This window comes from Diceros bicornis, chromosome 25 (assembly GCF_020826845.1).
Source record: "Diceros bicornis minor isolate mBicDic1 chromosome 25, mDicBic1.mat.cur, whole genome shotgun sequence".
Classification (NCBI taxonomy): domain Eukaryota; kingdom Metazoa; phylum Chordata; class Mammalia; order Perissodactyla; family Rhinocerotidae; genus Diceros; species Diceros bicornis.
The window spans coordinates 25,088,734-25,160,822 of NC_080764.1; the positions used below are offsets into that span (position 1 = coordinate 25,088,734).

Genomic DNA, 72,089 nt, shown 5'->3' on the forward strand with positions numbered 1-72,089 from the left:
GAGAATATGCTGTAAATGCTCAAGAAGCATACGGATCCTTTTATGAATCATTTTGGTCACAAAACAAAAAAGAACCCACCAACCATCAAACAAAAATCTTAATAAGAAAGCCGAGGTTGTAGAATTATGAAAGAAACATACCTTTGGCTGAACAAGTTCGCGACTGATTTCTCCTCTTGCCTACACAGCTTTGCGGTTCCACCTTGAGCAAAAGTCGACTCGGTGTCCCTTGTGATCTTTGTGGCAATGTCATCACATCACTGGCAAATTTCTCGATTAAACTTTGCAAACATAGTAGCAACTTTGTTAATTATGATATTAGCCAGCTGGCGGGTACAATCAGTCAACCACTGTAAGAAAACCAGACAAAGAGACATCTAATCATTGCAACCAGAGCAGATAAATTTTGTTCCTTTCTCATGCGTGTCACAGATTCTATCCCTTCTGACCCTCTCCTCAGCCATCGACTGTCAAATTTAGATTCTGCGAGCTCCCGGCTTCCCTTTATCCTTGCCTTAGATCTGAAACTCCTAGTTATCAGGAAGACACGCGTCACTAGCTGTCTCGGAGCAGGAAAGCAATCAGGTGAATAGTACTTATTATCTTGCATTGCTTTCCGAGAAGTGACAAGATTGATTTGGGACCAAGAATACATTCAGATCTCAGGCATGTAGTTCCTAGGGTTTTGAGTTCAAACAGTAGAGTATGTGCAAAGTCGCAATAGGGAGGGCTTCAATCCCAATGTTAAGCATATGGGATAGTTGAATAAGGAAAATTTTCAAAAATCTACCAGAGTTCCTTTTCCAGGTGCCTTTGTATTTTCTTTTCCACCTTTGTGCACCTTGGTAATGTCTGTGGGCAGATTGCTACCCAGAGGAGCCAGCTTCATGGTTAAGTACCCTTAAGTCAACCCATGGAAGCAGTATTTTGACACGAAGTTGTCTCTACCCATCCCTTTTTCATCCAGAAGAGTACTCTATAAATTCTAATTCCTTGAACATATCCTCCTATAAAGGTTCAAATCATATTTATATAGGATAATATGAGAAACTAATTTGGGCATCTTAGCTAACAATAACTTACACAACTTCAGATTGAGAGACAGATATCCTAAATATACAATTAGGATATTTGTATATCCTAATACAAATTTTCCCTTCAAAAAATTAGTCTACTGAAATCATATAGAAGTGTGTATCTACTCATCAATCAATTGATTGATAGGTAAGTAGACATAAACATACATATAATGAATTTACTGAAACTTAAATGTCTATTAGGTAACACACATAACATTCCCACAAAATGATACAACAATATTTTTGAAAGCGAAACACTCAATTGATCAGTAAAGAGCTTGATCCTGCATGCTAAGCCATTAAACCAATGTAATCTTTACTAAAGGATTATTTTTCCCCATTGAAATGTTTAAGCATCAGTGAAGTAAATAGTTTGCACTGCAGAGTTTAAAAAAGAGTAATGCAATATGATGATCAAGTTATACTCATCGACAAATTAGTAGGTCTTTCTGGGATGAGAGAATTTGGTGAAAAGTTAAAATGCAATTTTGAGGTACATTTTATATAGGAATTTTTTATATTTGGCTCCCTAAAAGGGCCAAAATGGTTATCTCTACCTGTGAAAATTGCAGTTATAGTACACTACACTAATAAAGCATGGTATATACACTAAGTTTACATTTTATTTTCACATGAAGATGTTCCGGTGACAGAGGGTCCAAAGTCCCTACACGTGGTTTATTTAGCCTAAAGTGCTACAAAGATAAATGTATTTAGATGCAATCTAAGATATATGCAAGGAGGATAAGATGATTTAGGGATCCCCAAACTACAGAGAAAGACACATTCATTCTAGGAAGACAAAAGGGTCCCTTAAATCTCACCAGAATAGGGATTGGAGGGGAAAAATATGGTTTCAGGAATTCTTAGACTCTCTATATATATCTCTCTGAGAGTAAGATGTTCTTTATTTTCATGTCTTGGGATGATATTAAGAAATGAGTCAGATTCCATAAAAGCAAAAGAACAGAGAAGTCGGAAATGTTAGAGGATGAGAAAGTTGTGGCACCATGTCGAGGACAAAGAATCTTAATGCAACTGTTAGGAAATGAGCTGTGCCCGTCACATTCACCATCGCAGCCTTGGCAATCACCATGGGGCCTGGCACACAGTAGTTTCTCAAAAAATACACGTTGATGAAGAATGGATGCTTTTATTGTACACACCATCCTCCTCAAAGCCGAATTTACCTACTTTTAAATTTAAATAATGCAGAAAAATCACTCCTTAGGCCTTATGTTGATTACTATATATTAATTACTCATATATTCATTCAAAATTATATCTTTAAAACACTGAAAAAGAGTCCATGCCTAAAAAGACTTCAAAATAGACATTTCTCTTGAGTCCAAAATAAGTGTTTCAATAATGCTCACTCTTTGCTCCTATGAAAATAATTCTGACTCAGAAAATTAGAATGAATCAAAAACCTCTTTAGTCAGAACGAAAAAAGGACTTTTTCCTAGGAAATTCAAAGAAAACAATATATGCTACATACACAAAGTTTTTCATTGCGTTAGTATCTATAAGAGAAAATGGAAACAACCTAATGTCCCCAAAGAGAGAAATTATTAAATAAATTATGACCATTACTCATATGCAGCCATTATGTGATAATGAGGATGACTGAGGAGACCAACTTCTTATGACTATACTGAATGAAAAAAGTAGAATACAGAACTGTGCATATTATTGATTACTGTGTACATTTGGACAAAGATTAGAAGGAGAATGCCAAAATAGGAAATACGTTCTATAGGATTAGAAAGTATTTCCTCTCTTACAAAAGCTTGCTTTAAAGCCATTATAATTTTTAATAACAACAAGTAGAAATAAAAGACCCCATTGATAAAATGGGAATAATAGTAATAATAATGTTCTTCTGATAGGGTTTTGGTATTAAATCCAATAATGCATATAAAACCTTTTACATATTTCTTGACCTGCAGTAAACACTCATTACATATCTTAGTTATTATCTTTACTATAACCACCATATAAATAATCGTAACATGTCTGTCTACACTACATCTTTTATTTTTTCTGGAAATTACCAAAAAGTCACTGAATGAAATGAGGAAATCTGAAACAAGAAAAACTTATCATTTTAAACACAAGCAACCAGGCATAGAAAGATATCCTAGATGGTAAAACTGATTTATAAAATAATAATGACAATAATAATAATCAATCGATACATGTGACTTCAGTTACAAATTATACTTTACATAAGACCTATAAGACCTTTATTATTTTATAGGACCTATACTTTTGATTCCTCTATGGCAGCTTATGACATGCCCATAAAGAAGCAGGACTGCTGTAAAAACTGAAGTTGAAACAGGAGAAATTGACCTAGAGGAACTTACAACACCTGGAGGAATCTCAGCGCTCTGCCTTTTATTTTCCATTGTGGGCACTTGCTGATTTCTGATCTCTGTGGGCACAAATTCTGACTCAGAGCACAATCATCTAAAGCTGCTCTTTCTCTAGGCCATGCCAGTGCTGCACAACACAATGGGTTGTTTATTATATAAACACAATGTATAGCTGTGGAATCTTGTAAAGATGGAAGCAGTCAGTGAGAACAAAGCAATCTAGACTTGGAAACACTGTCCGTGGAGAACCATGGAGAAGTATCCATCGTGGATCCACACAGACCACTAAACCCTACTCTGCTACAGATGTTTTGATCGGTGTGCCACAAACCATCTTCCATTGGCCCTTGCAACAGCACTTCCTAATTCCTCTGATCATACGAGCATGTTTAATTAAATCTCATATCTACATCCATTTCATTTCTGCCATCCGGCGTGCCGGATGTAGAATCAAATGCTTAAATTCCCATCTCTGTTGTGCTGTGGTCTCAGGAGTCAGACATCTGCTTCCGTTCCATTCCTGACTCCTCACTTACCAGCTCCAGGCCTTGGGGAAAGTTATTAAACCTCGTTAAGACTCCATGTAAAAATAACAACACCCTGTAATGCTATTGTAAAGATTAAATAATACATGTCAGTTGCTTAGCACATAGTAGGTATATAATCAATGCTCTGTCATTGCTGAAGTAGCAATGGAATCACTGGGAAGCAGCACAGCCCACCAAATAGGAGCAAGGGATCCAGAATCAAGCTTTTGGGGTGAATTCAGATCCTGGCTTTCTCACTTAAATAATTAATAACAACAACAACAATAATAGTAATAATAACTTCCTCATGGAGTTGTAAGAATTAAATGATTACTGTAAAGTACTTACCACATAGAAAATAATGCTTGCAATTAATAGTATTACTCTGCCTGCTATCCTCATTGGTTATTTCTTCCCCGTCGCTTAACTATTTTATAGTAAAAATAAATCACGACTTTGTGAAGACCTGAGAATACATATCACATATGTTTGACAATAGATGGACGAGGATCCTTGTTGTAGTACTATTTGTAATAGCAAAAGACTGAGCCAAGAATGATCTAAAAAGTCACCAAAGGTAACTGGTTAAATAAGATATGTTATATCCACACTGTGGAATGCCATCAGCCATAATGAAGAATAAGTACTGATACGAAATTATTTCTATGATGCATTTGAAGGGAAAGGAGAATGGTGTAGAATCATGTGTATTGTAGGTTATCATTTTGTTTAATAAGGATTTTGTATATAATGTTTGTATATTTAGAGAATATCCCTGAAAAATATACAAGAAACTGCAAGCAATGGTTGCTTCAGTAGGAAAACTGGGATTTGGGGGACAGGAATAGAAGAACTACTCTTCACAGTATGTTCTTTGCTCTGAATGAATTCGTGTTACAGATACGCGCTCTCTTTTTAAAACATTAACAAATTTAACAACTTTAAAAAAAATGTCATTATCTCTACTTGAATGTGTAGTCTCTTTCAGTTTCTTTATAAAAAATCCTAGACACCCTCCACTTCCCATGCTAGTGGACAAGTGGACATGACTCACCAGCTATGTATGCCCAGTTGATCTTCGGGACACATAGCGCTGTTTTTCTGCACCATAACATGACCTCGTTACCTTTTGCTTCCAACTCTCATTTCAATGCTATTTTCAATAGCATTTGTTGCCTAAGTTGATTTTTTTCACCCAATAAATGTCAAAATGTTGATATTTCTGCAGCATCTCTTTTCTCAAAGGATGTCTTCCTTATGAAGGATTTAATTCAGCCTATGAGAGGCAAACTACATTCCTACATTCTGGACAATTCTAGAGTCATTTAAGGTAAGGAGTCTTCTCTTCATGTTACAAATGTATATGTTTGTCTTCAGACAGGCAGTTCACTCTCAAGGCTAAGTTCCCTAGACACAGCAGAATCTCCAGAGCCAAGGGCTTCTAATGGGGAACAAGATGCAACATTGAACAAATACTCCCAGAATACAATAAATTGTGAACTGATAACCTGAAAGTTTGATGGGGGCTTAAAGCTTAAAGATTTTCTTGTCTTTTCAAATATACAAATTTGAGAACTCATCGCTAATTACAAATATTATCTAAACAAATGTAAATTGATATCTTCTTAGGAACCATGCATGCATCGCATTTTCTTCCCATTTGGAAAAAATAGTCTTTCCTACATTTAAAAGGTGCAACCACCAATCACAGATGTTACGCATCAGAATGCTTGGCTGTACAACAGGGTGATCTTAGGCCACTGGTGGCCTCTCTTGCCTGTCTGTAAAACAGCATTGAACCCATAGGAGAAAGATGATGGTTAAACAGGTTAGTTGATGTGCTAGACACAATGGCCAACACTTGGGTGCACTTGATAATGAGCTCTCTCATCAGCAGCAGCGTGGTTGTCATCATCGTTGATTTTAAACACCATTAGATTGTCAATCACAGCTCTAGAGTACGAAAAACTGCTGGTTTTTCCCACTTGCTAATTTTTCTTTTCCAGAGCAAATGTTATCCATAAAAGGAATACAGGTCCATACAGCAATTGGTCAAACTTTTCCCATACACCAGCACTTCTCAAACTTTCATGATTATGTAAATCACTTGGGGATCTTGTCAAAATGCAGATTTTGATTCAGTAGGTGTGGGGCGGAGCCTGACATTCCACATTTCCAACAGGCTCTGAGGTGACGCTGCTGCTGCTGGTTGCGGAGTACAAGGTTATATACCACTGTGGACTTTACAGAGGGTGAGAATGAGATCCTTGGTAATGAACACAATGGATATTAAACCATATACGTATGTGCACAACGAAATTATAAATTTTTCTTCTCTCTCTCATGCTTACCTCGCTGAACGGCACTTACATTTCTCAGTCTTGAAATAAAACGCACGTGTGCAGCAAAAACACAGCTAGAGTTCCTCTCTATGATAACTCCTGGTGGATACAAAGGCAAGGGAAAAAACCTCAATTATATCATTCATAATGGAAGGGTCATATTTACAAAGATTTTTTTTGAAATGAAAAGGCAAAGATTTTAACCTTGACATTTAAAAGAGTGATAACTGTTATTTCCTTTCCTTTCTTGTCGCAACACAAGTATACAGTCATCGTTTATATTCGTTCTGTTTGGCCCAACAACAAAATAAAGTATTAACAAAATCCTGTTTCTGTGATGTGTATTCTTCTCTTGTGTAACTAAATATTCATATCTGTTTCTAATACAACTGCTTAAAGCTAAACGGTTTAATCAGTAAGAATGTTGTACCATTAGTAAGCTGATATGGTCTAACTCTTACCAATTCTGGAAATATTTGCTAAGCTTCTATTATCATTTCTCTTGCTATAAGGTAATTCCCTTGATTTGCTTGAGGAGAATTCAGGGAAAAAATAATAGAATTTCAATATGGTAAAATAATACTCTAAATTCTAAAACCCAGCATCCAGGCAAAAGCTTACTAGAGATTATATGGTCCAACTCAGTTTTGTTTTTCAGATTTTTTTTAAACTGAGATCCATGGTAAAAAAATATTTACAACACAACCAACTACCACACACGCACTCAAAATACTCTTGAAAAAAATGCATTCATGAAACAATACTTACTCCTACTACATGCAATGCACTCTGATAATTCTATTTTTTCTCTTACTTTTTTTTATAATTCTGGTTATGATCAACTAAGTTGATTTCATGACCCACTAACGGGTCATTCAAAACTTCTGAGTCTGAAAATAATGCAGCCTTGAATAACTTCTGGGAGCTGAGGCTGGTTCTCTGGAAGTTTATGGGTGCAAGAGATATTCAAGAATTGAGGCCATGTCATGATTGTCATAGACCAAAAGGCAAGGTCAGAGAGCCAGTACAAGGGCATTTCAGTGGCATTTAGTAGTTAGGAACCATATCTCCACCAATATACCCAAAATAAATGTTTTCTCCCCTTTCTTCTCTGGAGGATAATGTAAAAAATCACCTTTCACATTTAGGTAGAATAATGGAGTTTAAGTGAATTACCCAATTACTATTAGGAGGTAATAAGCAAGCCAGTTAAGAATGAATATGTCTCAGAACTGATGAACACAAAGAAATGTGCAAGTAGCAATTTAGCAGTTTTTAAATAAATTCTAAAGTAGTAAGCTGCTTTGATCTGGGAGTTACACCAGTGAACCAAAAGGACATTATTCTAACGTAAACTGGAACCTTTGAGGATTTGTAAATCAAAGAAAAGCATGGAAATAAAATGAGATTTTGGTTTGTGTTGATCCATTTCATGTGGGAAAGGCCAGATTGTACCTTTCAGAAGTTGAAGCAGCACAGAATCATCAGAGACTAAGAGTGTAGGCATTTTTGTTTCAATTTCATAGAAGGAACAGAGCAATCAGGTATGTGAGAGAAGAAACTAAAGCAAATAAAGCCAGAGAACCTAAATGAAGTACATTGAAACCATATATCTTTGCTTGGCTGGTTGCTAGATCTTTTCTTTCCAATAAAACATTAACAAATAAACAAACAAAGAGAAAGCAAATCCCAGTTGGTAGCAAGATAGACAAACAGGTCAGAGGGGAGTAACGCTCGCTTTAGTGAGTCTCAGAGTAGTTCTGCCTGAAGAAGGATTGGGTAACCTTTTATATATCCTTCCTGTACAGTTATTCTCAGATCCCATATGGGAAGTACAAAAATAGTGAAGAAAATCTCCCTGGTTCAGAGTTGGGTACCAGGCGGGGGCTTGAGAAATACTTTTGAGTAGAAGAAAGTTAGCTGAATATTTTTAAAACAGTAATATTTTAGAGTTATGATTAGGGATCAAATTCTTTATATATTTTATCTCTAAATGTTTCTAAGGAAAATGTTTATTCTGACAATTCACTAATAGTTATTAGTATATTTAGTGTATATGTGTCACAATAAAGATATATTTAATAGACTAGAAGGTCATATCACAATATTCCTCCTCAAAGAAAGACCTTTTTATAACTCTCTCAAGGGCCTCTGGCTCTTATGAAACATCAGGTTTTTTGCTCAGCTGAAATTATTCTGACAGCTTTGACATTACATTATCATCACAAGATCATGGTATACTTAAAGATAAATGAGAATTCATGGGGAATTAAAAATAAAAAGAACTAATACAAGTTTCCAAAATACCAGAATCGAATATTAAAGGTTACTCTGATAAAAACTTGATATTTTCTGGTTCAATTAATCATCACTTTATATGCTTTAATGTGGCTAAACAAACAATCCATTCTGTTCCCTCAACATCCCTCTACTCCCACCTCACACAAGAACATACACATTTCATCTTAGAGATTTGTTTAAAAGAAATGATGATATTTTAGCATCCTATGATCCAGAATGATTTCTCTTTATGGATTAGTTCTGATTCGAACTGATTTTCTCTGCAATTCAGTCTCTCTCACTACCATCAAGAAGGAGGAATATTGCCCAGGAGAATCTTTATAGTTCTATGGTAGATTTTTCTAAGTAGGTTGTACGCCTTTTGCTGTGATATGGTCTATTAGTAAGATATTATGCTATCATACAATTTACTAAATTGCAAAGATTGGTTGTTCTTATTTCCTATGCAAATCTGATCCTACAAAATACACACACACGCATGCACGCGTATCAAGTCGGATCCCTTACAGAATAACAAAGTAATTTAATTACTTTGAGGATTTGTTTCAAGAAAGTTTACTATGCCAAAAATGTGAAAAGTCCAAAGTGAAAAGTGAAATTTGTACCTGAGTTTTAAATGGCAATTCTTATGTGTTTATTTGTTTGTGTAATTATCCATTTATTTTAAGATCACCAGTTGGAATTGGAGTTTGGAAGACTGTGCATTTAGAGGAGAGATGAAACAGATGCAATACACTGTTAAGATCAAACAGCCCCATTAATTCATTCGGAGAGTCAAAATCCAGCTGAGCCTCAGAGCCCTGTCTGCATAATAAGAAAGGTTGACTAAAACATAAGGATTAAACAGATGAGCTGTCTCCTGTGGAGGCGTGGGAGGGAAGCCCCACTGAGACACTTGTAAAGACACTTTGGAAGCGCACACCTGCTCCTCCACAGTCAAACCTACAGGAGACCAGCCTGGCCAAAGACGCTCCACTAATGTAGTAAATTGCTAGTGTTAAGAGAAAGGAATATATGTCTGATGGATGTCTTTTTATTTGTTAAGATGTTTTCAGTCCATGAAAATGACAAATTAATGTCATCTCCATTTTTCCAAGGTGAATTACCAACTGCTTGTTTTTCGTAATTGATAAAAAATAGTGCAAATTTTCCTATGTCAGGAAACAATATTAGGAAGATATCTCTCTCGTGATCAAATTTTTTTTTCAAGAATAGTGCTTTTCTTGAGACAATCTTGAATAACATTGGTAAATATATGCTAGTTCCATTCTCAGGCAATTATCATTTTTAGTAGCATGAAGTATATCCCAATTTTTATGAACACAGTGCCGGTTATATTCATAGCTATGCTAAATTATATAATTTGGTTCTATATGGCAAGAATACAGCACAGGAATTAAACACACTTAAGGTGCTGTGCCTGTTACAAATGTTACATTTATTCTAAAGCCCTCACCACAGTGTTATAGTGTAGCTACTGATAAGAAATTATTCTGAACACAAAAATAATTTTCTTTTAAGAAAGCTAAGCAAGCTGGGCTTTTAGCAACACAGACCTACTGGGAAAAAAATTGTATGGATTTATATATCACATTAGATTTCAAACAAAATTTTAAAACTCTACCTTTGGTATGAATTAACTTTCTCAAGCACTGCATGTAGGGTGATTTAAATATGCAATTAATACACCCGAATAAATGGTAAGCATTAGCTTTTGTTTTATTCACCAAAATAAGCAATCCAATTTGAAGTGAGAGCAACAGAGTCTCTCAGGTGTAGAACAAGTTACAAAATTCCAAGAAGTGGCTTCATGGGGTTGAGGTGCAGTGTTTGACCTGCTCCCTCCTAGTAGTCTAATTACAGTATCACTCACTCACTTAACCAACCAATACATTTTTACAGTGTTGATTATGTGTAAGAGATACACTGTGAGGGATACAGAGAAGAAGTACACGTGAACCATAAGCAACAACACTAAACCGTAAATGTGAAACGTGTGATGTAGATAAACGCTGTAGAAGTGGACCACTGTGGGGTGAAGAAATAAAAGTCTTCATTTAAGAGGTGGGATTTATTTAAGACATGAGGGATCAGGTAAAGATAGAGGTAGAGAGGAGGGAATTGGTTTTCCAGGGGAAAGTACAGAGATAGAAGAACCTAGAAACCAATTTGAGAGAGAGCACGTCATTCCATTTGACTAGAGAATAGAGACTTATGTGTGAGGTTAAAAAGGTAAGAAAAGTAATTATTAGGAGTCTTCACTAGCACATAAACTGCTCTTCCCCCAGTCTTTCTCAAGATGCAGTCTGGAGGATCACCCAGCATTCATATCGAAAACTCAGATGATCCGACCCACTCCAGACATTGTGACTCAGAATCTTCGGGGATGAGAACCGAGAAACTGGATTTCTGAACAAATTCATGTTATGATGTTATTTTTAATCTCTTAGAGGCAACAGGGAACCTTTAAAGTATTTGAGGAGAAGTGAACTGAAGAATCTGTTAGAAGAACTTTGGGAAGGAGGAGGATTGGGAGACAAGCACAAACTCGGGGCAAGAAGTCCAAATCAGAATTTCTTACTTTAACCTAGGTGTGTGGGAATAATAATCACCTTTGCTTCAAATAAACATTAATATTTTCATTTCTCTTAAAAGTGGAAGCCCTTAATCCAAAATTCCATCAAAAATTCCTACATATCAATATTCTAATGTTTTTAAGAATGACTTTGAAGTACAACTTATTTCCGTAAGACATTACTATTACCTTAAAAAAAAAATGACCTTTTTGAAGTACACTATTCTATGTCTGATAACTCTACTTTAAGTATCCATTTTCAGAAGTTCTCATTCAATTCTAACTCTTCAGATAAGTAAACATTGGTTTGGTTAATCCTTAGAGAAATTAGCAAATCATCCATAAATACTATCAGATTGGTCAAAAATTAAGAGAACAAATAGTATTTAGTGCTGGTGAAGGTATTGGGAAAAGAGGACTATTAATATCTATTTGTGAGAATTTAAATTGATACAAGGGGCAATTGGCAATATGTAACAAAATTTTAAATGTCCATACTCTTTAACAACAACAACAAAATACTTCTAGTAGTCTAGCTTAGAAAACTCACTACAAAAGTGCATGATAGATAAATCGCACGCATATGTGCACACGTGTGCACACGCACGCACACACAGATGCTCATATAATTATTAATCTACAGAAAAAAGTGGGGACAATTTATAAGAACATTAATAAAGGAATAGTTATATCAATGGACATACATATTATAAAAAACTATAGCTATAAATTCTGAAAATCTATGTGGAATAACATTTAAGATAAAGAATTTAAAAACAAATTGCAGAAAAATATGTATAGAATAATCCAACTTTTAATGAAAAAATCAATGTGTATTCATACGTGTATTTATGTATATGTTTCTTTGCTTATAGAAAAAGTTCAGCTAACAGTGACAAGATTGGAGAATGGAACAAGAAGTGAAGGGTAGGGCTTTTGCTTTTTAATTTCCACATGTCTGTATCACTTAGATTTTCTTCACAATGAGCAAAAACTCTTCTGTAACTTACAAAATAAACTTAAAATTTTAACTTTGAAGTAGCTAAAAAAAATGTATATAGTATTTGCAAAATCTATTAAATGCTTGCCAAGGACTCGAAATAACTTCTGAAAATCGCAGCACTTTTGAAGATGGTGCAGAGGGGGAACTGGCTTCCTTTCATTTTGATTAGTTAACTCTCAAAATTTAATGGAATTGCAGCCTTTAGAAATCATTCAAAAGAGTTACCCATGTACACACTGACTTCTACTTTACAAAAACCTTTCCGTTTTAATTAATCTATCAATCTGTCCCCCTGATTGAGGAAAGTTTATAATTAGATTTTTAAAGAGTCTGAAATAAATACATACATGTGATATTAGAGTTTATAGGCTAGATGATGTAATTATGCTATTTGATCATTCATTAGATACTTTTCATAAGACCACCGTCACTCATTCTCGAATTTAATACCTTAGGTACTTGGTTCTCACAAAATATCGTAACTTATAATATATGGGAATGCTGAAAATGAACACTTATTTTACAGTTAAGTTTAATAGCAATTTGTTCTCAAAATGACATTCAACAGATGCTATTTAAATCACTAACATTATTTTACGTAAAAGATGAGGTTTTTTTCCTACACCAACATAGCAATTTTTAAAAAATTAACATAAAACTAACTTATGTATTTTTTTAAAGTCCAGAAGTTCCTTTTAACTCTTAAAACATTATATAAAAATATATAACTTCATCATGAAATTCTCTATAGTTAGGTAGATTTATGTACTTCCCATGTTTCATTTTTCAGCATTTGGTTTTAATCTGCATTCTTGCTTCATTTCAATTTTAAGAAATATGAGAGGAAAAGTAAAATACCAAGCAGTTTTGGTGTAAATTAATCCCATTTTTGTATATTTAAATAGCACCAATAGAACACACGCATCCTTTGCTGGCTATATATGTTACAACGAAAGGACCAGCTTTACCAAGCCTATTCAGATAGGAAATAATAAGGAGAAAACTACTTACTTCAGAGTTTCATAGAGTTTGATAGCAATTAGTAAGTCCTACAGCTGTTATTTTATTTAAATTACTTTTAAAGTCATGTTTTACAAACTGAGAGAGTACTTCAGTGAACACAAAGTTCTTGAGCGAAACTATTCTTTCCAGAAATGTAAAATCGGTAAGTTCAACAAAATAAAAAAATAATATAAAAGATTTTCTCTAGATATATGATCAAAGGAAATAGTCAACTATTGTTGGAATAGTTTCTGCATCATTTAGGCATAAATATGTTAAAATTGGAGATTTCATCTCTCCACTGTATGGATCAACAACCTCAGACTTTTAGAAACTCTTTAAATCCAAAGTTACAGTCAGGTTAATACAGAGAACATCTAGGAAGAACCAAAAATAATTTACCAACAAGGAGCTTATAGAAGAGACAAAGAATATGCTTGTGAGACAATCAGAAAATATTTTTTCAATAATAGAGTGTTACTATGTGTGGTACAATCTTATAACAAAGGGCGGGCAACAAAATATCCATATAATTTCTCTGGTGTTTCCCAAATCCTCAGGTATAACCCTTTTTCCTCATAACTATAACAAACACGTAAACACATATTTCAGAACATGCATAAATATTCCTCATTTTCATCAATAGTTTTTTATTCTCCCTCCCCCCACTCTGGGATTTATCACTCTATAGCCATTAAGAATTGCAAAAATTAGAGGTAAAAACAGTAAAGCTCCATGGCACATATTAGCTCAACAAATATTTTTTGCTATGATATTTTTATTTCTTTCTGCTATCACGAAAACTTGTTTATTCATTCAATAAATACTATTGAGCTTCTCCTGTGTGCTAGATACTTTGTTGGGTACAATGCTAGGTGATGGGGATAGAAGGTGAACCAATTGATAAGATGAACCCTAAACCGACATGAAGTGGTGTTATCGTTTTATGTATTTTTTTGGTGAGGAAGATTGGCCCTGAGCTAACAACTATGCCAATCTTCCTCTATTTTATATGTGGGACACCACCACAGCATCGCTTGATGACAGGTGCATAGGTCCGCACCCAGGATCCAAACCTGTGAAGCCCAGGCCACCAAAGTGGAGCACGCAAACTTAACTGCTATGCCACTGGGCTGGCCCCTGGTGTCTTTGTTTTAAAAGTTTTTTTCAGAGACAGTAATTCTACAATCTCCTTTAGTAATGTTTTTCAGGTCCACCATAGCTTATTTCAACACGTTAAAATACTCTTTGTTTCTTATTTTTTTTTGCTCTCAAAAAAACATAGTATGTACCCTTTACATAAGTTAAGCTTTTGATATGTGTGCACGGCTTTTGGTTGTTTGTTTTTAAATACCTTTTAGATTATGAGGTAAAAGCTACTGGGCAGCAAGGCAGAATAATAAAAACATATTAATATTTGTTCCAGTTTAGGTCTAATTGTAAGAAGCTTAGAATGAGAAGAAATTCAGTTCAATTTTAAATGCAGGCTACATTAATCATATTGGGAACAAAGACTGCTCCCCATAGACTTCTTAATATTTCAGATTTAATTGACATCGATTGTGATTTACTTTTGTCCTGAGTTAATTGAAAAACGTCTTTCAATACAATTACTATCGCACAGCATGCCCAGGTATGCTGGGGGTTAATGTCATAGCTTTAGGTTTGAAAACAATTACTATTAACTTTTTAAAAGGTTTCACAAAACCAGTACCTCCAAAGTATTGAAATTGGTCTTAATTCTTTGCAGTGTTTGTGCAGCTGCAGAACTTTTCATTTTTTTCTCAAAATATTTCTACTGTATCAGCAACAGATGAATTCATTAACTTCATTATTAATCCAAATGATTTTTTCATTTTTGTAAGCTCCAAGGTTGTCTCACTAAGATGAGTTCTCTCTCTGTGTTCCATAAAATGTAATCAATCTCTATTATCGTCATGAAAAAGGTATTTGTCACTTTGCCGAGAAAAAAAAAATCAATATATCTTCCGAGGCTGAACAGGCATTTAATGCAACGAATTGAAGACTGTTAGAGAAATTCAGCTTGCCAGGAGTTTAGGACAAGCTAATCGAAATTTAGAAAATTCACACAAGGTTGGTGGATAAAATATATAGATATGCCACAGAAATTAATATTTGGGCATTAGAATAACCTGTCATCTCCAATCCTGATAACAAAATGGATTTAGACAGGCAAATCTCCTAGGGGTCACCATTTTAAAACACAAAAGTGAAATCCATACACAAAGAAAACATTTCTGGAACATGGCTGATAAATAAGAAAGGCTCCATTCTCTTTTCCTATAAAATTTACCAGGTAGAGAGATGCTTTTATTATTTTTTTTATTTTTATTTTTCCCCCCCAAAGCCCCAGTAGATAGCTGCATGTCATAGCTGCACATCCTTCTAGTTGCTGTATGTGGGACGCGGCCTCAGCATGGCGGGAGAAGCGGTGCGTCTGTGCGCGGCCGGGATCCGAACCCGGGCCGCCAGCAACGGAGCGTGTGCACTTAACCGCTAAGCCACAGGGCCGGCCCGAGAGACGCTTTTAGAATTGCAAAACTGTAAGAAACTTTAAAGGTCAGAAACCTATAGGGATATTGTCATTGGAATTATGTTGGCTCAGAGCTTTTTTGGGCTATAAATTATTGCGGTGATTAACTATAGAGCGAAAATGGTGTTACTGAGTTGGAAAACCCAAAGCACCTGTCAATCTCCCTCTCAGAGAGGACCTCGACCCTGTTCTTCCAGCTCCCACTGAGTTACCTTCAGCAGAGAGGCAGCTGGCGACCTCTTGCCCCTTGACAACCTCTTGTCTGCAGAATAACTCCTCTAAATAGAAAATTCTCTGTCTTCAGCCGAAATCTCCTTTTTAACAAATTGCCACACTTTGATTCTAGTCCTATATTTGGACCGACGTAAAGTCAGTCTGCTGTCTTTTCTTTGAATCAGCCACTTAGATGCTTGAGGTCAGCTCTCATTTCCTCTAGCCCTTTTCTTTTCTGGACATAACTGATCCCATTCCTTCACTCATTTCTCCTAGCACACCATTCACCACGCACTTGGTTTCAGAAAATTCACGGTGTTGTCTTCCTAAGACACTCCAATTTATCAATATCATTTTAATTTGTATCACCAAAAATAAACATAGGAAGACAGGTATGTTCAATAAGCATAGAATCCATTAGAGCCCTGATTTACTGTAGTTGGAAACTGCAATAATCAAAGTGAATTCCTTCTTTCTTTCTCTCTCACAGCAGCTTTATTGGATATGTTTTGGGTTGAGTTTACAATCAGTTAGAACAGAAGCTCTATGAAGGCAGGAATTCATGTCTGTTTTGTTTACTGCTCCATCCTTAGCACTGAGCACACAGTATGTACTCAATAAATATATGTGAATGAATGTCGGAATAAAGTAATCATGTAAAGCTGTTAGACCTTTGCTTATTTGCACAGCTGACAAACCAGGCTCCTTCCATTCTATACTTATAAAACTGATTTTTAAAAATCTAAATACAGGGCTTTGACATATGTGTGGTGAAGGATTGTAACTAGTCTTTGGGTGGTGAACATTATGTAATCTACATAGAAATTGAAATATAATGATGTACACGTGAAATTTATATAATGTTATAAACCAGTGTTACCACAATAAAAAAATAGATAAATAAGTAAATAGGGCTTTATATCTGCTGAATATTGTCTTGATTTAGATCAAATGTTTGCAATAGCTAAAACTATATCCAAATGCATATACAGACATGTGCTGCGTGACATTGCTTTGGTCAATGAAGGACCACATATACAATGGTGGTCCCATAAGATTAGAACCATGTAGCTTAGGTGTGTAGTAGGTGATACCATCTAGGGTTGTGTAAGTACACTGTATGATGTTTTCTGGGCAAAAGCGCCTAATGACACATTTCTCAGAACATATCCCTGTCGTTAAGCAACACACGACTGTACATGAACAAAAGGTGACTGTAAAGCAATGACTCTGGTTAGCCTATGAGACTTAATGGATTCAAACTCGTTTTACCATTCTCACACTTCACAGTTTTCAACTACAAAGTAAACATTTCTCTATAGGTTAATTCATTCCACTTTTAATCCTTCTGTAATTAGTTATTTCATTTGCTCTTCAAAGTGACACTCATCATTTCCTACACAAGACAACTGAGGCACAGCAAGAATAACTTGCCCTGCGTCACACCATAAGTCAATTCGAGGGTCAGGATTCAAATTCAGGTACCTAAGGACCAAATCCTATATAGTAGTCTCCCTTTATCGTAAGTCTTGAATTACGTGCCGTTCCGAATAGCTTGATGAAATCTCACACCATCCTTCTCCATCCCGCTCAGGATGCGAATCATCCCTTTGTCCACTTTATCTATGCTGTATACACTACTTGCCTGTTAGCCCATTGTTTAGGAAAAAACATAGTATATATAGGGTTCAGTAGTATCTGAGGTTTCAGGCATCCACTGGGGTTCTTGGAACATGTCCCCTGTGGATAAGGGGGGACTACTGTATGCTTTTCACTATTCCATGCTCTCCTTTTTAGATGAAAGATAATGTGAAAGGGAAAAATAATGGCAAAGAATTTCTAAAGACAGAGATTTGGAATAAATTGTATCTCCCTGAAAAAGAGAAGTACGATTTCCCGAAGAATTTATTGTAAGATCCCACTAGAAAATCATTCTCCTTAAGATATTTTCCTTTCTCTGCTCTACAGTCTCAAACAATTAGAGATCAAAATACTTAAAGAAATTTCAACTTTGAAATTTGTGTCAAATTTTGAATTTTCATTCCTATGACTGAAGAAGCTGGTAGAGGTAGAAAACAACACAAAATTTTAGAGAGGAGAAACGAGATCTCAATCATGAACTCCATGTGAATAAACTGTGTTTGCACGATGACAAATCAGCTACTAAATTCCACTTTAAAAAAATTGTGCATGAAAAAAAAATCAGCACATCTACTTGTTTGGTGGGAATAAGCCAAAATAGGCTAGTGTTAAATCCAGTTTTTAAAAATTTTGACAATTTGGGTGGGTGTCACATAGAGTAAATATGCATGACAAATGTTTGTATCACCTACTGGATTTCCAGAAGTAATTCCCTATGTGATAAAAGATCACAGCAACTTTGATCCATGAATGCAAGCAACTGCCAATTTAGTGAAAATATTTTCCTCAAATAGGCTAACATTCTACTGAGACAAATTGGATAATCACTTGTTTGAATAATGGCATTATGACCACACAATGTACCAACCTTTTTAACTACCTTGAAAATTCAATTTCTTATTAAATAAAAGCACATGATGGTTCATCTTCATTTGCAGCAAATCTGTGGATGCTCAATTCATTTTATGACTTGCTCAATTACAAAGTAAATAAGTGACTCATCGGAATCACTTATTAGACGGCAACAATAAAAACCAAAGATCTTATTTTCTCTATGGGCTTAATATGCCCCTTTCTGGTCGTCATGAATAGGACTTTTTACTGCCTCCATCTATTGTTGGCACTCTCAGAAAATGTTTCTCATAGAAGTTTAACTGTACTTTCACCAAAATTACAAAGTTTCTTCACTTCTGAGGTCATCAAACAAATCAAAAGTTAATTAAATGTATTTCTTTGTATCTAACATGGCAGATCACTACATCTTAGGAGAATGTTATACTAAGGCTTCTGTAAATATGTTTCCTCCATTATAAATCTGAGTGTACATGTGCTTATGTTAATTGATCTATTCTCTAATTAACTTACTCAACAAACCTTCATTGACCACGCACTATGTGTCAAACACTGTGCTAAATCATGGTGATTTGAAGAAATAAGGCACAATCTTTCTTCAGATAGGTACAGTCTAGCGGGTAAGACATGAACACGCACTTAAATTTCAACACAGTGGGGTAAAAATAGCATTACAGAGAATTGTTTAAGTTCACAGACGTCACTAATACCCAGAAAGATGACTATCACACAGTAGGCACTCAATAGCTATTTGCTTACTGGATAAACAAGTGAACGACACAGTTGCACTGGGAACAAAGAGGAGAGGCACCTACATCAAGCTAGGGCACTTGTGCTGGGGACCGGAGTGAGGGATAAGGAGGAGATGATTGACTTTACTTATATTTGTTTCCAGAATATTCTGACCTCCTTAGGGGTGGAGGGGGGGTGAGAGAGGAAGGGAAGTGAAAGACAGTAGAACCATTTTAATTGTCCATCTAAGAGGATTTTATTATAAGATGATTTCTCTTACATGGCAGGCTCTCAGTCTGAATCTTGGAGGAAACCACAGTCATTTTTATGCTGATTACCTTGAAGCCCTAAGATATAAACTGATGTATTTGGATTTAAGTGGTTGAGAGCAGAGCCAGGCCTGCAAGTTCAATATATAGTCCACAATGTCACATCCCAGAGAATGTATTAATGAAAAAGCTTTCTATACTTGAAGGCAGGCTTCAACCAATTTCTGTGACAGTAAATTGAAGGTTTGACTCAAGACACCAACAGAATAAATGAACTCCAGGATCAGCTATACACTTACACTGGAATGTTTATAAATAAATTTATAATCATCCCTTCTCAAAAGTCTGTCTTCGTTATCCCTTACTAACTAGAATGCAAGTGAGAATTTAAGCAATTACAAAGATAGCTGTTGAGACAAAGTAATGATGGTCTCCTAGTTAAAATCCTATTCAAAGGATAAACTTTCTGAAAACTCACTTTACTACAAAAACTCAACAAAATTAATCCCAGGAGTCTAAGTTTCCTCCAACTATGCCACCTGACACAACGATGAGTCTAGTAAAGAAGAGAAGCTGATTACTGTCTAAATATTTGTCTTCTTTTAAAGGTGACTTAGAATAAATTAAGTCTTTCTGCCTCAACCTCCAAGATTGTAGTAAAAAACAAAGGCAATGTTATAAGTCTTGATTATTTAGTCTCTGCCACCATATATCACCACATTACTACCTTCAGAATTTTATATTTTGCCCTGTTGTCCTTCTGTCATACTCCTGGATCAATTTCTAATTCTAGATAATTTAATTAATAGATCTTCTCTATTCCTGCTCCAAAGCTATTCAATGATGCTGAAAAAACTTACACCACTGGGCAGATTGATGCCATTACAAAGGGATGACTTCAGAAACCCCTTCCCTTGAACCTCCTCAGCTCCCTGTCCTCGTCCTCAAGGCAGCTGTTACAAACCTTGACTACTCTTCTTCTCTTGTCAACTCTGAGCTGACTACCTTGCTTCCTACTTCCTAAAAAATAAAAGAGTTCAAGAGGTGGAAATCTCTTCATTTTACCAGTTGACAATTGTCTTTAGCTTCTTTTCTCCTCTCTTGGAGGAGAGAGGAATACATTTTTCTTTCCAAGGTTTCTCTTCTAGGTGGATTGTACCCTCTTTCTCCTCCCCCAGGAGGTAATGTGTTTCTCTTCTGTTTCTCTCTTTCATTACAAACTCTCTCAGTTCTCCCATTTTCTCAGCATCCTTCCTTTGATCCTACTACCGCTTGTAGGTACCATTCTATTCTCCTCCTTTCCTTCAACATCAAATGTGTAGAAAATGTAGGCTGCCTACTATCGCTGACTCTTAACTTTCTCAAGTCATATTCATTATTCCATCCATTATAATATGTTTTATATTCACACTAATTCACTCTTTCTGAGATGACCATAACTTCCTCATTTCCAACCAAAGGCTGATGCTTAGTCTTTATACTTCTTGGCAGCTTAGTGAAATTTGGCACCAATAGGATTCCCTTCTCCTCAAAATCTATTTTTGTCTTTATTTCTGTGGTGTCACTCTTCTCTAAGTCTCTCTTGCTTCATTCTGTCCCCTACGACAGGCTCTTCCATTCTACTCATCCTTTAAATGTGAGTTAGTTTGCCACATTTCTGTCTGCGGTACTTTTCCATGCTTTCCTCCATTCTCCTGGATGAGGGGATGAGGGGAAAGGTGTTCTACTGTTACATAAATACTACCTCTTCTATTCAACACTCACCTGTCTCAAAAGGTACAAGTGAGAATGAAACAGTCACAACTCTTTTGAGTTCCATGCCAACATTACTAATCTCTGGAGATCTCTACTAGAATTCCTTTCATGTATTTCAAACTTAATATTTATCTCTCTCCTCATCCCCAGTAAATTATCCTACTTCCAGTGTTAATCATAATGGCATTATCATCCAGGACAGTCTTCTAAACTAGAATGCTTGGTGCCATCCTTAACTCTTCTCTCTCTCTGTCCCATCCCATTCAATTTGTCGCTAACATTTTTCATACTAACTCAGGAACATTTATTGAATGTAGCCTCTTTTCCTCATTCTCATCACTAAGCCTAAAATCAGCTCCTCATTATTTGGTGGGCCAGAAAATTATAAAATCTTCCTTATCTTTCTCCCCACTTGTTTCTCCTTATAGCCAGTATGTATATTTTTCCATGGTTGGCAGAGTTAGCCATCTTAAAAAAAACAATAACAACAAAGCATTTCAAATCACAAGTCTTTTTAAACAAAAATGCAATCATATACCTTGATTGGCTCTTTTCTACAAGATCAAAAATTCAGATTCCTTTCCTTTGCATTCAAAGCTCATCGCAATCTGGCCTCATCATATCTTGCTAATTCATTGTTTACCTCTCCTCCTTCACATGTACATATACGCAAAGCTTCACCATATTGAAATTCCCACCATAATTGTGGGGTACTTTTGCAGGTGTTATTTTCTTTGCCTAGAATGATTTTCCCCCTATGTCTTCATTCTGCATCCCTTAATAATTGGCTTGAATGTCTTCTTTTTAGGTGAAACCTTTCCCAGTTACCCCAAAGAATTACTGAAATGAACTAAATCTTCTCTAATTCCTTATGTGGAAATTTATCCATTTACCCCAACTTGACAGTGAAGTCCTTTAGGACAAATAATTCATCTTATTTATCTCTGTATAAGCCTAGCACAGTGGCTAGCCCAGAGCCTAGCACAGTGCCTAGGATAAAGGAAGCAGTCAGTAAATATCAAATTGATAAATATTTTTGATACTTACATGTTTTACATTAATCACTAAAATTTAACAATGGGAATTCAGAGAGGGAAAGAAACTCACCATTATTTTCATTTCAATATGTCTATCATGTTAAACACAAAGACCACTTTTACAAATTAGGTCAATAGGTCACAAAGAAAGATTCTTAAACATTTTATAAAGCTATATTTATGGTATAATTTTGGGCAATTAATAAGATACCTTGATAGCTAATACATTCCTGTCAATTATAATATAAAATCTTACGTGATCATGTATGTTTATATTTTTCAGTCTCCCTATATATTAAGAATACAATGTACTATTAAATGCACTTACAATAGCTATAATGGCTACTTTTGTGAAAATAAATGTTTTTTCAATAACAAAATGACTTCATATATATAGAAGTCAATAAATATTTTAAATGGTTCACACTTTCATGTATTGAGTTTATTGTGCATTTACCCTCTTGGTAACGTATAAGAAAATAAACTGCTTTTTAGTTAGCCAGATCTGATCATATTTTCTTTCCATTCTATCTGAAAATTTACAAATACAATTTTGAATTTTTTTTTGCAATAAGAATTTTATAAGTAGAAGTTTTCTTAAATTCATGTTAAACACTGTGTCATGGCAGTGATATCAAAACAAAAATCTAGCTCTGAAAATTTTCTTTGGATTACATTGAAAATTCAATTAAGATAAAAATAAAAGTGATCTTAGTAAAACAGGAGCCACCCATTATCAATATGCAAAAACAATGATGTACATTTTGTTAGTTAATGAATAAGAAGAATGACAGACTTAGTAATACACGGCATTGTCATCGTATATATTTATGGTTTTCATGAAAGAAACCATTTGCAATTCACAGTACAAAGCTTGAAGTATTCATTACTACAGAAGACAAGTGTTACTCTCAGTTAGTTTTGACTGTAAACCTTTTCAGTCTTTGTTTTCATATCCAAGCATCTGCTATACTACAGTAGAGAAATCTAAACACAGCCCTATGCAGCTGTCAATTTTTGTTTAAACTTTTGTCAAAACCAAATTCTTTGCAAGCAGTCATTCATTTGAGAAGATTTGCATTCATCACTGATTACCTAGGCATTCTTAACTCAGAACTGTTTCTATGCGCACTTGTGATTTCGTAAGCATAATAATAGGAGTTAAGTATTAATATTTTTCTAATTGCTTTGTGAATACCTTACGGGAAATCATTACATTGATTTTGCCTTAGACACCTCTACATAATTTGCACACATCTGACAACTAAATTTCACCTATTTCAAAGTATAAATCCCAGAGAGAAAATGAGAACCTAGTATTTTCCAATTAAAATCTTTCGTAAGCCATCAACAGCCAAGTGAAAGAAAAGTGAACATAACATGAAGATTAAAATGAGAGGCTCTCCAACAGGGATGACCAAGGTTTCCAGGAAGGTAATCCTTCTTATATTACTTCCTTTACCATTTCCTTCTCTAATCATAGAGAGTTACTTCCTTTACCATTTCCTTCTCTAATCATAGAGAGTAAGTCCAAGAGTCACTTTCCATGTTTCCAAAGGGTAGAACTCAGTATAGCAATAAGTGAAAAGAAATCACTCATTTTCCCTATCCTCATATCCTGGATACCAAACAAATTGAAGTCTGAAATCATATGTATTAGGATATCCAAGATATGGTGAAAAAAAATATGTGACCCCTTTTAACAAATGTAATTTTTTCTAAGAACTTTTTTCTTCATGTGTCTAAAAATAAACACAATACTCAGAGTCCTCTTTTATTGGTAATACAAAAGCCAAAGATAAAAGCTGAGGTTTTATGATATTACACCCATTACACATGCAGGTTATTGTGCTAATAATACTTTTAGGGCAATATTTTAATGTTATGATGGAAATGCTAACATAAAATAAGAAGTATATTTTAGGAAACATAGTCATTAAAGTTTGGATTAAACCTAGTCATTAAAGTGTGTGTTTGTGAATTCTTAATCAGGTATTTACATCTACTTTCAGTTGGCTTGAGATTTAATATAGTTGAGTAAGACAGAGCCATAATAATAAAGGATTAACAAGATCCACATTTCTTGCTTAGCTTAAGAAAATTTCTGCAAGTCCATTAAAAGTAACTACAAGCTCTGCAATTGCATATTTGTGGTTTTAAAGAACTCTAAGAGCTGATAGCCAATAAAATGGGTTCAGAAGGCTCAAATTTGCATGGAAGAAAGCACAAGCTGGCTTGTAGTAAGATGCAGAGAATAAAGAGTAGAATGGAAAGAAGGAATTAGCGGGGATGAGTGAACAGGAAGACAAAGCAAGAGAAAGTAGGCTAAGACTTTGAGTTTGATGTATGTGATGAGAGCTGCCTGAAGTTCTTGAGCAAGGGAGTGACATATTCAATATAGAAGTCAGCAAATACAACTCTGAGAGCTGCAACGGGTTTTACAGAAGGAAAAAAACATAAAAGAGTAAGCAAAATGTCTTAGGAGTCTAGTTACAAGGAACATAAAGACTGTCATTTACATCATTCAGTATTCTAGCCTAGTATTCTGTCTTTGTGCACCAAAGAATATGGCTCACTTATATAACATTGACATTAATTTCATATGATTAGGGGTGTATTTACTCTCTATTATTCATCTGAATCTGATGTCACGGTGCATAGATGGGAATTCACAGCTCTTTTGCGTGTGTGTGTGTGTGTATGAGAGCGGTGTTTCACACTGACACCCACAGTGTGGTTGAATATTTCAACTAGTCACTAACTAGCTTCACATAAACATCTGAATTTCCAGCTTTAAAATAAGAAGATCTTTAAAAATTTAGAAGTTAAAATTAGAAGACCTGGCATTGTTATATGTATATTCTCACTTAACAACACATTGTCTTGATTTGGGGCAGAACATGCCTTCTCCAGTTTGCCACAGTCCCTACAATTCTATATCATTGCTCTGCTTGAGCCCCCTTCACGATTAATGTGAGCCACCTGGCTCATTTGAGTTCACAATCTTGGATCTAGATCTTCCAAAAAGAATTTGTATTTTGACATAATTTTCCCCAAATGGTTTCCCTTGCTATGTAAAGTACTAATAAACAAAACCTATCTTCATGTATGCTTTATTGCTTACAAAGAACTTTCATACTTCATACAATTCATACAGTCACCCTATGAGTTAGGCAAGGTATATATCATTTCCACCATTTTACAAGTGAGACAAAAGAAGTTGTGACAGACCAAGAGACACACCTGAGCTGACACCTGGTAAGTGTCCGAGTTGGCCCTAAGTCTTAGGTCTTTTGTCTCCTGGCAATTGGTCTTCCCATTCCTCAGAGCTCCCAGAGCTATACCCCAATTTTTGTATTCTGGGATTTGGTCAATAAGGTCTACCTTATTATGCCATCCTAGCTCTCACATTTGCTCCACATTTCTTCCCACTCCATCTTATCCCTGGACTCCAAACTCTGCCCAATATCAGCCTCTATTCACTCCTGGCTGGCTTCAACTGATCCTTCAGTTCCCAACTGAAACCTTGCTTCCTGAGGAAACTTTCTCAGACATACCCCAAGATTTGGCTAGATCTCCTCGCTGGTTACACCCGTTGTACCCTCTACTTACTCTGTTGCCACATGCTTAACACTAAATGGATATCTATCTCCCTGTCTGGGCCATTGGTGCTACGAGTGGATCTCATTCACTGCAGTGCCTCCAATCCCTAGAAGAACTTTGCTTGCAGGATGCCAAGCTTTTGGGTTTTTTTTTAAAAATGGTGTTTTAATTGTATTAGTTGATCTTAATAAGTGAACAGTGACTGACATTTATTGAGCACTTACTATCAACGTCTTCAGATGTTCAGTTGTCTTTTTTCATATTAGAGCTGCAGGATTCTGGATGGGGATAGAGTATGCGTCCAAAAATAGGACACTGGAATTTACTCTTGCCACTTTCTTGACATCTACAGGGATGTGCTACTTTCACACTTTAGCTGACATTTACTGCCTTTTTGGCACTTCTTATCAATGACCCTTAAATTTTGTGTGGCCCCAAACAATGTCTAATTTGCAGCCAAGATTGTGGGGCAGCCTATTTGGCTCACGTGGGCAATTTTTCCTGTTGTTCAACATTATTTCTTTTTGTTTGTTGGCCTTGTCTAGTTTTCCAGTTAGCAGGGCATGGTTACAGCCTATATTCTTTAAAGTGCTTATTTATTTTTATATAATCACCACACATTTCCCTGGAATTCTAACAAAAGGGTGTTTTAAAATATTCTCTAATCTCCCTATGGATTACTTACTCATTTTCATGTTTTAAAACAAAAGCCTGCATTTTCTTAAGGTTCCCACAGCTAAAACTGTATAAGAGTAAGCTTATTTTTTAAATTAAATGCTATGCTAGGTATGCCTTGTCTTGTAGATCCTTGAGGGCAAGACTTAAGTCCTATTTAATGATTGGGAGCTCATTAACTTCTGATGGATTTCATCGTAGGAAAAGAAAGAAAGAAAACTCATCAGCAGATGCTGAGTTTTTGAAACAAGAAGGAAGCTGCTGGTCATCAGTATGGCAAAGACAGTCAGTAGGGAGATACTGAAAACATAAATAAAACTTGTCTTTTAATCACTCTAACTTTTAGCTGTTGTCCAGACACAAGGAATGTGATGTGGAGAAGCAGAGAAATAATATGAACTATTCCATAAAAGCAGTCGTTCCATTGGGAAACTGAATCAGAGTCCCAAGAAAACAGGTCATGAATGAGAAGAGCCCAAGGAAAGTCACATTGAACAAAACTATTAATATAAGTATTTACCGTTACTAAATTTAAAACTCTTTCTTATTTTTCCAGACCTAGGCTGCATGTCACCTATTCTGTGAAGCTCTGCCTGGCTCCACAGCCTGAGTTTGTCACTTTCTCTACATTCATAGGCCAATCAGTCCCTTTATTTATTATAGCAAGTGCTACAATGCTCTAAATCTATCTCTGCATCCCTTTGCCTCTACAATCGGGCTGAAAACTCCTTAAAGGTAAAATCAAATTGTCACAATTGCTTCTCCAAGATGTAGCAATCTCCCACAAGACCAGGCACATTGTGGGTACCCCATAAATGAATAATCAATGTATGAATGATTACATTAAATTTGAACAACAGATTAGGTACCAAGGCAGAGCACTGCTTAAGAACGAGAATAGAGCTTCATATGAATTTCAGGGTACTAATGTCGCCAATGTAACGGTCAGCAAATGGCTCCATTATAAGGACAAATGAGGACCCTCTGTACTTTCTGCCATTATTTTTACTTCCACTGAATGCAGAGAAAGTTCTACATTAACATAACTGTAACACTTGTAACAAAATAATTGGTCCAAACAGATCCTCTAATCTAGTGCCTCTTCCTTGAAGTTAAAGCCCAATTAAAATGAACCATAACTGACACTAATGCCGTGTAAATGCAGTATTTCAAACAGCAGTGGTATGCCTGGAGGGCTGGGCCAGGAACCAGGCAAAAACTAAGTTTTGCCTTAGAATTCGGAATACGATGTTGCTAAATAAACATCAAAAATAGCGACTCTGACATTTTCTGTTTAGTAAGACTTTTTCTCTCATCTCTTTCCTGCAGACACTTCTACAGACGGATGCGGAGACAGGCACCTGCTACAGACCCTGTTCTGTCCTGGGAAACATGTGTTCGCGATTTTTCATGGCCATTCTATTTTAAGATTTGTTTCAGGAATGCTGAAAAAGGGACCGCCACTAAGCTAACTTGCTCTGCCCGGCAAGAAGCAGGTGACAAGCATTTCTCTAGTCACTGTGAGAACTCACCAGAAATGTTCGCTTTGCTGGTTTTGGCTTCACATATCTTTTAATTTCTTTAACCTACTTGGATACAGCAGGAGAGAATATTAATTAATCAACACAGCAATGAGCCTGTCCTCTGGAGAGAGCACGATATAACTGCGATATAGTGGTATCTCTATTATATCACATAAGCTAATTTACAGCGGTTTACATTTCTCCGTTATATAGGTTACGAGAGGACAGGCCTTCAAATAATAGATGTATTCCATACAAAATTAATTTAACTCCACTGGGAATATTGTTAAGATACTCTACTTAACTTTGGTTAGATAAAAAACATGAAAAATAGGGGCCATGACTTTTAATTTTTAACTGTGTTTTAGTATATTTCCAACCTGGGTATTATTCAAGATCTTGTTTTAAATACTGAAATTAAATCTATGGCTAGTAAACAGAAGGGGCTCATATTGATGGGCTAGATCCACTAACTGTTTCTCAAAGGATCCAGATCATTCTGTAGAGAATCTGTATGTGGCGTGGTCAGGCTGAGATGCCCCCAGGGCACTCAGAAGTTTGCACTGAGGCCTCGAGGCATAACATTTGGCTATAAGACTTCTATTAACGAGTAAGGAAACTGCCTTATCCTCTGTCCTCTTCATATCCCAAAGGCCTAGAGCAGCACTCCTCAATGCATTGTCTGCACTTCTGGGCTTGTTAGCATCGCTCCACAAGAGACAAGCTAGAAATTGTGAGCGAATGTTTAGAAGCGCCTATAGCAACGTGACAGAGTAATTTTATGTTTGTCAAACCCAATAATAAAGAATTGAGTTTGTGTTTCGTATGTATTTTTTAATTTTATTTTTCCAGTAATTCAATTTTATTCTATCTTATAAAAGGATCAATCCCCAGCAGACTGTAAATTAAGAGTGGGGGGGAGATCCTTTTTGAGAATTAGGGGACTCAGAATGACGGTGCAGCCAAGTGTGCAGGGCCAGGTCAACCTGGATGGGATTCCAGCTCTTCCAAATAGGGCCATGGGGACAAGTTACTTAAACTCTGTGTCCCGACTGCCTCATCTGCAAAATGCACATAAAGCTATCTACATCTTGGGATCCTCGGGAAAATGCCAAAGCACTGGCTTTGCAGTCAGAGAGCCCTTAGTTTCCTCAACTGTAAAATGCACATAATAATATCAGTGTTCACTAGGTTGTTGTAAGGATTAGATAATTTGAGCAGAGTTTGTAGCTGAGTGCCTGTCCAGTGTCTAGCAAAAAGCCAGAGTTAGCAGTTACTGTTATTGAAAGTGTCTTGCACATAGTAGTTTCTCAATAAATATTAGCTTTTGTCTTTTCTCGTTTGTGTAAAACATCCTGAAAATGTTATGCCTCTTGGCCTCAGTCCAAACATCTGAGTTCCCTGGGGGCATCTCAGCCTGACCATGCCACACTCAGATGTGCTACAGAATGATCCGGATCATTTGAGAAACAGTTAGTAGATCTAGTCCATCAACACGGGCCCCTTGTTTACCAGTGAAATTTCCTCTCTCATATTTTCATCTGAGAATATCCTCCTCTGGGTTGTCTCCGAATTAAATGATATAATGCTGGCAGGAGTCAACTGACAATGATATCATAAGAATTTACAGAATAGCTATTTCAGGTAATGAGGGAAAATGTCAGAGATAATTCCATCTCTTCTTTCACAAATTACTAAACAATGTGTCTCTTTATGCCCTCTCTTAAAAAAATATAGCTTTCAAGAGTAGTCATAACGGGTAAAAAGAAGATTAAAAAAGCTTCAACGCCACTTTTGAGTTTACAAAACACTTTGATTTGATTCTTACAACACCACGGCAGACTCTTAATTTCCACATCATTGATAAACTGAGGCGGAGAAATTAAATGGTTTTTCAAGCATATATTGCTGGTGAAGGCATACCTTGAACTTGAACCCAGTCCTTCAAACCCTCAGATCTATGCACAGAAAATACAGGCGAAGTAGAGTTACATAAAAAAGAATATTCCAGGAGAATGTCTCAGCAAAATAGTTTGAAGTGTGAAAAACTTTAAATCATGAATACAGGCTTTTTTGAAAGAAATACAATAGGCAACCAAGAATGAATATATGGTTGGGATATGGGTAGAAAAATAAATGGATGTGTATCCAAAAATAAAGATGAGTATTAGGAAAAAATGTTCAAAGGACTACAGCTTGTGGTCTAAGACATAACTAGATTCAAAACCCACAGACACAAATGAAAAAAAAAAAAGAGGAAAGGCTGACAGACATTCCTAAATGGCTCCAGGCTTAGAGAGAGAGGCAGCCTTTGAGGATGCCAGGCAACCCCCAGGAGAGCTCCAGCAGGTACCTTAGGCAGCAGAACTAATCTTACCTCTTAGCCCAGTTAACCATTCCCACTCTGGGGAGATCTCCAGAAGGCAAGAGAGAGGTCACACTGTCAAACAAATCTCTCCAGCTGTTGCCGATGCCCGCAATCTCATGAGCTCCGTATTTGATCTTTGATAAGAAGTCAGTGGCCTTTACAAGGGCAACGCCTCGAATGTATTCAGTCATCCAGAGCTTTGTGTGGATAAATTTCAGGTGTGTACTTGAAAGGAGGTTTTGCCGGTAAAGGCAAGAAGAGAGGCAGGGCGCTGAGAATTCAAAGGCAGTTAGGAGAGAATGCACCCTCTTAATAAAAGCTGGCAATCCTGAAGGCAGATACTGCCTTTTCACGATTTTGCCTAAGATTAACCATCATTCTTTGAATAATGCATCATATAGAAAAATTGTCTATATGGGGTATATGCGTGTCTGCACAGACGTGCAATAAGTAACAGTAATACTAAAGATCATTGCTAACATTTGTTGACCTCTTACCGTATGCCAAGCTCTGTGCTTTATACTCATTATTCCATTTAATCTTTACAGCAACCCAATGGGGGTGGGCATGATTGCTTTCCTCATTGTACAGCTGAAGACTCAGGTTTAGAAACTATACAGCTAGTAAATGGTAGAGCAGCAACTCAAACCAGTCAATCTAACTCCAGGTTAACTACCACATTTGTGCACGAAACTTAAGCTGCAATGTTTTCATCATATCTCACACACACACACACACACATCAATATTCTAGACTCTGCAGCAAAGAAGTCAGAGCCCCCTATCCATTGAGTTTTTAATCTTCTGGTTTAACACACACCAAGTGCACAAAAATTGAACTAAGAAGGAAAAAATGCAACAGTTCATCTCCAGAAAAAATGGCAAACAAGAAGGGAAAGAGTGAAACGGAAGGGTATAAATCTTTAGGTGTGGAGTATTTGTCAAAAGTAGAAATGGAAAACAAAGAACTTTCTGTATCTCTGAAAAACAGACAGTAAAAATGTAACCTTCCAAAGCTTGAAGTAATTGCACTACGTTCAACTAAAATTTACAAATTTGATGGGGCTTTCTGCTAAATTCTGACAATGATCATCTAAAATCTCCGGGTAGAAAAATGTGCATAGTGGGTAATTATGGTAATTTACAATTCAGCTATCTACTGCCAATTCATCTGTCTCACAACCTTGTACTTCTCTATTCTGTGCTTTTCAAACACGAACAAGGGTGTCTGGGATATGCGAGAGTGTTGGGGAGAGGGGTAAATAGTGCCTGGCACACAGTAAAAGCTCAATAAATGTTCTCTGAGTGAGTGATTAAAGGGCAAACATGGCACACCCATCTCAAATATCAGATTTACTCGAAGCTAAGCAATTTAGAACTTTTTTAATGATAAAACAATCATGATACATAATGGAACAGAATGTAAAATGTGAATGAATTTCTAAGCTAAAACCCAAAGCTTCAAATTAATAATGGACTTGCTTTGGTATCTGCTTAGGGTGACACCTCTCACCCCCCAGACCTTTAGAGAGTTCTTGTTCTCTCCTTTCCACCATTTTTACTACTTAGCTGAAAAATTTGAACAAGTACATGCATATGAACAAATGTGTGCATGTATTCAACCTGGATCATGGACTATTGACCTTTATATTTAAAAATGAGTCTGTTCAAGGGAACTGTTATCTTTATGTCATGTTAGAGAGAAATGGTGCATCCTTCTTTTTAGCTTATTAACAAATAGCACAGTGAGCCCCTAAGAACCACAGCAGCTGAAGGGTAACTGCTTCCTTCTCTGGCCTTTCCATGACAATTTATCTGTGATTTACATTTCATGCAATTATTTGAACCAAAAACAAAAGAAAGACATTTTATTCTCCAGCATTTTTCATTTAACAAATTAGAAAAGTAAACAAAAAAAATCATTCTTATCCCCTACCCTTCTACCTTTTGACCCCAAGCATGACTATATTTGGAAAGGGTTTTGAAAACCAGAAAGCACTAACTAAACGAATGTGAAATCTCATGCTATTAGACAATCAGGAGGCCAGTTAGCACACTAAAGTGCAGTGGAGGTTAGCCACGTGGAGTGTCCCAAAGAATCTGGATATACCTGTGGTGGTATTGATTTAGTCAAACAGAGAAGTACATAGTAACTGAAACATTTTGAACTCACTGATCCTGAAGCTTTCTTTAGAAAATAAATGAGTATCAGAGATTCCACATGGACCCCATGGGACATTTGTAAATAGAAAATCTTTGTCAACTTGAGGCCAAATTGGTTAAAGAATTCGCCTGACTGCTAAAACAGAAGAGACCTCACACTCTTGAAAAGATTCTAGGTACTATAGCCATGGTGCAGAAATCCAATGGGCCTTTAATTATTTCTAATTTTTTTTGCTAAAACTTCAAAAAAAATTATTTTATTTTTCCATTGCACCCTTTGTTAACTTTTGATCCAATCTGATAAGAAATGTCCCTAGGATGGTCATAGAACGTAAAACAAAACAAACTAAGGTTATACTCCAGGGTAAGATGGTGCATGTAGGGTTCACTCCAGTGAAAGAAGAGGCTTTGTAAAAATTATTTCAATATGTGGAATGTGGGAACTAGCTGAGGAATATTTAGATTAATTCATAAAAGGAGCTATGATATTATCACCATAATTTGACACATCTCAGAACTTTAGTCTTCCATTAAATGTATATTACATTCATCCTTCCTGGATAACTCTTGTATAGTACTCTTAAGCTTCCTTAACAATATATTCAGTAGGAATGCAAACTGGTATTATTCATCCCAGTTTTACCACTCGCAAAGAAATCCCCTCCAAGGAGACAATTCCACAGCCCACTGCTGCTCAGGGAGAAGGGCTCACGCCTTACCTCACTCTTTCTGCTCCCTAAGGTCTCATCGTAAGGACGGGAGAAAAAGGCATTCAACATGGCAGAGTGACAGGTCAAAAAGTCAAGGATCAATATAGTGATGTGCTTTCATATATTTGCTTGATTAAGTCAGCTTCATAAAATATTTAAGGAGGTTTATACTTACCACTTAGGAAATAGAATCAAATTAACAGAACACAGTGAAATCAATTCTCAATTTCTTGTTCTAACAGAAGCAAACAATAACATAAAATGTACTGTTTGAGGAACTTCCCAAATACCTATATTTAAAGGGAATTTCCACCCTGCATATTTAGTTTCTGCTAACCCAGAAGTTATTATTGAAACTATTTTGGAATTCTTCCCCTGCATCGTATTTAGGCAGTGGTAGAAAGTAGCTCAGTAATATGCTGGGTAGAAGGAGACACCCATTTTGGTTGACAGAATCCACCCAAGTTAATCCTCGAAAGTGAAATTCTGCATCCTATAATCAAGAGTTGCTGGGCATTTGATTAAATACCCCAAGCATGTGGTCCCCAACCTACTTTCGTTTCTCCCCCCAACTGGCAAACAAGAGAAAGTAGACGAAGAACCTGAAGAAATGAAGTATGTACTTTAATACAGAAATGCTTTACCTGCCGTGCCTGCTGTGAGGGAAATGGGCTGGACTTTCAAAATGTTAGTCAGCTTAACTCCCAGTTGGTGGCACTGGGAAAATGTAGCCACGCAGTCTTATTGCTCTGTTTCTGTTCTTTAACTGTAACTGGAATACAATAGAGGAGTCAAAGGAAAACAAAAGAGAGAGGGATCCAGAAAGAACCGGAAGGATGACAACAAAGCAAGCAAAGATAAGGATGATGAGTCAGAGATATTGTGCTCGCCAATGTCGGTGTCCCAGACTATTTTTACATTAAAGATAATTATGCTTCAATTAATTGCCACTTTTCCCATCAAAAATTCATGATATTTTACAAACTACAAATTATCTAGTGGAAATTCATCTTAGCAATATTTTAGGAAAAGTCATATGATGTACTTAACCCAAAGAGAGAATGGCTACTATCATGTTGCTCAGACATGGATAAGATATATTTTACATATTGTGGGAGATTTTGGTATAAACATAAAGGGTAGTGATGTTGAAAACACTAATATTTTTGGACTACAAAGAGAGCACTTCGATGGATTACAGTATATGTACCAAATAAAGAGGGTTAGATATTTGAGTATCTGCATTGTGTATCTACAGGCACTCGGAACTTTCCACATGTCCAGCTCCTCCATCATCTCTCTATTGTCTTTTGTACTTTTTTTCTTCTCATGCAGATGTTATATTATTACAACAGTAAACATAAGGCTGCTGCTTACCACAAAACCTTTATTTCCCATTTTAACCTTAGAACACTTCAAAGTATGCCATTGTCATTGGTTTGTTTACATTTAAGAATTCACACATCAAAAGTTAAACCTCATCAAAAGTCAGAGAATAGTATGCCTTTTTCCCCATAAGAGTTACAATGTGCATAATTTATTTTTTATTTAAATATGTTAATGACATACTGAGTTATAATTTTCTAAGCTGGAAAGGATGAAAAAACAGTAAAAATAATGTAATTAATACATAAATAAAACATATTAAATAGGCTGGCTTTAAATGCCTCAAATTGATCATAGTTTAGACAATATATATAAAGCTTTATTTTACAGGTTTCTGTGTCATATTGGTAAATGCAAATTTTCTTGGGGCTGGGATAATAATAAATAAAATAAAATGTAATCTAATCTTACGTGACATGATAAAATCTTACCTTATCAGATGGGACATCCAGAATGTTGCATTTTCCTTGTTATTTTATTAATAATACAGCAGCAGCCTTCTAATAGACAGTCTTTCTTATAGAATATTATCTTTCTGGGTAATCAGAATCAGGGTATTAACTAGATGATCCAAAGTTAGAATACAGATTATAAACAATTTTTGTCGTTGTTGTTTCAGCCAACCTGAAAGTTCAGGATAAGGAAAAAAGAACTAAGGATTTTCCACTGGACAGCAAAAAGAAAAAATTAATATTAAGCTAATTCTACACATTACCATGAACTTGCTAGCATTTTATATTTTAACTTTCTTATAATCAATTTTTGATCCCACAAAGGATTAAAACTCAAATTATATCTACCCCCAGATATAGCAAAGTGGTAATTTAGCAATTTTCTACTCTGAGGTCTGAATTATCTTCCTTGATCATCTACTCTGCTCAAATTCATTATAAAAATGACCAATTTACCACCTCACTTCACATGAGCAAGACAATACTACAGAATGTGGGTTCCAGGGTAGAACAGCCAAATGCTACCTGGGGACAGATGAGCATGCTAGAGTATGTGTGAGTAACTTAAATTGTTCCAATTATTCTTTTGCTTATAAAATGATTTCTATATTCCCCTTTATGAGTTCCAAAAACATACACTTTGAAGCAAGAGCCATTAGCATACGTCACTTTCTATTGCCAGTAGACGACTCACAATAAATCTCTTACCTTGTAGAGAGATAGAACAGCACAGGGCTCATAATAGGATGAGTGATGCATAAAATGTTGTTCAGCTCACTTCCCCTGGGATTTATACTTCCAAACCTAGGAACACGGTCTGCCTGCATGGGCGGAATGCTAAGCAATGCGGTAAAACAACCAATGTGTTATGTATAGCTTTTCAACTTTATAAAATCTAGAAGAAACTGTAAAACAAGTAAACAAACAAGCAAGTATGTGTCTAAAAATTACGGCACAAATTAGCTGGAAAAATACACAGTTTAAATAAGGAAGATTGGAATTGGGCTCATATTTTTAAGTGTGATTGTGTAAATATGCTTTTTCTTAGAAGCCAAAGGACTATTGAATTCTTAGTTATAGGTTTAAGAGAGAGACTGTTCTATATTGTACAACACAAGTATTCCGCAAGGAAATCACTGGATCTGAATTACAGATAAAATGTTGGTCAAATAGTCAATTATTTTCAAAAGTATCCAAAGAAATAGAGAAAAGAAGTGAATCTAATCAAAAATATATGAGAAAATTTATAGGCTCAAATTCTCGTTTGATTTCCTCATTTAATATTTTTTTTAAAAATGTCCCAATGTTTTAAAGGCAGAGTGTCAAACCAGACTTGTTTCCAGTCTAAATTTAGCCTCCATTCCTTGTGTCATATTTCTTCAGGCATGAGAAGAAAAATCAATGCCCTCACTCACCTTTGGAAGAATTTCACTGCCAAGTCTCCATGGTTCTATGGGATCCAATAATCCGTGGCTCAGTATTGATTTTTCTATGACACCTGTAGAAACAGCCTCTCCTTCCTTTCTAACGAAATATAGCAACAAAAATCGTGTAGTTTCTGAATGAATTAAACAGAGGCTGTTAAGCACAACTTCATCCTGTAAGGAAATGTGGTTTACATTTTCTAAAAAATGTTACCTTTGCTCGATTTTTCGGAGCCACATAACAACTTTTTAAAGATAACGTGAACATACATTTTTAAACATAATTTGAATGCAATTTTCTTAGGTCTCTTGCAGTTAATCATATATTACTAATAGTAGTTATTTTTGTAAGGAAATAGACAATGGTAAAGCCTATCAAATTTCAATTTCCAATTTTAAAGTATTTCCAAAATCAAAATCCTTTTTGAATATGAATAACAACAACCATGCCATGCCTTTAAAATCTAAAGTTTTGATAAAATAGAGGACCCTTTGAGGCAGTGGAGGAGAGTATATCAAATCCCAGGAGAGAGGGTGGGTTAACCTTTTGGGTGTACTTTATAGCATTAAGAGTTGGGAGATCAGGCAAAAGCCACCAACCTTCCCACTTTCCTTGACAAAAATAAATGCAAAAAAAAAAAAAACAACCCAAGAAGTCATGTTCCCAGCATTCTTCACACACCTGATTTAAACCTCAAAGGTATTTGTTTCACCCTGGGCAGCCTTCTTTGGGCACGTCTGAATATATTCCCTGCAGCCATTCTGTGCTGAGCAGAGTAACTACAGTTGGCACCCCACTCTGTCACTCACTCCATCAGCCTGAGAATCTGCAAAATAAAAATGCAGTGTTAAAAAAAAAATTCCTTTTACCTTTGCTTTTCCCAGTAAAATCCTAGAGAAGAAAACACAAAGCAGGTTGTTTCCCATACTATATGTGACATCTTGGTTAAAAGTGACACAGCCATGTTGCACTCTGACGAGTTTAGTGTTAAGACCTGACAGATATAAACCTGCCAGAACAGCCTCCCTGCCACAGACATTTAAGCTCATGTTAAAACTTGGATTTCACAGTCCCCTGATTACCTTGTATAACAGTGAGTGCTACTGCCTTTCAAGTTCATTATAAATTATGCTATTCTTCACATTACTGTCAATTTAAGCTCCCGTTTTACCAAAAGACAGGCATTGGAACCACTCATCAAACCTGTACACCTTTTTTAGTTAAAGAATTAGATCAATCCAAACTCCAGCTCTCAAGAGGGAAGTTCCATTGTTTATCAGGCCATGTCTACACTGGCTGAGCAAAGCGCTCTGTTCAGAAGGAGAAGCGCCTTTGGCAGCTAGAGTCCACATAGCTGACCCATGGATGCTGGAGTGAGCTTCTTCACCTAATTACATAAGTGCAATGAAATTACTACGCAGTTCATGAAAATGAGCCATGACGACAAAAAAGCACGGCATGATCGTTGCTCTAATTTATTTACATGGTAGTCATTGAGAATGTAATTCAGAGAACCTGTAAAAAATAAGAACGCTTACACTTTACAGGCAATGATGAATACGAGTATTGAAATAGTGGATAACTCAACGTTTCGTTTAACCCAAGTCATATTCTTCCTAAACAAGAGAGCGGTGGCATGACTTTAAAATGCAACACTATTTCCTAACTGGTCTAGGTTAATCTTACAACTCTGATTTTATATTTATGGGGAAAAGCCTTCAGAGTTCAAATAATTAAAAAGATGATTTAGACCTCACAAAAAAATGGGTTGAAATGGTAATGGATATTTTGGAGGAAATATTTATATTCTTCCAACTTGTACCATCAAGATTTAGTAAGAACTGTGGGTGCATTCTATTCTGGGGAGTACAATGCCCTCAAATCATCTTGAATGTTGAGATCCTTTCACCAATTTTTAGAATAAAAAAAGATTTAGCAGAAATGTTCTACTAACAGCTATGAAATTATAGGCTTCCTCCTCCATCCACCCAAACACACTCCACCCTGTGAAATAATAGATACAACACTAATAACCTTTGAAATTTTGCCAGGCTTACCCCATCAGTGAGCTGGCAGAGTTGGACCAAATTGCCTTGCAGGAATAAAGCCTCTCTCACTCCCATGGATGCCCTCAAAGGATGTCACAGAGCATCCATCCCAACTCTGAAGAAAGCAGGAGTAATGATTTAAATGTCTGGGAATCTATCAGAACTGATCTGTGAGCTATATCTTACCTCTACTAATATCACCCCAAAATAAATTTGCTACATCAAACTCCAAACCCCAGTTTCCCTAATCACTTGGACTTTGCAGGAAGGATTATTTCCCATTTTTGCCACTCCCATCTTCAGATTTTCAGGATAGTGGTCAGTCTGTTTCTGTTCGATAATCATGCAACTTAGATGCTAAGTCCCCTTTTGCTGGGAGCAAAATTCCACCTTCAGAGTCTTGGCGACACATTAGTTAATTAATTTATAAATTACCACTCAAATTCTAAAACCAAAATAAATCTAGGCGATCTAAGAATCACTTTATTTAGCAAAGTCTGTCTAAAATAAATCGAATGTAGTATCTTCTTTTCCTATATGAAAGCCCTAAGAGTATCTAAATATGACAGCACTGTCGACATCTTTGCTACACAATGTTTGAGACCTCATGATGATGATGATGATGATGATGATAATGACGATGATGATGATGTAGCAAACACTCTTACGGTACATGACTATGTGCCAGGCACTGTTCTAAACGCTTCATATACATGAACTCATTTAATCTCCGTGACAACCCTAAAAGGTAAGTACTATTATCTCTCCTTTACAGATAAGGAAACAGATCACAGAGGCAGCAAAGAACTTGCCCCAGATCACATGGTTAGGAGGTGGTACAGCTAGGATTTGACTCCAGGCAGTCTGGGTCCAGAGTCTATCCTTTTACGTTGCTTCTCTTCTTGCCCGGCTGTGGTAACCGAACCAACGGCATTACGGATAGAGATTTTTATCAAAAGATTTTTATTTTACATGGGCTCTTTCTTTCCTATATGAGTGAAATTAATAAGCCTGGAACTAAAGCTTTACTCTGTGAACTGTTCCGGCCCCTAGGCTTATGTTTCTGCTTCTTCCTCACAGGCATTTTCCTCCATATTGAGCCAGCATCTCCTTTCAGAATAAGTTAGATGCACTCAGAAGCAAAATTGATTTTCACTGATCATCATTTCAGGATACCATTTACTCCATTAAAATGTAAATTCTGGAAGATGTGTAGTGAATGTGGAAAATGTCAAATAAGAAAGGAAATGCAAGAATAAAAATGATTAAATGGGGCCACTGAGTAGAGCATGTACCTATTCGTAGCCTAATGGAATCGAGCCTCCTGAGGTCAAATCCTGATGCTACCTTGTGCAAGTCGGACAAGTTGTTTTTTCTCTCTATGACTTAGTTTACTCATCTGTAAAATGGGAATAAAAATAGTACTACCACTTAGGGTGAGGATTAAATCAATTTATCCATATAAAATGCTTAACCCAGCGCATGGCATGTAGCAAGCACTCAGTAAACACGTGCTCTTGTTATTATTGCATTTAGTTTGTCTAGACCAGCCTCTGGCTGCAGCTAAGCGCTAACAAGCAAAGTTTTTGCCATTTTGGTGTGAAAGTATTAATACAGATTTTAGGAAAACCAGTTGTGGTCACAGGAAATCTTTTCAGCCCGGGGACAATTTGGCTTTAAAAATTCAGCATGACACAGCTCCACATTTCATTCCCTTTTATTTTACAAGAGCACAGGCAAATCAGAGAATATAACAAAACTACCTAAAAAGTCATGAGCGCTTACAATGTCTCCAGACGCAGACCTAAAGAGCCAGAAGCATATTTTTTCTATATGGTAGGGTTTTAAGTAACATAAAATGATTGCTTGCTTAATTGTTTGTTGTTTATATCATAATCCAGATTTATGCACAGCTACTGAAGTGAAATTGACCTAGACAGCAGGGAGGCAATTTTAACAATTGTGCAATTCAGCAGTAGTAAAAGTGTCCACACAATCGGCTTGTCTGTTTCTTTCTTTGCTCCCTTCTCCTCTCTATATTCTAAACACTTAGGCTTATGCTTAAGTCTCAACTCTTTGAGGCCACATGGTTGACTTAGAAATGGCTGCTTAGGAACCTGAAATAGAAATTTCCATCGCAAAGAGAGAGTAATGTAAGTACTAGAGGAAAATGACTCGCTGAATGCCCAATTGCACTGAGCTATTCAGTAAGTGTTATACAAAGAAAAAGGAACAGATTGAAACATTTTTTCCTTGCAGCTCTAAAATGGACACAGTCACCAGAGAAAGAGCAAGAAGCCGGGAGGCCCCCTGGAGCTGGAGAACCAAGGAGAAGCTATTCTAAGTAAAGCTCACACTTTCGCCTGTTTATTCCCAGGATGCACCGAACTGCCTTTTTATGGTCCAGGCACCAAGGAACTTGAGAACCACTTGCTGGTCCCCAAGGGGCTGGCAATGAGAAGGGTAACCTCTACCTCATTTCCCAGTGCCTCAGAGATCGCATATTCTTTGGCAATCCTGAGGGGAAGGAAGCATTGTATAAATTTGCACCCTAGTCAAGAATTAAAATTTTGAATAAAGGGGTCAGTGTGTAGCCTCATCTGGTATAAAGAGAGTAGACAGAAAATGGAATGGTGAGACAAAGCACATGACGTCTCGATTTTAATCCTACAACAACTCCTGTGAAAGCTCACCACTTTTGAGGTTCAGAAGGTGTGAACTCATAAACTCACACCAGCAGACTTTCATTCTGAAATGAGATTTTAGCAATAATCAGCTCTGGTTCTCTAGATGAGCATGGTGTGCCCCAGAAATACTCACCTGCCAAAAATATCATCGAGTGAGGGGAAGTTCTAGGGTTAGAACTCATGGAGGTAGAAGAAGGTGGTTGAAGTGTTAGAGAAGAAATACATTTCCTGATAGCAATTCAATTATTAGAAGGAAAATGGAAAGGCCAGGAAACACACAATGATGTCTACTGGCAAGAGATGTCAGTATCCTCAACTGGGAATTATCTAGACAAATAGAGACATAAGGAAGAGATGCTCACGGCATTCTGCAACAGAGAGGATACGGTGAAGAGGGGCTATCAGGAGCTACAGTGTAATCTGGTTTGTTACTTGAGATGATGAGCCATCTGTAGCACAGGAAACGGACAAGTTCAGCAACTTTGTGGGAAAGTTACCTGGCGCGTAGGCTTTCTATCTGCAAGCATCATTAAGTCAATTGAGCACAGTGCCAGGCACAAAATTATCCTCGATAAACAAAACTCTTATTTTTTTGTGGCAGTCTCATTTTTTCTTATTGCCACATGCATGTGTCTCATGTAAGGTCATTTAAATTCTTTAACTCGAGTGATTTTGAAAAGGATTCTACGTATTTCATATCCTATACAAATGCCAACAAATGACCTTGATTTCCAAATACCAAATAATCCCCAAACACCAAATGGAAAGTTAAAAAAAGAAAAAGAAAAAGATCAGATCTATGAGTGGTCCTCACTGGCCACTCCGCAGACCTGCTGTCATTTCTCCTTATCCTTTTTTTTATGATTCCCTGTACAAATTCAACCCAGGTGATTTGGTTCTTAACGAAATGAACGTGAATTAATTCTGATCACAAATTTTAATAAGACAACACTTCAGATGCTCTCAGACTTTCCAAATGCAAAACTTATCTTTTCCTGTGGGGAACCGGAGATTTTTTTTCTTAGGAAATCTTGATTGTTTCATGTCTGCTATTTCAACACAATGAAACAATTTGCATATCACTAAGGTCAGAGGGGACAGAACTGGCATCTCAAGCTTCCCATATCCTTACTTCCATCCCTCATTCCCTTTTATTCACAAGTTTTATAGTTTCACAGAATTACAAGCCGTACAGCATGACATCAAGCCTGATCTTCCTATTATCCCTGATTGTTCAAAATTACACTAGTCCCAGAATGTTGACAGAATTCCTTTCAGTATTTTCTCTGTTGGCTTATTAAGTGGCAGTGTCATACGTAGAGAATGGTCATTTCTGGTGCCACTCTTTCAACTCTTTGATGATTGACATCACATTAAAAAATAGTCCCCCCAACCTTCTGCTATCCTCTCTATTCCCAGTATATTTCACTTGTCAGAAATAATTGTAAGTGGCTTAACAAATACAAGGGACATTTCTCTTTAATATTCCAGAGTGGATGAACACAGGACGGCTTTGTTATCAGCTTTATTCTAGTTGGAAATTTGCAATTAGCATCAGCAACATCTCATGAAAAAGCAGACGCCTGCCGTACTGTTTACATTTCTGTTTCCGTGAATCCAGCCTACCTCCCAGGCACTGGTTGTTCCTTACAGATGATTATTAATGGCGAAGGCCCTTCTTCCTTAGGTGTCCCTTACCTTTTCGTGCCACTTTTCATGTAAGCATGTTCAAGGCAGTAACTTTTCTGTGTCACTTATGAATATCAGGGCAGCTTGTTTAAAAACAGGTTTCTGATTAGAATGGAAAAAAAAAAAAAGCTGGAGGTGATAATAAAACCCTGCGTTCCGAGCTCTCTCTTATTTCACACTTTCTGCTTAGAAAGGGCACTGCCTATTCTTTTCATCAAAGGCAGAAAATCTGTTTTGTATCCAAGTAAATGAAGAATGCCCACATCTATATTTCCTTTCAAAGCTTGCTTTTCTCGTGTATGGTAAAAGCTATTAGAAAGGGTCCCACTCTATCAATCACAATCTTGGTTGTACTGTAGGATAAATAAAGGTATCTCTCTACAAAATGATGCTTTCTATGCACCTCTCCAGGTGGATGGAACACAATCTAGTATTGGGGACGTTATCCCTTTTCACTGATAATCAGAATTACAACAAATTTTCTGAATCTCTGACGTGCTGGTTTTTGTTACCTCCTCTGATGAGCCTTAGAAAGAAACTCCGCCAGATGGGCTTACAAGCAGAGAGGCCCACGGCTGGCTGAAACCTCCTGACACAAATTCTGGGAGACGAATTTCTGAGATAACTGTGGCTTGATGGAAAAAGTTCTTGACTTGGACAGATGGAATTGGGTTTCTTCACTACCACTTATTAGCCGTGTGGCTTTGAGCAAACCACTTATGGTCCCTGGGGCTTATTTTATAAAACGCTGGTAATAATGCCTTTTGAGGCTTATATAATAAATTGAACAATGTTTATGGCAACAAAAGTATTAGTTCATAATAAAGCATCGTACAAATTCTTGGCATTATTTTTCTCAAATAACGACCTGTGGCTAATGACCAAATAAGTCAAGACCATAGACATCAAACAGAAATCTGGGGGAAAAATACATATAAAATATAATCATATTTATTCAACACTAGGAACAGGGCTTTCTTCTAAAGATATATTACTATGACTAAAATTTAATCTTATGTATATATCATATATACCGGTGACTAATTTTCAAGGAATGATATAACGCAGTAAAATACTCGAAACTACATACAGAGTAGACATAAATTAACACTTCTTAATAATTCAGGAGGCATTTCATTGTCTCACCGTGCCTAAGGGTCATGTCATAATTATGATTATCAGTGGCTAATTTACTAGACAAATGGATGGAATCCAGATGACTCTATGATACAACTGAGAATAAATTTTAGGAATTAATCCATGCTATCCATTTTTAATACTGCCACATGTCTCTATTTCAAAAAAGTAGCCTCACCTTCATAATTCTAAGTTATCTGACCTGAGCTTTTCAGTGATTTTATTCTCTCTTAGGGGATGTTAACCACAGCAGAAATGTTCACATTCTAACATGTCACCAAGCACGTTGCCCAATCACAATGACTTTCGGATGGTGTTCAAAGCTAGGAGTGCTACTTCAACTCTGATGCACCAAGTTTGGAAAGAGCAGTGGGAAGTAACTGCAGAGGTGGAAAATAAGGAGAAAATAATAAGCTCTGTCCTGACTAATTGATGAGACTGACAAAAAGATGAAATAAATTAAAACTTGAGGAAGACTTTGTAAGTTATATGGCACTGGGCAAAAGTAAAGTGTTATTATAATTATGACTATTAATAGTCTTAATTTACAATAGATAAGTTATATATAGCTTGAAAGAGAAGAGTTCTTTTTCAAATGTTGGTATTTTTTCCTCCATCATCCAATTTTTGCTTTCTCAGCTTATCTCTCAGCCAACATGAGTGACATGTATAGCCTATTCTTGTTTTCCTCTGTTTTTGTCCGAGTTTGACACAGTTGGAATAGATGGGAAGATCTTGCAGAGAATAGAGCTGCAAGTGAATTTGGACATTTTAAAAATAGTTGTCTCTGAAGAGTAAGATGTGAAGGTTTCTGCACATAGAAAGTTAAAGATGTTCTTTGTTAATATGGCTGAAAGCATGTAGCAATTACTGTAGCATGATAGAATATTCTGAAAGCTCTGCCTCTGCACACTATATCTGTTATGATGCCATTGTCACAAAAGGCAAGATACACATCATAGTGAGCTCCACTCTGAGCTTGGCCATCTGAATTGTCTCCTTGAAATAAATAAACCTGCATATGTGCATGTGTATGCATGTGCGGGCATGAGGCCTTATGGTTGTATAATTATAAACACACACAGTCATACAAAAATATGCCACCGTAAGAACCGAGGACACATTTGGCAGAGTGCTATAAAATTCTACAAGGCTATCAACAATCATCTGCGAACCAATTAAAAGTAAAACTAGATTAATAAAAGTAGATGTTCATTTCCCCACAATGGAAAGGGCTGTTTTCATCTCTTTAATTAACTAATACAAGCATCTTTGGAATACTGTTATAAGCACAGCACAGTGCTTACAGGGAGGAGGGGAGAAAAGTATAGAGTGATTATATAATAGGCCCTTCTTTCATAAATACAATGAGGGATATTTACATCAACTACCATGGAATGATTACTGTATATATATACTGAGAAAGCAACTTGTAAAACATTAAGCATAATAATATGGTCCCAGTTAGCTTTCACACACACAGACAAGTACATATAGAAAAAGCATAAAAAGACAAAGATCCACCTGTTAATAGATGTTCTATCCGGGAAGGGAAGTAGAATTGGGGAGCGAGGGACAGGAGGAAGGAGAGTTCCTTTTCACTCTTTAAATTTCAGTAGGATTACTATTATTTTTATAACTAATTTTTAAAGAAACAAGAAATATAAGTTATGGCTCCTATAGTCAGGAAATGTTGAATGCAATTTTAGGTCTTTTGTGGCCGAGCCTACTACTATCTATACTATTCACAGAGTTCTGTAGAACAGGTATTTTTAACTGATGTAAATAGCACCTTTCCTGGCATATGGCCACTTTCCCATCACAAGTACTTCACCCAGGACACCATGTCCACGATAACCTCAAATCTAAGGAGCTAAAAATTCTAGTAAATACATCACGCTCCTCAGCCCGTATTCACGGCTAAAAGGGTTTCCTTACTGTTTTTAGTGGGATAGACTTAAAACACTAAAGAAAAAATTGTACCCTATTTACCAAAAGCCTATCCATACACGCTTACCCTATAAACCCCCACAGGGAGCCATTTCAGAACGTGGGCTCAGGCGAAAGTCCATACTGCTTTCCCCACTGGCAACGGCACTATTCTTTATTCCCGTTATCAGAGCAGCTAAGCTGGGATCCTCTGAAATAACAGAGCACAAAGAACTAAAAGTCTTAAAAATTGGGTCTGATATTTTGTCTACAATACAATCAACTTGACTTATCATTTGGCATACAGGGCCCCAATCATTCACTCGTCTGTTTGAAAACATGAGTCTACCACGAACCAGACACTTTGGTCCTGGTGAGAACATAAGATGAATTACATCTATTCACTCCCTTCAGGAAACTTACAATTGTACAAGCAGTAACTTCAAGTATAGAAGAGATCTTAAAAATTATTAATATTTTCTAACGTTTGAAGAATTTATGCTTGTCTTTGATGTAACCTAAAATTCTACTCATTATAAAAGTAAGCATGAATCTTTATGTCCACAACTTTAAAAATCAAAATAAAAGAGTTCCTATCGGAAGTAATGAGTTAAGTGGGGAGTTGACAAACTATGACCAGTGAGCCAAATCCAGCCTGCTGCCTATTTGTGTAAATAATGTTTCACTGGAACACAGTCACGCTCATCTGCTTATGTATTATGTATGGCTGCTTTTGAGCCACAAGAGAAGACGTGCGTAGACACAATAGAGAATACATTAATTAAAATTAAATAGTATATTTGTCCATTTTCCATTTTGGTGTGTTAATTTGGGAATCTATTTTTGTAGGATATCCTAAGAGTGATTTCTTAAGGAATGTGTGTTTATTCACTCTCTAATACTAGGAAGGACAAAAAGAAATATTGAATAAATAGTATTGTAAAACATAGGTCAGCCAGTCCTGGTGGTCTAGTGGTTAAAATTCTGTGGAAAGTGCCTCGGCCTGGGTTCGTTTCCTGGTCAGGGAACCACACCACCTGTCCTGTCAGTTGTCATACTGTGGCAGCTGCATGTTGCTGAGATGCTGAAAGCTATGCCACTGGTATTTCAAATACCAGCAGGGTCACCCATGGTGGATAGATTTCAGTGGAGTTTCCAGTCTAAGACAGACTAGGAAGAAGGATGTGGCCACCCAGTTCCGAAAAAATTGGCCATGAAAATCCTATGAATAGCAATGGCTCATTGTCTGATATAGCACCGGAAGGTGAGAGGATGGTTCAAAAAGATGGGGCGGGGCCGGCCCCGTGGCTTAGCGGTTAAGTGTGTGCGCTCTGCTGGTGGCGGCCCGGGTTCGGATCCCAGGCGTGCACCGACGCACCGCTTCTCCGGCCATGCTGAGGCCGCGTCCCACATACAGCAACTAGAAGGATGTGCAGCTATGACATACAACTATCTACTGGGGCTTTGGGGGAAAAATAAATAAATAAATAAAATTATTAAAAAAAAAAAAAGACGGGGCAAGGTTCCACTCTGCTGTGCACAGGGGCACTAGGAGTCAGAATTCAACCGAGGGCACTAACAACAAAACAAAAACATAGGTAGAGGGACTACAAATTAGAAATGGAGGGACTTGACAAGCAATGTTTTTAAATCTGAACTTTGCCACCTCATTCACACCCATATGGGTCAAGTGCTGAAGTTTTGGTGTGGGTAGTGGGGGTAGAAAGAAAGGCTTGAGTTGAATGATTAGGATAATAATGGAGCTTACTTAACCAGTCTTTGGAAATGTTTATCACGTTGTGAGAACTGCCCCAATTCCTGTATGTTCCAACTCTATTCTGAAAAGAATCTGGCCAAAAAAAAAAAAAAAAAATTGCTAAGCTAAATTTTTGCAAAACATTTGCACGGATGGAGCTACTTAGCGTACTGCCAAAGATGCTCCAGTGTAATCATGCCCGGCAAGTTGCCTGGGCTTGTTTGGCATTTCATTAACAAAAAATAAACTTCACTCTTCTCTATCTACAAATAGCATTTGTAGTATTTTTGGGCACAGCAAAGCTCAATGTGCTACTTCTTGGTATGAAAAATTTATATCTGAAATGTGGATAAATAAAGCTTTAAAATCCTTTCTCTGGCATGGTAGCTGACCATGACAACCCTGGAAAATTCATGTTTTAGGCGTGTGATTGAATAAAAGTCACATAAAATATACCTTCAGGTGTTTAAAAAAATTACAGAGAAGCAATGTCCTAAAATAGTAAGAGGACTGATCTGGAAATTGAGAAAATAGATTCTCGTGACATTTCTAAACTAACTGTGGTGTTCTGTGCAAGCCTATAACTTAATCTTTTCTGAACTTCAGCTTCTTTGGGGGATAGAATATAGGTAAAGTATGGATGTTGAGGGAGAAGGTAAAATAAAGATACCTGTATATTTGTGACTCAGTTATTGTTTAGAAGGAATGAAAGGTAAAATTAAATTAAAGGCAAAATATATATAGACATATCCTTAAAAGAACAGCTTCCTAATTCAATTGTCAGCAGTGGAACCGAGAAAGATCTTTCCAGTTCTGTACCAAATTCTTATCCAAAGATGTCTGAATTTAGCTCAAGGAAATAAGTTGCTAACAAGTTGCTAACAGCTGTCAGTGGACTGTATAGCTCATAAAAATAAAAATTAGAAAATGATATAGTTAATGCAATGACTGGAATATGCACAGGGTATTGATGATAGTTGGGATGGAGGGTGACAAGACATATACAGGAAAGGTTTTTGGAGGATAACCAACACAAGAGACACACTTGTGTTGACTAAAGGAAGACTACGAGTGGGTTGGGGAAGAGGAGTGAGAAGTGACTTAAAGGCAAAGGAGACAGTAAAAGCAAAGAAATAATATGGTTTATGTGTAGAATTCGCAGCTGTTGTGTGTTGCTGAAGAGCAAAGTTTAAAACAAGAAATTGTTACAGCTAAGACTAGAAAGAGGTAGGAAGTAGTGTATGTAGGGCTAGAATTTAAGTTGGGACTCTTTTGGACTTTATCCAGCAGGGCAGGAACACACGAGAGGGTTTTAAGTTTGCAAGTGGCAGGTTTACCTTAGGTTATATGTAAAGTAGATTGATGGTGACAAGGCTGGTGGAACAAAGGACATTTAAATGGTGCCCCAAGCAAGAGATAAATCATAGCAAGTGGCAGCAGTTCTGAACTACAATAGTGGTAGTAATGATGGGCATTATAGCCAGATTCAAGCTTTTAGGTTGGAAGATTAGCAGGTCCTACTAATGGGTTTGATGTGGAAAACAACAAAAAAGAAGCCAGAAATGACTCTTGGGTTTCTAGTTCGGGTGAATGAGTGAACAGTGGTTCCACAAAATGATAGAGAGAACACAGATGGAGAAACCAGGTTAAGGGGAACAATGAGGAGGTTGGTTCACACGTGTTGGGTTGGAGGGTGCCTGATGGACACAGCAGGCAGCTGGATATTCGAGCCCGAATTGCAGGAAGGGAATGTGAGCTATACATAAAATTTATGAGTAACTGTAAATCATGAGAGTGGATGAGAGTACAGAAGCAGAGTGTGTAGGGTGAGAAGAGCAATGGGCTGAGGATGAATCCTGGGGAGGAGGAAGAAGAGAAGGCCATGAAAGAGACAGAGAAGGAACAATTCGAGGATGATCTGACAGAAATGGTGCCGTGGAACCAGGGGAGCGGAGAACTTTAAGGAGTGAGTGATCAGTGGGGTCAAATGTGCAGAGAGATCCAGGAAACACCCAAAAAACCCACTGGATTTAGCAATTCAAGAATCATTAGTTCAGTTATGAAGTAAATGCAGGTGCCAGATGCTGGGAACTGTAAAGTGGAGACAAGGAAATGCACAAAGTACATATAGATCAAATTTGCAAGAGGTCTGAATGTGATGGGGAGAAGAGAGATCAGAATGACGATGGACAGAAGCCAGAACAAGGGAGGGAACTTTTAGGACAGGACAAACACAGGATACACTTGATACACCTGAATAGGTGACCATCTGTGTCTGAGTGCCAACCCAGACGACAGCACACAGCCTTTCCTTTCCTCTTCCATTTGTCCTTTCTGTTCTCCTACCACTTTCACATTTAGGAAACTTTCTGGGCAATTTACCCTGGTCCTAGGATGGTGGGTGCTTTGGCGAGCAAACACGGAATAAAATAGAGTCAAATTCATAATTTTCTTGTAATATCTCCTGAGGAAATCAGAGAAAAGATGATTTTTTTCTTAAATAATTACTATCTTTAAAAATCTCTTCTTTACCTCCTATTTAAGCCCTGTCAGTCATTACCAGAGTGCCTATATTTTATTTTATAATAATGCTTTTCGGAGAGAAGTGTGGGCACATCATGAGACATCAAACATGAGATCTGATTTATTGGTAGATGGCAATTATATGTGCAGTTAGTTTTCTACAGTTCAGAATCTCCCACACTGGGAAGGGACAGCACAGTATAGTTAAAGCAGGCTCATCTCAATATGAGTAGATTTGAGATTTTCCTGGTTCTGTCACTACCTAGCCCTGTGACCTTAAACAAGTCCCTTCACCAAGTTCAGCCTTCATTATAACTGTGAAATGAGGTGCTTCCACTTGATGGTTTCCTCTTCCAGAATCTCCAGCCAAGAAAAAACTACGACCAATACTCCTGTTACATTTTCTAAGATGTAGGAAATTAAATCAAAATATATTTTGTGGATAGTGAAGCAAATATTAAGCAGTTCCAAGGTGATAAAATTATGTCACATTTCTTGGGAGAGAAATACCTACTGGTAATAATTAGAAAAGATAGCTAGACACACAGTCTTTTCTGTTTTTAAATGAAAAGCTCATTTGAATCACACAATATTTTTCTTCCCTTTCAAAGTCCAATCCCAAGTGTTTGATGACAAATCAAAGCAGGATTGTTCCAGCCACAGTACATATGCCAGTGCCTCCAAAAGCAAAGTCAGAATGACAATTTCTGGAGACAAATGATTCATTTCTGCTTCTGCTCTATTCACTAGAAGAACATAACCACAGTCGAGATTCAATCTGAGGTTCAGTAATACAAAGTCTGTGCCTTTGGTCACCACACAGACAGCAGTTTCTCTCTGCAGTGCCTCCCTAGACAACGCCGAATGAAATGACCTCCAAGAACTCTGGTGTGTGGGGGCTCAGAAATTAAAAAGTACTTTTAGCTTTGTACAACCTTAACTATCATATACTTTTTGATCCTGGGGATAAAAATGGAATAAATCAAAGTGCAAGGAAATAATCTCATTCTCTTTCTTCTTTATTCCAAGGACAGAAGAAAAAACATGGAATAAGTATATTTGGTCCTCTTTCTAGGATTTGCTGCATACCCTCACCCAGTCTTGCTCTATCTGTAATTTCTCCATCAAAGAAGCAAAACCTTCAAACAATTTTTAATTCTTTTCTATCCTTTACTGTTTCTGAACTCTCCTATGGTGTTGGATTTTGTTGATGTTGTTGTTATTTTGTTTAATTATTTCCTTCACAACTATTAAATTTATCCCCCCTTCTTTTTACATCTCCTTTACAGTCTCAGTCCAGGACCTGGCAATTGCTAACCTCTTTTATCTGGTCCTCTGACTTCTGAAAATTAAGATTCTTCATCTGTTTTTATATGGTTTTCAGATTTCATAAATAAGCCTACTGTCAATACATGGCAGAACTGCTAGAGTTGTTTCCCTGCTTGTCTGGACCCCATCACTTCCACTTCCTCCTTGGGTTCCATGTTGATGTTTTATATCTCAGGCTCTCCTAGCTTCAGTCCCAGGGGGCACCTCACCCTGCCCTATCTGCTTTGTCTCCAACCCTGGCCAGTCTGCCATAGTTTTCTCTGGCAAGCCATCTCAAAGCCCACATCATCAACCCATTCCTCTTTCATTACTGAACCTTCTCCCAAAGTGTGCCCTAAGTTTGTGATGATGTCTTCAATTCATCTAGTCTGCCCCCTTCTTTCCCTCAGCAATGCCTGGCTCTAGCCTTCTGTAAGAAGTCTACCTTTGCTGGTAATATCTGGAAAGCAAACACACCATAGTTGTAATTTCTCAAGCACTCACTATTCTTTACACCATCCCTTTTTTTAATACCTAAAATTATCCTATGATTTGCAATATTTCATGCCTTAGTAGTATTTTCTCACTCCAAATTGGAGTATACAGTATACACTGTATCTCCTTTATTAGACTTTAATCTCCCCAAGTGCAGGAATTATATAGCTATAAGTCAACCTTTTTGAGTACTGTCTAGTCATCATTTTTGCAATGATTTTAATAGTGACGATAAAATAGAAAGTATTATGCAAGTTAACCTGTTCTTCCATGAGGACGTAAATGAACAGGTTGTCTTGGTAACCACATAGCTTGGCTAGATCAGCTCCCCAGCGGGCCTTAAAAGCACTAAGCCTGTTTCTTACCTTGCTGCCTGTCCTGTGGCGCTAATCCAACCATAGACTTGCCTTTGAAGTCAACTGGAACATCACGCATGGATGAGCTCCAGAGAGCACACAAAAGCCAGCAAAGAAAACTGACACGTTATTCTTAACCAAAGGGACTGTGCTATTTCCGTGTTTCTCTACACACTCGGGCGTCCCACAGACTTCAAGAGCCTGCAGATGAAGCAGGAGAAGCTGAAGGTAGCAGCGTCTGGGGAACGGGCAATGGGCAGCAGGTGAAGCCACAAGAGAATGAAAGTTTTAAATTTCTGGTAAATAATTCTCACTTTTTTTTCTTTATCGAGAGTCATACAAATCACAAATATAAAATTCTTCAATGCTATAAAACTCCTCCCTGAGAATGTCAAGCTCTTCTGGAAATGGCATCCGCTCTTCGTCTAAGGTATAACAATTGCCTTGTAGACCAGCATTTGATGCCATGCAACAGCCATTTATACAGAATATTTCCTGAAAAGGAGTTGTGCTCATCAAGATGAGAGCACCATCGCTATCTTCAAGAAGAAAGGCATAAAACAGCTCTCACAGCATATAGCTCTCCACAGCCACTTACAAAGCACACTCGCAAACAGCACAGTCTGCAGTGCAGCACCATGGTGAAATATGCATTATACCTTTAATACTGCTTCTCATAGTCAAGGGCTTAAAACTAAATGACATTGTGGAAACTAACTGCATTTATTATGTACATACATTTTGACCCTGCAAGTCCTTTCCTAAAAACAAATTCTATGGAAATAAAAGAACCAACCCCACTACTTAACAACTACGTGTGCTTTTAGGTGGGTTTTCTTTACCTCTCCAAGCTTCAGTGTGGTAATTTGTAAACTGCGGATAATAATAGTACTTGCCTCCTAGCCCATGTGGGTATGATGCCTGGCATGTGGAAAATGGTCAAGAAATGTTAGTAAGGTGGCTATTATAACCCCTATTTTGCAGAGGAAGAAACTGTGTTTCAAAGGTGCTAAACAATTGGTCCAAGGTGGTAGCAGTTCTGAGATCCGAATTTAATTTGCTTTGATTACAATGACTATACCCTTCCTGCCTCAAAGGCTGCCGCTTAACTTAGAGCCCCAAAATGAACAGGAAAAGGAGACATTAGCTGAGAAGATTCTCCAAATGCTATCCTGATACTCATTCAAGGATGCCTGCATTCTAATGACGCTTTCTTCAAAGTGTGTGCTCAAATATTAGAGTAGTAGACTTTCAAAAGATATTCAAATCACAGAGCACTAAACTCAAATGTAAAAATGACTGAAACTATGACTAGTCAATATAGCCTAAACAATGAACGTGATCCTGAAAAGCTGACGTGTTGATTACTAACAAGATATGGATTTACCATAGGTGCAAGAAAAAGGCTCTGTGCTCCTGGACATGGACGTAGCACTAGAATTTCGATTTCATATTTAAATATTTCACGATGAAGCAGAAGAAGTTGTATTTGCAATCAGAAACACCATTAATCAAAATACTTTGGCTACTTTATTGGGGGAAAGACCTGGATGACAATGATCAAGTTACGCTCAAGTTATTTTGTTATGAATAAGCATGCTGGAGATGTACCTAAGAGCTGTGCCATCCCCTGAAAGAATGAACAAGGTGAGGATGCCCACACTAAAATGTACTCACTTTTAGGGTATGGTGCTAAGATTAAATTTTAAGAAGACAATGGACATCACGATCTAGCAAGTGAAAGTGAAACTGAGAATAGGTGAATCTGTAATTCAACAAAAACTTGATCTCTTTTTTTTATCTCTTCTGATTCACAAATTTAACCATTTACCATATTCCCTAATGTAGAATACTTTGGTCTTCTCAAGTTTTTTTGATTTGTTTAATTTTTCTTCAAATAATGTGAGCCTAAATGTGTAGTTTTAGAGGTAGGCTAGATAGCATGCCTCTAAGTCCCTAATCTTCATGTTCCAAATCACCTACTGGGGGTTAGGGAGAAACCCCATTGAAGAATTTCTCAACCATACCTTTCACATTGCATGGAGTTCAAAAGTGTCTCCTGCAAATGGCTATCAGAAGGAAATGCAGCTCAGAGCAGACAGCAGTGAGAAGAGTTCCTTATTTGGGGGCACCAGAGGCATTCCCAAGTCACGGGGAGAAGGTGTGTAGTGTCTCTGCTCTCGTTATCTGTTTAGACAGGTGGATGGTGAACCCTGCTTCCCAAAGACACTGAGAATAGAGAGCTGCTACATTCCAGAGAGGATGCTGCTATCTATTCTCTGAGTGGGGCTCATTAGGTATCCTTCTAACTGATTTTCCCCATAATGTGTCTAGTGTAAGTCCATTCACATAATAGGATATGCAGGAGAATTAGTCCTTTGCTACACCCTCTGCTGGCCCCTTAATAACGGGACATCTCTCCTCTCCTGCTCAGTGGATGCCATATACAGCCCATAAGAGATCTCTGCTAGGAATGGGGTGTGCATTTTTCTATCCAATTCTTCCCTTCCCTGAGGGGAGAAGGCAGAAATGGCTAAGGCTTCTCTCTATGTTACAAAATACAAACTCCACCAGATAAAAGAAGAGAATACTTAAGTTATTACTGGGATTTTCAACACACAGTTCTCAATGTAACTAAGGGTAAAAACCTCAAGGCTTTTTAAGTAAAGTTTCAAAATTTTTTGGCTGGCTAATCTTGGCTTTGGAAAATGATAATCAACATACATACGAAGTTGTTGTTTTTCCTTAAAATTCTATAATTTTATATTCAAGATAGAAACTAAGAATTGACCCAGTCCCAAAGCTCTTTGCTTAATGTTAGGTTTTATCTGGAATAGTGTTTTTATCTATGTGGGTGAATGGTGTAATATTTCCGCCAGGGAGTGAAGCTATGGGCAAGGCTTTACACACCCAGGGAGGTTGCTAAAGACAGCTTTGAAAAGTTTTCCATTGCACAGAATGTGTTAGCCTGTCTTCTCAAGATACTGAGAAAGTTGAAGCATTTCAAAAACATTTCAATTTACATTTGTGTCCAAATTTGGAAGAATATGGTGAAGTACAATTAAGACAATGGTAAAGTCCACCTCCCACACACACGTATTTTATTATGAGTAGTCAGTAAAGTAAGGTATTTGCAGGCTTTGGACAGTTGAATTAATTACTAACCACGTGATGCAGTTAATTTTTTTTAAGTCCTCGTGAAATGAAAATCTTTTTGCTGATGAAATCAATTGGAAATTACAAAATCCATTTTCAAGAACTAGCCTTTATTCTGAATGTTCTCATTATTGTTCTCACAACAAATAATCTGAAACAATATTCTGAGCCAAACAGCTATATTTGATTGTTAATACTGCTTTCTACTTGTGAAGAAATAGTTTCTCCCTTCACAGTACTGAAGTATGATTGCTAAGAGTAATTTTGTTACATTATCCAATTAGTTCTTTAGAGTTCTTTTTCTCTTTCCAATTATACTATAGTTGATGAGGGAAAGATCATATTTTGCTCCTTTTATAAAATCCTCCACAGTGCCTTTAGCAACACTGGTCAGACAAGGTAATGAAGGAAAAAGAGCCAATTGAATAATTGAGTAAATAAATAATTTGAAGTCTTCTCAAATTTATGACAATGATCATGATTATTGAGTAAAAGAGATACCATTTGAGTTAGAAGGATCATATACTGTACCAACTTTTACCCAACTTAGAATAGAAATGCCCCAAATGATGCAGAAATTCTGAACTCTTTAAAATATTTTGTTTCAGGAAAGGAGGTGGGAGGAGGGCAAAAGAGGTAAAGAGGCACATAGGTATGGTGACGGATGGAACTAGACTTTTGGTGGTGAACATGACGAAGTCTATACAGAAACTGAAGTATAATAATGTACACCTGAAATTTACACAATGTTATAAACCTATGTGACCTCAATAAAATAATTTAAAAAATAAAATAAAATATTTTTTTCTGTGGTAAAGATCTGGAAATTCTTTGCCGTAGGTACCAACATTTCCTTTTGTATTTACCTAACCAAAAAAAATATATAAAATAAAATAATACCATAAAACAGATAACTGACTAGAGGAGGTTAAAATGATCATAGATATTAGAAATCCAATGAGTAACTAGGTGAATTGAAGTGGATTGGATTGCACCGCATTGCTTCGAATTAGAAGGATCAAAGTAAAATAAAGACTACTCTGGATTCCAATCTTTCTAGCACTCTGAAAGCACCAGGCTTAAAAAATAGATCTCAATCTTTAAGACGATATGCTGCCTGTTTATACGGATAATTCTATTCTTATACCATTTTCCTACTTGTCAAAACTATTTCCCTGGACTGAATATAAGCAGAACATCAGATGGGAGGCAAGGTATGTTTCATGTTTCCATTACGTAAGTACACGCCTCCTAGGTGACTTCCTCGTCACTTGAAAGTTACATCCTTCTCGTTATTTTTTTAAAAATTAAAATTAAAACCTGCTAAAGTGAAACTATTTTTGTAAATGTCACCAAATGGAACTTCTTCTAAAGATCAACAGCATCATCATACTATATGCCTAAAAATGGAATGGTATTATTCGTGCGTCATTTACAGCCTTTTATATATTAATTCCACAGCCAACCAACAAAACAGAGGACTCAAGGAACTTTTTGAAAAATATTATTTGACCAAAATGAGTTACTAAGCATATTTTAAATATGCATAATGAGTTACTTAGCATATTTGAAAATATCTTCTTTTTGTTTGCACATTCAAATTGATATGCAATGTCCTCAAATTTGCATGATATGAATTTGAGAGGGAGCCAAAGGTTTTATCTTTGCAGTGACAAAACAACCAGTTAATTCAGAGAAAATAAAATCTTCAACCGACTCAACTGATTGGAATTGTGTGGAGAAAACTGGCTGATTAAATATTTCCCTTTCCAACTGCATGTGGTGTGTTCTTATGGCAAATCATAGGGGCTAAATATTGTTCTCCATTGTGCACCCAGGTGGCAGCGAGATACCAACAATTACACACTGTAGCTAAGTGCCAAGGTTCATGCCTGAAATTAATGTCAAAATGAAAAGACCATAGAAAGTTAGGGTTAAAGGGGAGATAAGCTCATCCTCTGCATTTTACCGACATCAACACAGCATGAGATAAGCATTTGGAGCAGTTTCATTTTTGGAACTCTCATGGACTGTTGAACTGCTACTATTCCAATAGAGTGCAGAAATATTCCTTGATTCTTAAAAGCAGGATACAGCTCACAGCCTCATGGCCTAAGTTTCATCCTCACTTATCTCCTCTAGCAGGCAGGGATTCCCAAAGAATGGGGCTGCTTCGGCAGAGCACTCCCATATAAATTGGAGGGTACACTGAGGCTATCATGTTCTCTGGTTCAAGGTGCAACCTTTCTAGCTTGCCTCACCCAGGAAAATTAGTACATGTTACATATATATTATGTATGAGTAATATCTCCTTGAAGTAAGCTCTATATTCATATCTATGTATACAAGCCCTGGCTCCTACAGTCAGTAGAATAGCTCCATAGCAGAGGTCAGATGTAGTTGCTTTGAGAAATATTCACCTGGATTTTCCTATGAGGTAAAATTTCTCCCTTAAGCTATTGGTTTGAGAACTCATACAAATATAGACAGATAGATTTCTCTTGAGATTTCAAGGCTACATTTTTTTACTACAATGGTATAAAAAACATAAATAAAATTAATCATGAGGCTGCTTATTGATAGAGGAGATTTGCACTAGGATTTTGAATGTTGAATTTGGCTTTTATTAAAAAAATCCAACATGAAGTATGAACTAATAAAACTGTGTTTTATTATGATGGTTAAAAGGATGGCTCTTTTTGAGGAAGGGGTAGTCAGCCATTTCTGTGATGCTGAAGAATGTTCCAGGGCATAGAGAAATAATCATATACAGCATAAAAGGAAAAAATCAGCTTAGAGCCAGCTGCATCCTGGGCCCGAAAAGTGATAGAAAACATATACAAACATAACACAATTGCACTTTCTGATAGAAATACCAGAAAGTTCATTCTATATCTAATGTATTAATGTTGATAAGACTGACAATTTATTCCTAAAAGAAGCAAAAATATATTTGAAAGTAAAGATTATTGTGTCTATCTATACATTCCATAACAGGATCTCTGACCCTAATTAAATATTTAAAGATCTTTGAAGGCCCTGGGCTATAAACTTAGAAATATTATTTTCTCTTTCCTTGCTAACTTCCCTCCTGTTGTCAGTCTCTCCCTCCTTCTCACCTCTCTTCCCCTCTTCCCAGCCTCAAATGTATATTCACTGCATACTCTGCCAGGCACTGTGCTAGGCCGGGGGAGGGGGGCGGTTCTTCCAAGAGAGTAAGAAAGTTCCTACATTTTTACTCCCTTCTCTTATTTTACTGCTGGTTCCCTGAACTCTTTGCCAACATGTCAATTGGGCACATCTACAAACATCGAAGCAGCTGGGATACAGGAAATATGTGAAATGCTACCTAGCCTCAAATCACTTAGTTGTTGCGAATGTCAGGTGTCAAATGATCAACGCAAATAAGATAATTTCAGGATTTCATTTCTAAGATAGGCTTTGTGGGAGCCGTGGGCTTTGACCCAGGCATTGAAGGATGGAAGGCATTGTGAAAGCACTGGCAAAATGTTTCAGGTGCAGGAATGATCAGAGAAAATACAAAACAAACTTCGTAGAGGCAATGAGCAGATCAGCCTTCCAGCGTAGAAAATTCCTATTTAGAAAGAGGCAATAATGCGGTTGGAAAGAAAAACTGAAGCCACATTTTGAGAAATCTAAAGAAGTTTCAAAATTTTAAAATGTTCTTCTATTGGCTCTGGGGAATCCATAGATGCAGAGGGGAATAACGTGATGAAAATATCAAGGTGGTTGCCAACTCCTATTCTAAGGGCAGAGGCTTGCCTGTAATATCCACTGCTTTATTCTAAACTTCTTGAGCAGGCCTAGGCCTTCATAGAGGCTCAATGATATTTGTTGAATGACTAGAAGAATGAATAGCACCTGAAAGACCTGGGTTTTATGTCAACTTAGCTGCTCGCCAGCTCTACCACCTTGAGGGAGTTATTGAACTCCTCAAAGCCTCAGTTTCCTCATCTACAAGCAGGGATAATAATACTGCCTTTCTTGTAGTGCCATGGAAAGGATGAAGTTAGAAAACAAAGGTAAAGGGCTTAGCACATTGACTAGCATATAGAAAATAAATGTTAGCCATCAATCATTAGAATTAGAGGTCCTTTAAAATAGTATAAGAAGCATTGGAAAGAGGCGTGAAAACAATAAAACCAACTCTGCTGCATTGTGCGCCTGAATAGCAAGGAAAATGGGCTGCGTTTAGACAACATCTCTAAATACATATCAATAAGATAACTTCTTAAAACGCATTCTATTTTACCAATATATTCTTTTAATTGGCATAGATGCCTAGAAAATATTTTAAGCCATTTAAAGAAAAGACAAGAGAAATACAAGTTCCAAAATGATATGGACTGTGATGTGATTAGCTGATGATGTACAAACAACTAGTGAGACTCCTATAATCTGCAAAATCAGGCAAATAATGAATATTGAATTAATGGTGAATATTAAGAGCCATAAGAATAGTGTTTATTTTCTAAATCCATATAGGAGGGCATTTTTATAATAATTTATTTGATTTCCATCTTTCAAATTTTTGGCAACTCATATCCTTCTTGAAATATTTCCTGAAAATCCAGTATTTTCAAAGATGACTGATATTGAAACCCTTGAGATTATGGTAATTAGCTATACACCATGGGTTCCTGATCATGGTGTGCTACCTTATCTTTCTTTCTCTAAGGAAACTCCTAGCCTTACGGTATGTTTTAGTTTTCACATTTGGACTGTGAACTCAATTGTCAGAAAAATACAGGAAACTCAAGGATTTAATTTAATCACTAGTTCATTGTGCTTAAATAATGCCAAACAACATTAAGAATATAAATTATGGCTTAGAGATATTATTCTAAACTTCTTGAGCAGGCCTAGGCCTTATAAAGGCTATAGGATATAAAAAGGATATAAAAAGGATATAAAAAGGTTCTATTCACTGTGCTATAGGATCATAAAGTGTAGCAACTTTAGAAGGACTTGGGGTTATTATGAGTCTATACAGGCCATCTCTTGATGAAGAAATTATAAATACCATTAAGCAAACTAAAATTTTCACATTTTAAAATCTGAACAAATTTTTAAATGCTTCAATTAATTATTAGTAGGTGCTAGAGTATATAATTAAGCTTCTTAACATAACTTTTATTTTCTTAAATCATTCTGGTATCATTTAAACAAAAGTATCTGACTGATGGCAGCGCAAATTAAAATCTGCTGTTGGAACATGGAGATGATTGAACACAAAACACCAGTAGATAAAACTTTACCATGTGTCCTTGCCAACCTGCCAGAATAATAACTTGGGGTGACACCTTCACTAGCTACCTAAGAGGGCCCCTCTCCTGCCAGTTCTTTCTCTGTAATAAATTTTCTAGATGATGCTCAGTGCAAATCTGAGCCTTGTCACTTGGCAAACTATTCTGTGGAAACTAAACTAAAATAGCTGAAGGAAAGATTTTATTGAATTATGCAACTAACTTGCTACTACTGGGAAAATCCTATATCCTAATTTCAACCCCTTGAACAACATTCCAAGGTCAACTCAAATCTTTCAGCACTTTATACGCAATTTCTAATGAAACAAGCTTTTTTTCCTCCCCCAAACTCAGGCAAATATGTCAGACAAATAGCTTCAAAGTCAATACAGCTTTCTAAGTGACAGATAAGAATAATGCACACCAAAAAGACAAAAACCAACATTATAGTAGGCAGAGAGAAACGAGGAATCACCATTTACTCTGTAACACTGGTATTTGGAAAAGAATATTAATTATAAAAAGAAAGCAAATCTTGGGAAATTTAATAAACATATGAGGAGAGGGGAATAATGCCACCAGAGCTTAATTTTACTTTTATAAAAAACTGCACTGATGGCGTGTTAATTCAGCGATAACATTATATTGTAACTTTAAATATCCACTACAATCAAGTTAAATTGCATAAAAATTTTTTCTAATTAGCATTTAGAACAACGCAGTTTGGAAGCTAATGGCTTTGTGTAACACGCACAGAAAAACTGATTTAAGGATTTCATTTTGACTTACATGAATATTGATCTAATATGTCACAACTCCAGTTCCCAAAAGATTTGATTCTTTAAAAGCTACGTGATTAACTTTACTCGTGTCTATGTCTCCCAAAAGAATTGAGGTGCAAAGATGTTTCTGGTAACGTTAGCTACAATCGTATTAAGTTACGTATCTGCACTTACCTATTCAATAAAGACAGATATAAAAACTGTATATTTGCACACATATTTTATTTCTTGGTTTCTTTTTAAATTTTATAATAAACATGACATCTGGAAGGAAAATCAAGTTAATTTTGTGATGGTGCATAGTATTTATTCCTTCTGTCCAAGTCAGTTTTCCCCTTGCATACCTCTTTGTTTTTCCTCTTTAAACCACAAACTATCATATATAATATTCCTTCCTTTAAGACACACCTAATTCTTGTAAGGAAGTACCAAATTAAAATAGGAGGAATCTGGAAATACTCACTATTTTATCTCAAAATTTCAATGCAGTTGCTTCAGCTGGGATAAATGCATGAAGACTTTTCTGAAATAACTTTTACATAAGGATAAAATGATTTCTATCTAAGAAACAATTACCAGCCAACATTATTATCACCAGAAAATTGTAAGCTAGAATGAGCAATAAAAACATTGTATTTGGAATGAGATATTAGAGAACAGCTATTAAAATATTTTACTCAATTTCTATTACACCTTAAAATGAAAGTCATCAAAATGTCATGACAGGCCTTTTCCCCAGATTCTTCAGAGACTGAATTTAATCATTTCAGGAAATTGAGTGCTATCCAACATTCACTTAAATCCTTTGAAATAACAGCAAAGCAAAACACAATGTGAAATTTATGACACTTTATATTAAAATATGTTCAGATACATACATAGATACATACCACATACCCGGAATATTTGTCTTCGGATACCTAGAATTAAATATTTCTTGTGAAATTAACCACTCATACAAAGTATTACCTTCAAGAGACCTAAAGTAAGAAACCCAAGTTAAGGAGCTGCAATTGAGTTTTGCAAAACCCCAGTCTTAATAAAGGGCTTAAGCCGCAGTTAAAAAAAAAACCTACAAAAATCAATTTTTTGGAAATTGCTTCCAGCCACAATTATTACCTGTACAACAGACCATAGAACTTTTAACTGCTGCTCAGCTAAAGAGCTAAATATTAATTGAATAAGTACAATTACACTAATAAAGGCGTCCTTCTGTGTTCTTTTAGAAAACTAGTACTCTTTGAAGAATTTTTAAGCTGGAAGAGACCTTCAGCATCACCTAATCCTGGTTCTTGTTTACCAGTTCTAGGAACAAAATCTACATAAAATAGACAAAGATCACTGTTATTGGTCCCCAAAATGACTATTTTCTGTAAAATATAAAAATTTGCTTATTTTCAAGGCTGGAAGGAAACATACAAAGTACCTGATTGTATTTTGTTAATAAAACCTAGGCAATCTTTAGCAAATGACTAACAATAAAATTCCCTAAGATAGTCTCCTGTTAAAACCCTTTACGTTAAAAAGAATAGTTTAAATTTTAAATAGTTTCATTTAGAAAGCAGTTTTGTAAAGCTGCTGGCAAGAAGTACATGAAATAGTTTGAAAATTGCACTTTAAAAAATGTTTAATGTTTACCTTTCAATTTGAGGAGGATGCCACTTCTGACGGAACCCATTTTTCCTGAAGATACTCAGTGCGGGCCGATTTGGAATAAAAACCATTAGCATATTACTATCAAAAGGAAAAACTACACTACAAAGCCACAGTCTCTCTCGGAAGGAAGCTGATGGCGCTTATAAGCAGTAAACGCCTTTCCTGATGCCTATTTTGTCATCCTCATCCTATTTGCAGAGTGGATGCTCCCTACAGCGTCAATTAGGTGGTTTTTAAGGGAACGGGGAAATGCATGCAGGCTCATCTGCTAAGCACAGCTGTATACTCCACGGCCTCTTAAATACCACGGCTCCTTTCTAACAAGGTTCTAGAATGCAAGGACGTCCAGGGACCATTAAGTAGCACACAAGCAGAACATTCCTGGGAGTCACCAATATTGATACAACTTTCCCTCAAAGCAGCAGAATGAGACTGAAGGCAACAGAGCCGCAGAACACCTGCCTGTTTGTGCATTAGCGCTTGGCAGTTGCGAATCGGAGGCCAACCCCATAGAGAAACCACTCCTGACTTCTCAGTGCCCCAGCAGCATCCAGGCGTTTGGAGAGGGTCTGTTTCATACGCAGCCTCAACTGGAGAAAAAGTAAGGAAATGGAAGGTCCGCAATCCACCTCAAGCCGCATCATCTGAATCACCAATGAAATGCTAATGAACAAGAAAATGAACGCCAATTTCCTCCACTTTGCTCCAAGTTTCAGAGGCCCCTCCACAATAAAAGATAGCTGTTTGTGGAGGCTGCCTTGTTCCATACCATTAACTCAGAACAAAACATATTTTTAGTGGGACAGCGGTGTTTACTTGTAAGAACTGATGAATTGTTCGGCACCATTTATCACATGCAGACAAAGACGTTCAGCCACAATTTTGGACATAAATCAAGGTACATGCTCCTCAATAAAAAAAAAATAAAAAGACCGCTTAAGTCCCCAAAACCACAGAAATTGAGGTCAGACTGGCCATAGCAACGAAGAACAGGACTTGGGTCTCCAGAAGGACCTAGCAACCGATAAATGAGTTCAGATCTCTTTTCATCTCCACTGGTGTGAAAGCCAAAATTAAAAAGATTAGATCACCCTGCACCCATTACAAAAGGCGCCACAATGAAAAAGTCATTTCCAGCCTTTGAATCACATCAAATAAATAACATTCAGCCCTCCTATAATGAACAACTTTCAAAGTAAATTGAATCTCCATAGCACTGCTTTCCCTGGCTGCACAGTATTTACATAACAATATATCACAGGAAGCTCAGAATGGGTCTTGTAAATGGGGAGCTCGGGATAAAAAGCATCTTTAGCCCCGATTACTGTATACTCAGACTGCTTTTCAATCCCCCTCATTTAAACAATGTGTTGTATCAGGAACATAAACAATGTTCTTAAATTGTGGGAAATAAAAGTTTTCAGTACATTTTTAAATGTCTGGACTCACCCCTTTTGTGGGGGCGCTGAGAATGTAGAAATCACTTAACCTCCTAAATCCATGCCCTCGCTTCATTTTTGTGACAAAGAATTCTCATCTATGTGTTCTCTTGCTTCTTTGTTCATGCCAGCAATTTTTCACCCTAAATGTCTCCTGAATTTTTATATATTCCTTAAGATGAAAGCACATTTGCAGATTTTTTTTAGCATGTGGCTCATTCACTATTTGACATTTCCTCGAAAGTATAAGGTATTCTCCATTGCCATCACAGTAATGTCTATTAAGTTTTAGCCATATCTCCACAGAAAATATTCATCTTCTGCTGTCTAATTTTGACAACATTTCTCCAGGTCATTAAAAAAAAATTCTTTTAAAGACTAATATCCCCAAATGCTTAGGCTTCCATACACTATTGTACAATTCATATATTTCAAATGGAGTATGTTCAAAATAAGAAAGTTAAATCTATGATAAAAATATACCAGCATAATCTTATCTTTTTGTGGCAGCTCACGTAGACATTACTATTTGAACTCCACAGGGAATCTCATTAATTTTTAAAACTCTCTGACCTCAGTACAGTTGAGTGTAAAAATAATTACAAATTAAGAATGAAAGAGCATCACAAATTCTACACAGCCATATGCTCGACGTTGCACAAAACATTGCTAAATATCATCAAACAGAATTTTTTCCCGATATGAATTTAAACAGCATGATAAATGTCACCAGACAGACATAAAAAGCAGCTCACCCTTCCACCCAGCCCCACTCACACCTCACCTCTGATGATTCTAGTAACACAAAGCCCTGAGAACACAGGTTTGCAGGCAAGTGACAGCACAGATGATACCCTCACAAAAATATTTCCCTCTCGAGACTTGCTTTATGTCTCAATGTCTCTCTCAGCCACAAGGATGCAAAAATACAAGAATTAGGGTATAAATATTTTCTTACCTAAAACTTGTCAGAAGGACGGTCCTTATCACTGTTGTCACCTCCGGTGCTCCGTCTCGCCATCGTGGAAATTGGCTCCACTATGTTTATTGCTCTGTGCCTCAGTTACAGCTGTGGCACTCATCTGCCTGCATAGAACCTACGAGAGGAAATGAGAGAGAGTGAGAGAGTAAGAGAGAGGGAGGGAGTGGATGTGTGTTTGCTTGTGTGTGTGTGTGTGTGTGTGTGTGAGAGAGAGAGAGAGAGAGAGACTGCTGACTTGAAACTAAGAATCTAAAACCTCCGGCCAAGACAAGCCTGAATAAAAATGATCAAAGCTCTGTCCTTCATCAAGAGAGTAGACAGATTTTTTTTTTTCTCCTCCACTGAAAAGTGGAACTGTCATTGGGGATTCTCACCAGGAAAGCGCAGACAGAAGCAGACCTTCTCCAGAGCGTCAGTGTTGCCCAGCAGTCCGTGCAGAATACAGGTACCTATTGTTCCAGAGACAGATATGTAGCCAGCCAGTCAGACTCTGACAGATCTCAGCAAACCAGTGAGCCTGCCTTCATTTTAACTCCTTATTTACTAGTGCTTTTTGGTCAAATGCAAAGGTCTCATCACCCACGAGAAATAAATGGAGATGATTCAGATGAGCTCATGGCAGGAACTAATCCCGTATGTTTTACAAAGAGGGACTTTTCACTACTATTATTGAAATGCTGAATTTGATGCAAATATCTTATTTTTCTGGGAAGAAATGAAGCATTATATTCCACGGGGAAGACTTAGCGAGTAAAAGAAAACCTTGACATCCAAGATGAACAGCACAGCCAATTTTAAAAGGAAGGCAGAAATTGGGGTTATTCAAAGCACCCTGAATATAAACACATATATTCCAGAACATGAATGGGGTCACCTAAGCTAAAGGGGTCCCAATCTTTTGCATAGGGGTGTGGCACGTTGAATACATTCTGCACAAAAAGCTACCCCGGTAGACCTGTGTTTTCCTAGGGGCTGGTGTCTTTTTGGTCTCTCTCTTTCTAGACCCCATTGCTTTCTCAAGCACCCCCCAAACATATCCCTTCCCCAAATCCTCACCAGTATTTAAATTATGCTTAAGGCAGTAAAGCAAAATTAAGGAAGCCCAGAGAAGAATAACTTGTTCTATATTCTCTCTGATGGATCCCAAGATCTAGAGGGTACATTTGATTCTTTAAATTCTTGGACCTTTCTAGGTTACGGTGGGTTTCTAACTTTCATCTTTGTGTATTAATTGAATAATATTTTTCGAAGGAGTGAAAGAAGGCAAAATGTCTTCCATTTGATGGCTTAGCACTATTAGAAGGCAGAGAATAGAAAAACAAAAGAAAAAGGAAAATAAAAAGAAGAAGTAGCTTCTCAGTAAGTTAAATTAAGAGACGGACTTATACTCCCCCAAAAGACTTAATAGGTTGGACAGGGAACGGGCTAGACAAGCACTTTGGACTTCTTTCTAGAATGAACCAAATTTCATTAATTGTTACCATTTACCCAAGAAACACTGTGCATATTTGGATATGGTAGGTGTGCTGCAGAGTCTATAAAATGGTTATGAAATTCCTTTGTAAAACCCACACTCAAGAATCACTTTACAAAGCCAGAGGGTAAATAACGCAATAGGGGAAGATTCAACCATACGTGGCTGTTAACGATAATGAGATACGCAGTATACACCTATGCACTGCCCAACAGCTTCTTCTAAAGATCTAGGGTTTGTTTTCTTTATTTTTTAAAAAACCTAATAAGACATTGTATCATGACATTTCAAAACTCCATTAAAAAAAGAAAAAAGACCTAGAAAATACGGTTCCCTTCTTTCACACTCTCCCTTCTCCTAAATCCCAGCATTTTGAAACCAGTTCAAGTCATGCTAATTTAACTAGAACTCTGTTCAATTAATATAAGCTTTAGAAACTCTTTTAGAAGTTAAAATTGCTCGACTTGGTGACTTCTGCAAGTCTATCTTGTGTTTTGTACTCAGGAAGAGTTTCTAATATGGTCAGAAGGGAAAGGATGTCAGAAGACTTTACCTGAACAGAGGGAAAAATATACAAGGTTTCTTACTAAGCTCATCTTAACCTATGAGCCAGCAACAAAACAAAAGAATCTTGTAGCCTGTCTTTTCTAAGTGGGATAAACTGATTTTTTTCAAACCCATTTGAAAGAAAACGCATATCTTTGTAAGCTTAAAAGATGACATAATTTATCATGACTATCTTAATAGCAAAATAGCAGAAGCCTAGTCAATGAAAAAAATAGGATAGATTATAGGTACACATATAGAACAGAGCTGGATCATAGCACAGGTGACATCTCCCATTCAAGGCTCCCATGACTGCTTCTAATGCTGCACTTTAGAAGGGGCATCTAAGCTCTCACCCCTGAGCATGTGATAAGACTTAGGTGTAAGTACATTTAATTAGAGCATTATCCAGGCCCCATCCAGATGTCATTATCTTTCACGGTGTTTTTTTTTCTTTTGATCTTTCTGTTCAACTTTTGCTGTCTTCAGAAAACCAAGCTTGGTGTGCCAAACAGATTTTAAATATTCAGCTCTTAACATGTTTGAATACAGACAGTTCTCACAGTCGGGGTCCTTTATTTTCTGGAGGCCTGTGCAGAGGGTTATCAACATTAATGAGTGTCATGTGCACATGTAAATAAAAAACAGAGGACATGCTCCTGCAAAGTGCGTGCATATAAGTGGGTATAAATTTGTGCAAGGTACACATTTTTTTGTTGTTTCACGAGAAAGGGAAAATATCATTTTATTCTCAATAAAGTTTTTTGTGAAACTCCTACTAGGATGTCTTTGTCCCCAGAAAGAACACCCCTGAAGCCTATATTACACAGCCCTAAGTTTATAATTCACACTTCAGTCCCCAATTTGCCAAATAATACATGTCAAGCAGAAGTTCGACGTAAAGTGCCAACTGTTTCTTGAAAGGAAAAAAAACCTGTTTCACGTGCTGGGTTTTTAAGGAATAAACACATGAGGTTAGGGGCACCACTCATTAACAGTTGCAAGGGGTAGGCTAATTCCCCTGGTATTCCGCTGGGTATTATCTCTTTTCATCCACATAGCTTGAACTGAGAGACATGAAATTAGGTTTCCCAGAAGAAATGTGAAAGGAAAACAGAATATCTTCTTTACATCACAGAATATCCCAATTTTTATAATTTCCCCCCAGGACTTGCTACAGATACATTCGGTTACTCATTCACACAGTAAACCTCAGGCTGATAGAACTTCTAAGAGACTCTCCCGGACGTTGCAGGTAACCCGACCTCAGCAAAGTTAAAAATAGTCTCTCCACCAAATTAAATATTATCTAAGTTCTCCACACAGTTATTAAATACATAGAAGATCACCTCTGTGCATAATCTATAAATGGCTTGGATTACATATTAAAATTCTAATTAAAAGTTTTGTCTTATCTCAGTTGGTTGATTTGAGATTAGAGAGTAAATTCTGGTTCAGGGTGAAAGCTCATGCGGAATTGAAATTTCTGATGGCTGGAAGTTGGAAATTAATGGCAACATTACAAAACATTTCTAATAGAAAATAATACGAAACTATGAACAACTTTCGAGACCCCTTTTAGACCGTGAGTATTAGTGTCATGAGGAGATTCCCTGGTGACTTATTCCAAAGAAGTTTACTTTCTTGAGAGTTGGAGAGAGAGAGACATGAGAGATGAAATTTCTGCGGGGTGTGGGAGGAAAAGTTACCATGATTACTTTCAAAACTGAAATCTTAAAAATCTGATCATGAAACTTGACTGATTAGAAAATACATCTTGACATATGTAAATTAAAGCTTCTCAATATTTAAGATCCCAGATGGGTAAATGCTACTTAGGTTTCCATTTAATCCAGTAACTAAGTAGTGAAAACACTACTTGTGTAGAGAGCACTATTCTGAGAAGTCAGTGAAAATTTAATGGAAAATATTAGGGGCAACTTGACACTATTCAAACACCTGCAATATTTAATAGTTTGGCCATTTGATAATTAATAGAAGGTAAAGTATGCATTTTCTCTAACAATCCCCTCACTGCAGCACAATAATATATATTTTATAGAGTCCAGGTGATCAACTTCCTGACATACAGTTTAAATTAGATAAATACTTGGTTTCAAAAAATTCAGTGAAATATTTTATCCATCATTTAGTAAGCAATCAAGTATTTTGAGGTAATAGTAGAGTATTTTGCCTTTCTTGTTCTACAAAGCTGCTGCAAGTCAACTCTGAGAACATACATTCAGAAGACAGAATGTTAATATTTTGAATAGTAACAAAGGGAAAATATTTTCATTGTTGTATGTGTAAATGAAACAATATGTTTTCCATGTTTCTATAAATGTCTTCTTAAGTGGTCTCAGACTTAACAGCACAATGAAAAAAATTTACGTGGAGCTGATTGATGTGAGTTGCTATTCAACACGAAAGCATTTCATAGAAGTTGGGAAACTCCCAGAATGGAATTAAGCAGAGAGGTTATTAGATATTTCCTTACATTTATTTTGTACGGCATTCTTAAAATCAGAGAATATTCCAGAACATGAATATTTCCTTCAAGAATTACAATTTGGAAGTTTTTGTTAATAGACATATATTATTCTGTATCCCATTCTTTGAGCGAATTAGGACCTACCTGACTTCAACAGCTGTTTCCAGAGTTTCACTGGGATTGGGAGAGTGTCTTGATACAGGCAAAGCTTCAGCTGAAAGTGCTCTTCTCTCTTCCTTCTGTCACGTGCAGTCTTCTCCATCCAAATCTTTTGATAAAAGTCAGGATAAAGCGTGATTTATTAATATCGCAAAGTCATTACAATCCTAAGCTAAAATGTTATTGGAGCCTTCCCTAGCTACTGCTGTTTAAGGAAGTCTTTAAAAACCAATTTAATTTCCTTCCACCCAGTCAAGTTTTCTCTACAGATAATTGGTTTTCATTATATATACAAAAAGCATCAGTGAAGTCAGTATGTATGAGGCATTTAAATATTTTCAAATGAAAGTATGCATGTATTTATGTTTGGGTGCCCAAACACACGCTTCCATTTGATTCTGTATCAATGGCTATTAACACTCCTCTAACATGACAGAAAGCACTGTGGAAATTGTAAAGGCTGCACCAACAGCAAAGTTAGTCATTAGCAGTAGCAGATGTTCAATAAAGTTAGTATGATGGATGTCATATTCTTTTATTTTAAACAAGGATATTATTGTAAAGCAACGTATTCTCCCTGCTAATTGTGCTGAATTTTTGCATGTTCACAACCAGAATTTCATGTTTTTATTTTCAAAGCCTTAATCATTTCACTGGGAAAAAAACCCTAATTTTTTTCTAATCATCATTTACACAACAGCCCTTTTAGGATTTATAGAACTTATCTCAGTATATTATTATCATCAAAAGTGTGTTTGAGATGCTAGTGCAGAATTGCTAATTGTTCATAAGTACCTTGAAACATTAGATTAGCAATGTTTATAATTGTCTAAATACAGCATGACGATAGGAAATCAATTACCATGCACATCAATCTTTGACATTTCAATGCATTACAACTGTAGTAAAGTTGCCATAAACTTAAAACAAAAAGCCACAGTTTCTATCTAATGAAGTAGTATTCAGTTGTAAACATTGGAGAAATAAGCTTACTGGCATATGCAATGCTGAAACCGGTCTACTTACTTGAATATTCATCTTCCTCTGAATTAAGACTATTCTCGACTTTGCAGAATTTCACATTTGAGAATTTTTCAGTGTCCTCTTGACCTCCTAGTCCCTCCTCCACAGGTTAACTACTATCAGATAAAAAGTTCCCTATTTCAACAACCATACAACTAAAGTCATTTAACTTCTGAGAACTGAGGAGAACATTCTAAAACTTCTTCCGTGACACAGGTGTCTGTTGCTGTCCATTGTCAGATCAGATTCGTTAGAGCTTGTACAGTCACAATCTCCTTCATTTTTTTCCTCCTGGGGGTCCAGGGTGCTGCAGTGAGAATGGCTTCTCCTTGGTATTTATTTGCTTTTTGATCGGAAGGAGAAGGTTAACGGTTTTCTTCAATTCAAAATCAAAGACAGACATAGTTTTCTAAGTTGAATTTGGGTCTGAGATTTGTTCCACTTCTGAATGAAAAACAAGCCCAAATGAAACATAGAGCAGAACAATTTGGTGTGCCTGATTCCATCACGTCACTATGATTTAAAAGAAAAAGACAATCAAATGAGAAAAAGGAAACATTCTAAGCAAATTAGTTTCTTCGCTCAGTCCCACACTATCCCCTTAAACCCCCAACCTCTCTGC

The 72,089-nt window shown here is 36.7% G+C and overlaps 1 long non-coding RNA gene across 1 annotated transcript; it reads right to left on the reverse strand.

Moving 5' to 3' along the window:
• Window positions 1-6,351: 6,351 nt before the first annotated feature.
• On the reverse strand, window positions 6,352-36,706 carry LOC131421934 (uncharacterized). Its single transcript, XR_009223983.1, has 5 exons — window positions 36,555-36,706; window positions 35,848-35,976; window positions 35,119-35,311; window positions 33,946-34,073; window positions 6,352-6,425 (listed from the first exon to the last, which is right to left on the reverse strand). It is a non-coding gene; the product is annotated as an uncharacterized LOC131421934 (long non-coding RNA).
• Window positions 36,707-72,089: the final 35,383 nt, after the last annotated feature.